The sequence below is a fragment of the Phasianus colchicus genome, chromosome 17 (assembly GCF_987193195.1).
Source record: "Phasianus colchicus chromosome 17, bPhaCol1.hap1.1, whole genome shotgun sequence".
In the NCBI taxonomy this organism is placed as follows: domain Eukaryota; kingdom Metazoa; phylum Chordata; class Aves; order Galliformes; family Phasianidae; genus Phasianus; species Phasianus colchicus.
This window is the reverse complement of record NC_143452.1, coordinates 4,601,284-4,673,372: the sequence shown is the minus strand read 5'-3', so window position 1 is coordinate 4,673,372 and position 72,089 is coordinate 4,601,284. Positions and strand designations below refer to the sequence as shown.

At 42.6% G+C, this 72,089-nt stretch overlaps 2 long non-coding RNA genes across 4 annotated transcripts; both read right to left on the bottom strand.

Annotated features, from left to right (window-relative positions):
* Positions 1-4,754: 4,754 nt before the first annotated feature.
* LOC149915598 (uncharacterized) lies at positions 4,755-16,536 on the bottom strand. The gene is made up of 3 exons (XR_016471875.1): positions 16,451-16,536; positions 8,286-8,386; positions 4,755-4,861 (listed from the first exon to the last, which is right to left on the bottom strand). It is a non-coding gene; the product is annotated as an uncharacterized LOC149915598 (long non-coding RNA).
* A 16,526-nt stretch (positions 16,537-33,062) lies between these two features.
* Positions 33,063-49,441, bottom strand: LOC116235177 (uncharacterized). 3 transcript variants are annotated; one of them, XR_016471988.1, is made up of 5 exons: positions 49,227-49,441; positions 48,806-48,923; positions 39,257-39,443; positions 38,251-38,355; positions 33,063-33,557 (listed from the first exon to the last, which is right to left on the bottom strand). It is a non-coding gene; the product is annotated as an uncharacterized LOC116235177 (long non-coding RNA). The 3 variants fall into 3 exon arrangements; XR_016471987.1 differs by having other exon boundaries at positions 48,806-48,928; positions 49,227-49,440; XR_016471989.1 differs by lacking the exon at positions 48,806-48,923 and having other exon boundaries at positions 49,227-49,437.
* Positions 49,442-72,089: the final 22,648 nt, after the last annotated feature.

Sequence of the window (72,089 nt, the reverse complement as noted above, 5' to 3'; positions counted from 1 at the left end):
TGTTGGCTCTGAGATGATTAGGCACTGCTTTTAAATCACATTGAGATCCTTAGGTGGGAAGTAATAGGCATGATTAAACTTCAGGTGGTGACTGTGTGTGCATGCCAGGGCCAAAGGTAAGAGCTACTGGTCTGGCATCTTCACACTGTCACCTCGGGGAATGGCACAGATGTTCCAGTGACAAGCTGAGCACATCACAGGCTACAGGAGTAGAAAGAGCTTGACTGTGACCAGTGAAGTTACACTGCATTTGTAGTGAGGGAACTGCCACCAGGGACTGATTTTTGTCATTCTTCACTGCAAATGAAAAAGAGACCTCAGACCTTTCATTTTCCTTGCAAAAAGGATAGCTGCGTTCAGGTTGTTCTAGTCTTACAGCAAAACAAAGAAAAGTCCTTGTGCTCATCAAACCTCTGAGATAATTAAAGCACACAAACAACTCTCCAAGGCAGAGGCAGGTAGAAATATGTACATATTTCTATTGTTATGCTTCCTTCACTCCTGCTCCTGCACAGAATATACACTTCTACCTGGAGAAGAGGCTAAAAGACCACCTGTGATCTGACCTGGACTGAGGTGCTCTGAATGCAGCAGGGATGTGGGCCATGATGTGGAGCTGGATGTGCCAGCATGCACCCGTGTCAGGCTGCACAGAAGCAGTGGGAGTGTGAACTCCACTGTTAAAGGTATTTTCAATTGCAGCTCCAAATGGAAACACTTTTAACTTGGAAAACATATATACATATATATTTCTACACTCACACAAAATTGCAAACTTCTGACATATTTTAACTTTGAATTGCCTTTTTTTAAATTCAGCTGTATTTACTGGGCTGGCTTGCCTGCCAAGCACATTAAGTATAAATCATTTGTTGTTTCATTAGTGCTGAAATGACTTTCTAATTGACTTTCTAATTGTAGTTAAAAGCAACTTTAGCACAGGCTCAAAGAATCTTTCCTAGAGGCCTCTCTGTGTCCCACCTCCCATCTGTTGTCACTGGAGCTTAATGGAGATGCCTCCAGCAGAAGACTGGTATCAGATAGATCACTTGTTTGTAGGATATTGCTTTATTTTGTATTTAGTTTGGTTTTACTTTTTTCTTCCAAGTTCTGTTAATGACTTGCTGTTTCTGCATTATGGGATATTTGTCTGATAATTATCTAGCCAGGAGCTAAAACATCACCACTGTGACTCAAGAAATACAGCAGGGCAGCATACTATGGACAGCAGAAGTGCCAAAACATTCCTGATGCCTTCAAAATCCTGGAAACCATGTTTAAAATGGCTTTTCCTTTTTAGTAGTTGTTCAAAGGCAGTTTTTTGTTGTTTTTTTTTAATGAAGTTTTAAGTGTCTGTGCATTTCTCCTGGCCTGATTCTTATTGCATGCACTGCAGTGCAAGCCTCCTGAGACTTCAGCAAGGGCAGGCATACAGAAGGAGAAGTTGAGAATGCCCTTGAGCTGCCCAAGGGCCACCTGCTCCCTGTCCTCCAGCTGGAACTGGGCAGAGCTGGAGGCTCCCTTCTCTGAGCACACAGGAAAAGGAAGCAGGAGGGAATGCTGTTCCCCTCATGCTAAAGATAGAAGGCGGAATTCATCTCTGCTTTTGGCAGAGGAACGGGAGTGGCATTTCCCCACCTACTTCCCCTTATGTTGGCCCTACCAGCACGGAAGGCAACATTCTACAAAACCACAGCGGAAGAAAGCTTTCAGTGAGAACAAAGATGATAAAAATGCCAGAAGAAGCGATGCATGGGGTGATTGAGGCCATGCTTGTGTCTTCTGGGACTGTTTCATCCGAGCTTCAGCAGGCAGCAATGGATCCCTTGAAAAACTCCATGGGTTCATGACTCAGAACAATCAGCATCCTGAGGATCTTTAATGCTCAGAAGAGACCCTGCTCTCAGGTCACTGTTACTATCATGAGATTGCAACTACAACAACAAAAACATGTGGTTGATTTGGTTTGATTACAATGTGCTTTCAGCTAGTACCAGCAAGGATTTCCTAAATGTCCAGTCCAGTTACAAATCCTAATTCAGACATCCAAAATTGTCAGTTCAATATTGGAGTAGAAATGCACTTCAGTAGCATCAGATGTTTGACTTCATGAGCTGTCTCCTCCTTACAGTTCCATTGCTTATTGCTGTCCTGTCAGTGGCAGATGTGGTAGCTCTCAACACTACTTTGTGCAGTTGCAGAACTGTCAGCAGCTCACTCCCATTGGAGCAGTGCTTCTAGAAACAGGAAGCCAAATTCTGTGTGGCTCTGCTAGGACTTCTCCTGATATGCTCTAGTCTGATCAGAGGGTCCAAACCTGGCACAAAGCGTTTGCTCCTCTCCTCAACTCAGCGACCTGCACAGCTAGCCACCAAGCAGTGTCCCCTGAAGCCTGCCACAGCTGCAAGTAATGAACAGCTTTGTGCCTAAGACAGTAGATGCTTAGCTTTCATTTGTCATGCCAGCACCATCACAGCCCTGTACTTCTGCAAAACCTTCCACTGAGCTGTGCCAAGCGAAGCTGACCACACAGACAGCCTCTGAGGCAGCATGCGGCCAGGCAGAGGAGAAAGCAGTAGCAGAGGGGATGCCCAGCCTGTCACATAGCATGTCACAGCCAGGCACAAGGGAGAGCTACAGCCTGGCCACCTCCATGAAGTCACCCAGCTGCTGAATCCAAAAACAGCACTAGCTGTTTTTGACCTTGTGGTGACCGCTTGTCTTTGCCCTGGTAATTCCCATGCTTTGGAATGCATGTGCCATAATAGCAAATAGCTAGTTTTTAGCCTATGCATCAGTCTAAACAAAATAAAAATAATAAAATATCAAGGGGCACAAGTAACATTAGAGAGAGAGAGAGAGAAAAAATAAAAAAATCTAAATCTTCCCCCCACACACACACCGCAGAAAAGCTTTGCCAGCTTCCCATGATTCCTCTTGCATTTTTCTTGTGTCTCCTGATGATTATTATCTGCCTTATGAGCCCACCTTGCACAGATTAAGTAGGTGTAATCAGAATATTAACTCCTTATGTGCTGATAATTAGCACGAGGTTCTGCTAGCCTGTTCTTGTTTTAGTGCTCTGAGTTGTCTGGTGACCTGTGTCACTGGTGTGGTTTGATGCTATGGGCACTGTTGTGCATCACTCTTGTGAGAGTGAACATCAGCTATACCCAAGAAGCAAGAGGGCTGGGTGAGAAATTCACTTTCTACTCTGACAAGCAGAGCTGACAAGTTATTTCTGAGAGCTAACAGATAGATATTCAAATGAATGAAAAGGTTATATACACTAGCCATGCCCTCTGCTGCTTATCATGGTGACATATACAGAAAACCAATGCAAAACAGTCTTTGACTGTGATAACAAATAAAATGATTCCTCCTTGTGACAATCTGAAAGATCAGTGCAGCAGAATGGCAATACAGGAGGTGTAATGACAAAGGGACTTGCACAAAGAGAAAGTACTCACCTGTCTCTGAAGATCTAGGCTAGGAGGGGAAAAACTCCATGAGGGAGGGATCTCATACCAGAGATCTAAGGTGGCAGTCAGCCCTTAAATGAGGTCTAAGAGAGGTCAAGCCTGGCTCCACCTCTTTCAGTCGTACAGGTGAACTGCCTTCACATGTGTTTCCAAGGCAGGCTGGGTCCTTTCCCAGGTGCTGTCAGTGGTCCAGGCAGTGACTCAATAGTTACCATACACTCTTCAAAAAGAAAAAATAAAAATAAAGTGCCTTTAAGATCCATCTTTTGTAAATCTCACGTGTAAGCGGATTAGGGGGTGAAAGTAATCGTGCAGCTTATGTAAAGAGACAGACTAGACCTGCTTAGAGGGCTTCTTAAGAAGCTTTGGCAAAGGTCAGCCCAGAGAGCATGACCTGCCCCTTGGCTTCCTAGTGCAGGACTTGGTGCTATCGTTGCTTTGGAGCAGTAGCAGAGGCTGGCCTGGCACGTCTTCGCTTTGCACCTATGCAATGCTTTTGAATATATTGGCAATTCATACCATGCCTGCTGGAGTGATTTTATTAGATATTTCTTGGAAGATGAAATTCATATGAAAGCTCAAGTCCCAAGAGTCAGGAGAGTCTCAATTTTCTCTGCCATCCTCATCAAGTTGGAGTATTGTAAGAAAATTTCAGGTGCATTCATTTACTGATGGTTTTGGCAGATCTTAATTTTGACTACTTTAATCTGGATTCTCATTCTCTGTGGATCTCTGCACACCTACAGGTTTGCTTCCATGACTTCAACAAAGTACATAACACGGCAAAATCAGGAAAAAAGGGAAAAAAAATTCTCTCTCGTGTGATAGTGAGGAGAGCAGAAGCAGAACTGTCCTCTGGGATCTCACTGACATCTGTGGGCATTCAGATAATCTCAGGGAATGATCTATGTTCACTTCATTGTGGGACTGTGCTTAAACCAGGCACTGTTGCAAGTGGTTCTTGACACCTCTTATTCCATGTTACCATGAAAAACAGAATATGCACTCAAGATCAATGTAATATAGGAAGTCACAGCTTGATTTATGCAAATATATTTTATATTATGCAAACACACAAGTGACCTTTCTTTGGTTAAAGTGAGTTGGCTTTTGAGCTCAACTGCAGAAAAATTGAAGGTGTCTGCATTATGCAATGGAGATTTCTTCAGAGAACAAATATGTCTGGTTAACTACAGGAGCAAAGTGACAAGACATTTTACTAATATTTCTTGAAGAGATCTGAATTGTCACAGAGAAAGCTGGTTGGACTTTTTGAATAGAAATGTATTCCCGCAGAAGTAAGATGTTGCAGTCAAAGTAAAAAATGACCGAAGACAGTGAGTTTTAAAACAAGAAAAGGCAGTGATGGAAAGGCAAATCTGAAAAAAAAAAAAAGAAAAAAAGAAAAAAAAAGTTTAGTGATTTTTTGGTTTGAATGTCAGGGAAAAATAATTCTCAATAAATTGGAAATGTTTGTTGAAAGTGGTCTTCAGAAATACATTCACTTCCAGTGTTATTTGTAGTTTTTTTCTTTGATACTTTTGCAATCACTTCTGCTTACAAATTTACTATGAAAAAAAAAATCAGTTTATTCTTTTTTTTTTATTAGAAGTAAACACAGTTGAACTTATCAGCTGCTGGAAGTTCACGTGAATGTTCTGAAACCTTATTTTCGGAGAATCTGATGAATTCTGCTTTCTCAGCAACAAAGAGATTTTCTGAGCAAATTCACCCCTCTCCTATGCTGATATTAATAGATCCTGAATTTTACTACACATTTTCAAAGTATTGCTTATGTGTTAGCTTTACAGCTTCTGTTTTCTCTGTTAGCTACATTCAGGCAGTTAAACATTTGAAAATGAACCCTTACTAAGCACACTGTCAGGAAACAAAAGCAAATAGCACACAGACACACACACAAAAACAAAAAAAAAAAAAAAAGAGGAAGGGGAGAGTGTTGTCATAAGCTACTGAGGCTATTGAGTACATTCAAAGCAGGGACAATGAATCCTAAGAAGGACAAATATACAACACAGATCAGAAGAAAAGTAGTGTGAAAAGGGGAGGCAAAACAGCATTTCCCTTGTCACTGTGGAAATAAAGGGGTGACAGCATTCAAATCAAGGTGGAGTTAATCAGGGATTTTTTATTTATTTTTTTATTTATTTTTAAATAATAATTGATCAATGCTTATTTCTAAATTAGAACTGGTTCAGCAGTGCTGAATATTAACTCAGAGCTTGCTAGGATGAGATCAGTCTTCCTTTCAACCCGATGCAATGGGGCAGCGTAAGTCTGTCTACTGTCCAGGGCTGGTTACTCCAGTACTCGCCAAGACTTGTCAATGATGACAAGATGTCCAGTGGATGGTTTTGCATTTAAGGCACAATTTGGCTATCACCAGTATGAAGGACTGTAGCAACTTAAGCGACAGTCCAAATACAGAAGCAATCCTGGTGCTAAGAATCAGAGGCAACCAAATTTGGGTGCAGTGAGCTGGATGTGCAGAGAGGAGCTGGACTCACCTGGGGACCAATCTGAACATCTAGCATAATAAATTTAGCAACTATGTGACACCAGCTGGAAACTGGACCCACTGAAATATTTAGGCATTTAGTCTTGACTTGGGTGCCTAATGGGTTGTTTTGGAGCCTGAACACTTTCAGAATCTTGGTAAGAAGTGACAAAGTACCCCTGTTAGACTCAGATCACTTGGCTCTCAGGGCACTTCTCTAGACTGGGGCCTCTTAATCTGCTAAAGCACTTCGGAGCATCCCAGGGGTGCTCTGGGCCTGCAGCCCCGCGGAGCCCTGGGCAGGCTTGGCCTTCCCGCTCTTTGTTCAAACTCCACGCAGCATGTTTTGCAAAGCTTCAAAGTGCCACTTAACGGAGCTTTCATTTTCCTTCCAGCTGAAGGGAAAGTGTTGTTAAACTCCCAGGCTGGCAAGTCGAAGTTTACACAGATGGAACAGTTAGCACAGACCGCAGAGCAAATACCAGCAACCAACCCGTTTCACACTTCTAAAGAAAGAGAGAAAGGAATGGCAGAGGAAGGCCAAAGCAAACAGGCCTTGGAAAACTCGAAGTCGCTGGCTGGAATTTTCAGCTGTTACTTCTCTTTTCACATTCAGGCTTTTCTGGAGGTCTCTCGATTCAGCAAAGCAGAGAGGGCTTTTGCATTCATACAAAATGATTTAAAGCTCTGCGAGGAGTGCTGTGCTGGGTCCCACCAACCACAAAACATACATCGCTTGAAATTTAAAAAACTTGGTTTTCACTGAGAGCCACATTTAAAAAATATATATTTCATTTCCAGCAAATAATAAGTTGTTGTATTTCCTGCATTTTACCCAGCGGGGTGTGTCATTTCAGATGCCTTTTGCTTGTTAAACCTGAGGACCACTCGGCTGCCCCCAAAAGAACCCAGGATTTCTTCCTCCCTCTGCGTTTGTCCACCCAGCGTTCTGCCCCACAGTCGTTGAGGATGGATATCACCACCTCAATGGCTGCAACACCTTCTCCCGCTGCTGCTGGCCCTCCCAGCAAAGCACTGGGTCAGGAATTAATCAGGGGCTCTTGCACAGCGATGGAATCATAACCACAAGGCCAAACCCAGAAAAAATTGTTTTATTAAGACACCGGGGGCATGCCCCTCCCTTTGCTAAGCCAGCTTTTTTCTCATCCTCTAGTAACAAAGAAATTCCTAAGGCAAATGTGCAGGCAGAGCCACTAAAAAAGTCTCCACTTGGCATCTGAGACCTACTGGGTTAATAGCTAGGGACAGGTAAATCGGTTTAGATAAAATTATCCCCTTCTTTTGCAAACCTTATTACAAAACTGAAACGCTTTGTGTTGTGTGAACTGCAACTTGTGCTAAAAACAGTGAGACAAGTTCTGTGCACACCAAAACAGATGCTAGTTGGAGTAATTCAGATTTCTCCATCAGAGCTTCTCTCTCTTTGGACTTTCATGTTTCTACCAGAGGCATGTGTCTTCCTCCTTGCAGTATTCGCAGCACTGTCCTGCCCTGCCATACAATTAGATTATCCAGTACCTCCTATGTTGCTGATAGCAAATTTTACTAAACAGTGTAGCAAAGCTGCAAAAACCCAGCCTAATTCAGCAGAGGGCTTTAAAGTTTTCTTTCAGTTGAGAGTTAAAATGATGTTATTCAGATGTAAAACTGAATGAACTTATGTTCAGTGTTGGAGGAGGCAACTTGACAGAGGGAGTCAAATAATAAAGCAGTTATTTTAAACACAACAGTCAAATCTTAATCTATCTCATGTGACCTAGCAGATCCTCCTGAGATCCTTTTTCACTGAATTGTCCTGCCATCCTGAGGTGGGGACCTCTGCTGTAAAACTGGAGCATCCGTATTCTGTCTGCCTCTACCCCAGTAAAATGTTACTATTAGCTGGTTGCAAGGCACTGGTACATCATCATAGACTTAGATGTAGCTCAATGTGCTTGTTTACACTTCCTTATGATGCTCATTCATTTAATATTGCTGTTTATACAATTACTAAACTGCTTACAGTGATACCTGTGTTCGGAATATTTTTCACTTATTCCAGTGCCAAGCCTGTGAAAAAAGATAATGTCTATGAAAGGGGGGCAGAAAAAAAAGAGGAAGAAAAGATTACCATCTTCCCCTTTGCTCTGCAGTTCCTGCTTATGGAGCCAAGTCCCTCCCTTTCAAACAACCTTTGCTGACAGAAACCTGCAATGATATATTGCAGGATGCACTAGAGTGCCATGGAAGCCAGTGCAACGTGACGCATTTACTGTACTACAACGTACTGTATCTCAGTGCTAATGACGTCTGGGTATTGAAATAGCCTCCATGGGGAGCAACGTTGCAACACCTGCTTCTTCTGGATAACCCAGTCTTCATCTCCTTGCTGCAATGGAGAAAAAAAGACCTTCTCAGAGAGAATGCTGAAATGGGATGTCACATTAGGGCAGGCTTGTTAATGACAAGCAATTACAAGGTTGCCAAGTGTTCAAAAAGATGCTCCCAGGATCGCTAGTATTAAAATATTTTACGTGGCATTTAATTATCCATGGTTCAACTTCTATGCAGTAATACAAAATAGAAAAGGCAAGAAAACCTTTCATTAAATGATGCTTAGTAATCATTAATCACATATTTATTACATGATAACATAACGTAATGGGGCTTGGAGCATAGGCCAAGTGGTCAAGGCATCTCTCACAATGTGTGCAGCTGAAGAGACTCGAGGGTCAAATTCTGTCCTCTGTTAAATCAGCAATGTGTGTAATCATGTTGATGAAAATAAAAACCAGTACTGAAAGCCATTTGTCAGGGATGCACCAGTTCCAAAAGTGCACAGCATACCTTGGCTTGAGTAGGATTGTCTTCTTTCTGCAAAGTATGAGTCCGAGATGGGATTACCATGTCCAGCGAGGCACATCATCATGCTAATAATATGTAGGATGGAGATTCAGATAATCTTTTCCATGGTTGTTACTTTCCACTGGGCTTTTTGCTGTTGTTACCCCTCCAGGAGGCTAAATGCATCCAGACAAGCTTCTGGGAACTTTAAAGCATGATCCCTAGGGATAATTTTCCTTCTGAATGTTTCTGAAGGAAATTTCTGAGTAACAAGTCAGCACAGCACTTTAGGGGATCACACTCAGCTTTCTTACACATACTGCTGTGAAGCAACGTGAGTTAATACCTGACTGAGCACGGAGTTTAAATGTTTATACCTCTCTTCAGGCTCCTTTCAAACTCAAGGAGGAATAGATCAGGTGGATGATTATTTTTTATTTTTAATGAGGATTTAGAATCTGGAGGAAGAAAATTATATACAAATTTACCACAGTCTCTCCTAATTCACATCTTGTTTATAATTGATATGAGTCACTGTCTGATGGATATGCTGCTGCAGAAATGTCAATATACGCAGCAATATTAATGCAGTGATTCTCACCCTGTAGCTCAGTAGCTAAGCAAGAAGGCTGCAACTTGAGTTGAAATGGAGCCCAAGACCCAATCAGTACCACAGTTAGCTGTAAAACCAAGTAGGAGATGGCTGGGCTTGGATTAGACATAAATATTCCATAAATATCTGCTGCACAGTGAAGATATGCTCCAAGCAAATACTATCAGCATTAAATTGGGACCGGTGTTGTAGACAGAGGCCATCTTTTCATGTCAAGGTTTTCAAGTGAGAAACAAAGCTGGTCAGTCTTGTTCTCCTTGACATGCATTCTTGTCTCCACAAAGGCTCTGAACTTTTAGACTAACTACAGGCTGCTTCTTCACGAGAAACTCATTCAATGGCACAATACAGCACTGTGCAAAGGTACACCAAACTAAACCCAAATGAGCCAGATGTGATATGGGATGCCATGTACAGTAGGGCTATCCACAGTGTAAGAGCTTCATTCTTGAAATGGCTCAGGTGTCTCTTGACTCTTCCCAGTGCTGCGCAGGGACATGCCAGAGCATCCAAGCCCTCCCTGCTGTGGTCTGGGGACTGTGGTGTGATTGCCTGCTGTCACACAGCTGCCACGTCTCATCCACTGCATCCCAGTGGTGCCTGAAGTGCTTTCCCTGTCTGCACTGGAAAGTGCTTTGGGATAATTTTTGGATGACAGATATTATTACTATATTTAATTTTTGAAACTCCACTGGAAAAGTTAAGCACTCAAAGAAATCCCTGCACTGACAACTTCCAGCTTTTTCCCTCGTAAGAGATGACTGGAGAGTTTGTGCTTTTAATTATTATCATCCTCCCTTGAAATTATAGGCAAAGCACTCAGTGATATTCGAAACATAAATTACTGGCCTGCAGCCTTGTGCTACTGTTTCTCTATCTCTCTGCCAGGACTGCAAATCAATTTTCTGCATTTCTTTCAGATTTCTGAAGAAAATTGTGGAAAATAGCTGTTGGCACATGGCACTTTTCCACAATGGTTAGAACTACTGAATGGGGATGTAATAGGCTGCCTTGAAGAAGCCAGCCCCATTAAAATGCCAAACTCAGACAGATCAGAACACACTCTCAATCTGAATTTCATAATTTTTCCACAGAAAAAGCAACATAATTTGCATTGGTTTCGGCTGCAGTCAAGTAGCCTTGTAGAAAGAAATAAATACATAAATAAATTTGAAAATCATTTTATCACTACTTCTTTTTCTTTTTTCTTTCCTTTTCTTTCCTTTTCCCTTCTTTCCTTTCCCTTTCCCTTTCCCTTTCCCTTTCCCTTTCCCTTTCCCTTTCCCTTTCCCTTTCCCTTTCCCTTTCCCTTTCCCTTTCCCTTTCCCTTTCCCTTTCCCTTTCCCTTTCCCTTTCCCTTTCCCTTTCCCTTTCCCTTTCCCTTTCCCTTTCCTTTCCTTTCCTTTCCTTTCCTTTCCTTTCCTTTCCTTTCCTTTCCTTTCCTTTCCTTTCCTTTCCTTTCCTTTCCTTTCCTTCCATTCTTCTGTTTCTCTGTTTTTCTTTGTTCTTCCACTTCCAACTTCTCTAACTCTGAATGACTTCCAGAGTTCCCATTGCTTTACTTTTGTGTTGGACCTGGAAATTCACCTGTTTAGATCAGTGATTATTCAGCCAGTAAAATGCTTTTTCCTCAAAACTATCTCTAGCATGACTTTCTCTCTGGAAACTTCTTTAAAGCTATCCTAGTTACTCTAGGATTTTAACCCACAGGGCTCTGGCCAGCTCTGAGGAATTTCATACTGTCAGATCCAGCTGAATTCTTTGCATTTGGAATCAAAGTCCATTAAGACCAGTAAGAAAAAAAGAAGGTAAAAAATTAGAGGAGTTTTCCAGTCTATACAGCAGGCTTTCAGCACTTCCACTTGTGCAGGAAGGTCTGCTGGGAGGGAAAAGAGCATTGGCCTAGGCAAGGCAGCAGGTTGCACAAGAGCTGAGAGTCAGAACCAGAGCAGCCAATTCCTGGATTTCCAAGGAAGGAGTCTTTCAGAACTTTTACTAGTCGAACTGTCTTTAAAGAAGAAAAGGTTGATAGTGTGAACATACTTACGGATGCATTGTTTCAATTCAATCTAAATCTTAAAGAAACCAAGTCACATCTAAGTTTCTTATTCCTAAAAACTGGTTCTTCCAAAACCCCTAGAGAGAGTCAGCTTCTGGGTTTTTGATTATATGTTTCATTGTAAGGTGGTGATGTAATGTCGTACGTGATAAAGCCAGGGAACCAAGCTTGCACTGAGAGCGGTGGAAGTGTGCTGGTTTAACCCAGGTCTGGATTCTTTGGATACATATAACCATAATTTCAGGAGCAAGCGTTTGAGGTTGGAATATCTGGTTGTTGGCTGGCCTGGCACCTATTTTGCCAGCACAGAGCAAGCTGCTGCAATGCCATTGTAAAGCAATTGTTTCTGAAGGGAAAACTGCATTAACCTATGGGTGTTTCAGCTAGTGGAGAGTAATGAACTGCTATCTTCATTAACAGAAAGAATGACAAAGAGGCTAAATGAGTCAGAACAGGCAGAGACACAATCCTTTAATGAGTTGAACAGAAGCTGGTTTGTAATGTGAGGTTATTGATAATCCCAGGCTTTATATAACAGCATGATTCTGGGTCAGGGAGCAAAACCCTCACGTTCCTATATGCACACTCTGAGCTCACATGATGTAGGGCAACTTCAGAGCAGATGTCTTCAGCACAGCTTAAGCATCTGCTCTCAGGAAGTCTGATGTTTTTCAGAGGGGCAAGTCTTCCTGTCTGCCTTCGCAGCTCAACACGAACGGCAGATGTTGGGTTTTATTCAGTTAACAGTTTTGCTAAGGATGACTTGGACTACTGTGGCATTCCATCAGTTTAATTCATCCCAAGAAATTCCACATTTAAAGATTTTTATTATTATTGTTATTATTTTTTAAGAGAGAGTGCTAACATCCTTTTTGCATCGTTAGCAACATTCTCTTATTTTGCTGCTTTCACAGGGTGAAAGAACCACAGTCTCTCAGCTCTTATTTTTGCCCTGTCTTGATATTGGTGGGCTTGTATTGTTAAGGAAGGTGTTTTACTTTCTCAGGAAGGTAATACTAATACACAAAGTGCTTCTATCATTACAAAGAAGACTTAATAATAACTCTTTTAATAATAACTTTTAAATAATACACCTAATTTCCCTTTTTACTTAATAACTTATTTAGTACATTATAACTCTATTGAAAGGCAATTACATTCCCTTAGCTGTGCCAGGCTACCAGAACTAAGCCTAGAGAACCTCACCTGGTTTCACTCTCCTAATTTCAGTCCTTTTGCAAGAAGTTTCCATAGGCCCTTATGGATTCTCACAGACTGCCCACAGTGCCCATGACACACTTGCCAGTATTGTCTGAGTACTGGCTTCTCATTATGCTTCTGTAGAATTCAATTTGTGATACTAAACAAAACTTAAGAGAGTCAAATTCTGAATTCAGTAGTCAATTGTGGCTTCAGCAGCCTGCCTTAACTTCCCTCCCACAGTATTCCCTGAGAATCCTTCAATTCCCAGGCTTAATTTTCCTGTGAGTTTATATGGACAATCTTATAATTGAATGAAATAGAGAAAATCCCAAAGAACATCAAGAGTGACAACTCCTGAGTCTGCAAGTGACACTTTTAACAGTAGTTGTACGAAGTTGAAGGTATTTTCATTCTCTGAACTATCAGGAGTTTCCCTTCCCTTCCCTTCCCTTCCCTTCCCTTCCCTTCCCTTCCCTTCCCTTCCCTTCCCTTCCCTTCCCTTCCCTTCCCTTCCCTTCCCTTCCCTTCCCTTCCCTTCCCTTTTTTTCTTCTCTCTTTCTGTGACTTTCCCACTACAAGCACTATTTTGTATCTGCCTTTAAAACAAAATGGTTGGTAAAAATATCCCACGTTATAACAGAGTTCCTGCTCATGAAGTCCAGTAGTAGGTTTTCAGAAATTGATGTTTTGCTTACTGTTGTTCACATCTAAGAACACCACAGCTAAAAAGCACACACAAGGAATATCAGAGGTTAGAAGTGTGTTCTGGCTTTTGTCACCATCACACACTGGGGACACAAAATGGAACAGAGGAAGAAAAACGTTTAACAACTGCAGATGACCCCTGGGGGGGGGGGGTTTGAAAGGGCAAGCCACGATGTCAGAGCATGCTGCAGGTGTTGAACTACTTACAGAGAAAGCACAAGTGTTAGCATGCACAGGTGTCAGCAGCTGGAGAGCCAAAGTGCCAGCTTCAACATGCATCAACATGTTGCCAGGGAGCTGAGGGGCAGGGAGCACAAGCAGGATTTCTGCAACCACCCCAGTATGAAGGAAGTGTGCAGCAATGCACTCCCTGAATTATTACTATTTATTTATTTATTTATTTATTTTGTGCTGTTCCATTGCTTTTCAAAAGTCTGCTTCAGTGCAGCTGTAAGAAAGGGACAGGGTGATGGCACAGGAGGATCCTGCCCCAATAGTCGTGCTCCTAATCAGTGATGGTGGTGTTGTGCTTCCTAGAAAGCACGGGGCTGAGCCAAAAATGCAGCTGAGCTGGTGTCCTGTTGCATTGGCAAGAACAGCAATTGCATGTCGTTGAACTCCCAGAGTTCACAGCATTGAGAATAGCAAGAATTTTCCCTTCTTGAACAAAATGATATATTCCTCCCTCAGCTACAGAAAAGAAACAATGGGGAAAGAAGACGAGGTTTGCCAAGAGCAATGCATCCCTTTCATTTCAGTGTTCTCCCTGACACGTTAAAAATGCATAATAATTACAGAAAGGAGCGAGTAAGTGCTTTACAATTTGGAAATATAGTCAAAATATTTCTGACAAAACATTTTTCCACCAGAAAGAACCAAAACACTGTTGCACTGAAAACAGGAATGAATCAATGGCAGTTATTTTGGACAGATTACTCAGGTTAAAGGAGCAAGAAAAATGCCAAGAGATGCCTGTATCAGGCTCAAGAGGTTGGCAGTTCCTCTGAGCTTCTCCTTGTGTTTTGAAAGGAGTATCTGTGCTCATTTCTAAATGTCATGAACTGTTCTGGCATGATGCAGGTTGGAAACACAGGTTTTTGAATAATGGAAAAATAAATTAGAGTTGGAGAAGAAATTCTGTAGGGCCCAAAAGGCACTTTCCGTGGAGTTCTTTAAACCTGGAGACAGCCTTGCTGCCCCAGTCTGGGTTTTCCTATTCCCTCTGCAGCATGAATGCACTGCTCACTTGTTTGCTGTGTCTCATTTGGTTGCACAAAAATGAGTGGGTGAAATAGTTTAGATGAAAGAGAGTGTGTGGCAAGAGATCAAGAAAATAATTATTGGAGCTAAAATCTCAATTAAGGGAAAGGATGAGCAGGAAAAGCTGTTAGAAGGAATGGAAAGAGATGTATATGTCTGTGTACAAGCAGTCATACACTCCTGCTCCTTGTGTTTTCAAGAAATACTACTGAAATCAGTCCAAATAGTCCTCTAGCTACAATCGTCTCCCTATCCTGAAGTTAGCTGGATTTCCCAGAAATATAAAAGATTGTTTCAGATCTTGCTTTGCACAAAGATTGTGCAGTACCTTGCAGGATGATCCTTTACATTTCAGGAAGGAGTAGGATGAGTCCGCTTCATGCAGACCTATGGAGACTTCAGCACAGAAAGTATTTAAGCAGTGTCATCTAAACTCTGAGCAACCCTTTTGCTTGAAGATGCTACAAACAGCTGACACAGCATAGGAGGGATTCCCCCACCTATTAGAAATGGTTTCCTGTCCCTTTCATGGGGGCTGGTGACTGTCAGCCTTGGACAAAACAGGCTGCTGGTGCCATTTCTGATGATAGCCATCATCAGCTTGTAAGCATTAATGCTCCCAGATCTGGAGGGAGATGGGGGTGGGGACATGCCCAGGGCCCTTCTGTCAACTGGAGGGCTGGGTGGGGATGTAAAACTGAAGGTTGGAAAAGTGCTTCACAGCCCATCCTGGTAGAACTGTGGGGCTGAGGCTGGAGATGAGGCTGTGAACCCATGCAGTGCAGACATTTCCTTTACTGTGTTGGTTAACCCTGCATGGATGGGTGTGAACCGGGCTGTAGAAATGCTTCATGCAAAGTACGTAAGCTGTATTTAAATTATTGGTTTATCCATTAATGCAATGGCATATAAATCTGTCACTCGTGCAGTTTGCTTATCCTCCTTGGCTGAGAACAGCCATTCATTTTGCAGTGGAGATCACATTTACCCTTAAACTGTGCTTTTGAAACACTGACACACTTCAGATGTGTGTGGGTACATCCGGGAATTATGTTTCTTCCCCTCTGCTTCTGCTTGCCAACCAAACACCCATTTGCATGGTGACTCCTCCTGTGTGCTCAGCCCAGGGAGCTGTGGGAGCTGGAGGAGCTCAGGAGGAACACAGCCTCTGCCAGACCTGAGCAATAGCCCCTGCTGCTCTAGGACTTGAGTGATGGAATTGGAAGGAAATCTGAACCAAGTTCTGAAGGCTTGGTTTGGTTTGCCCTTCCACCCCCCCAACAAATAGCACAGAGTGGATTTTGCATGCAAATTAGTGCCTGCATATTTCTCCCCCATACAGAAGCAACCCAGGCTTGCTAGCTATCAAAAGTGGGCTTTGATGGTACTAAGCAATGTGGTTACTGCCACTTGCTGAAGTATGCAAGCTCTGACCCCCAGCCTTGCTGCTAAAGAGCCTCCAAGAAGTGTACTCATTACAAATAGATAAGTGAGCAAAAACCCAAGCTGTAATTAAATACGTAATGTGTCTTCCATTTTTGTGCACAGAAAGCTCTCTGATCTTGAAACTCTAGAAAACACAGGCTTACTCCAAATTCTTAGAAGGTAGAGTGTTAGTATACTCCAGTGCTGGTATCAGCACAAAAACTGCAGCTGCACTATGAAGTCCTGAATGTATATAGGTAAAAATACAGGTTTAGGACAATTGTGAGGAATTTGTACCTGGATGAACAGAACATTAGAAAAACTGTCACTCATGACATTCCTACCTGCTACTATTGCAGCTCTGTTGCAAAGCTTGCCCAAGCTCCTACGTGCCTACTATTCATTGCTCCTGTGCCATTAAAGGCCTCCATTTAGGGTCACAGCAGTAATGGCAAAAGATGTCAAAGACACAATAGAAAACTTTGTGTTGCAAGCTCCTTAAGTAGGCTCAATCATTTTTTTTTTTTTCTCCTGGGAAATTCTTGCCTGTGCAAGGCTATTGCATCTGGTGAGGCTGTGGGGATATACATGTGGGTGGTTCAAGGTGTGGAACGATGTCACCATTCTAGTTAGAACACGCTGATTGTGATGTCGTATCAAAGGAAACCGCTTGCAAAATGACTGTCAGATGAACCCTGGACAAAGGAACATAATGGTTTGTATGTATTTGCAGCATTTGAATAACCAGGCAGCATCCTGCAGTCCCATACCTGTCTGCAAAAAGGGAGGGGACCCTCACGTTATGAGGCAGTCACATTCCAAGACAAGCCACGTGGATGAAGAAGAGTGTATTTCAACCTCTAATCCAACTTACATCCAACTTACATCTTACTGGGACTGCCAGGGAAGGTCTCCAATGCTAAATGTGTTTTTGCTGAAGGATGCAAGATGACCACATTCAATATGATACAGCTGGCTTTAGGAGTGCAGCCAGATGGGAACAATTCCTCCAAGGCTAGCTCCAGTTCTGAAGGAAAATGTATGTAAAGAGAAGGACTGTGTCACCTCATGAACCCACAGCCCATCACCCCCACATCACAGCAGCTAGCACATGTGTTAGCACAGCCCCAGGACAGCTCCTTTTGGTGCTCCCCTTTGAGCAGTGGGTATCATTTTTGGTAGTCTGTGAATTCTCCCAGGTATCTTCCAGAGGAGGTCCAGAAGCACAAAAGTTCTTGGTTATTTTGAGCAGATATTTTAGGAACAGGCCAAAGATCTTCAGAGGTTTACAAATCCCACGTGACCTTGGAGACATGGGATGAAGTCTCAGCCCCAGTTTCCCATGGATCTTGTCTGACAGACTCTAGCTGAGGATGTGACTCTTCTATTCAAAACATAACCAAGCAGTATTATATGGAGAAAAGCAATAATTGGTACAACCATCACCTTATTAAGACTGTTGTAATAAGTAAATAACCTGCGAGATGCCAAATTTATGTCCTGTTCACATCCATGGGAATCAGAACTTCCTTCAAGCTGTCGGCACTTTCCAGTATCAGAACTTTCTAACACAAGGTCAACAGGCTACAGTTTTCTCTCATTAGGCTCTCCAAAATCAGAATGTTCCCTCAGTTATCTCCAGTGACTAAAGAGAATGAAATACCTGGACCTAGGATGTGAGTTGAGGAGTTCGATGTAAGACCAGGACTGAAATTACTCTAACAATCCAGAGCATTTTGGCTTGATCTCATCAGGCCTGAAATTCCATTACTTTACCTTCATGTGCAAATAAGCATTGTAATAGTTTCAGTTCCTGCTAACACAGCCATTCCTTGAATGAAATGGTTTATTTTATTTTAAAGACCTAAACCAACACTCAATCCATATATTTTAAAAACACAACGACTACCATGGCATGAAACCTGGTTTGGGGTCTCTGCTCTGATGGTTTCTGATGCCACCAGAACCCTTTGGCTGAATTACACCTGTATAAAGCACCCAGGCTCTGTTCACAGTCCCCAGACACCAACGGCATGGCTGGAAGGGGACTCCCACTGGGCTGAGCTGATCGCAGAAATAGGAGTGACATTTTAAATCTCTAAATCATACATTTCCACTGTGGTATGGATAATGACCATCTTTAAGGTGTGGAAGGAGGGCAGTGTGAAATCAGCAGGCTGAGAGCAGTGTTAATGGAGGTTCATTCGAGGTAAGGCAGTAAGCTAAAGGCCACATGTTGCTTTTATGGCAGTTTTCCCCCTTGCTTGCCATTGTGAGCCAACAGCTCTCTCAGAGCCCTTCATGCCTGCACACACACTTGCTGCACAGACACAAAACAAGCAGGAGAGGCTTCCCTGCTGAACGCGTTTAATATTCTGTCTGTGCTGGCATGCTCTTGTCTTGCTTCATAAAACCTGTTGAAAGCCAGTCAATTCATTAATCTTTTGCCAAGAGACGTTAAATGCCAAACAGGGAAAGACGATAATGACTTGTCAGTTCATAAGAAAGGGCCTGATCCTGCAAGGTGCTGAGAATGGCAGCCACAGAGAGCAGGAAGGTGGTTGGCAGGCTGCAGGATGGATCCTTGTATATTCTCTGCTCTCCTGCTCTGGTTTGATGTACAGCTTCCAAAACGTAGGCAGGAAGGCGTGAGCGTACAATGAAGCCATGAGCAAGATGCTGTCCTCAGGGAGGTCTCTGCAAGTGGTCCAACACGTCAGGGGGGTCAGCAGGACTGTTGGGTTCCACAGGACAGAAGTTTCAAAGCTCACAGAGGAGAAGCAGGGACAGCTTGGTCCATTGCCAGCACTTCAGTCCCACAGCAGATAAAGCCCTGGCAGAGTCAAAGCTTTTGCAATGAGGGATCCCCTGATCCAGCTTTAAACTTCTCCATTCCCATCCTAGGCTGCAGGCAGTGCTTGGGGCTGGCAACCTGCAGCAGCTACAGTCCTTCTCCTCTGCCCAGCACCACAGCAGCAGAAGGCAGGAGGAAGCAGCACTGCTGGCCTCAGGCGATCGTGGCACATGAATCAGGCTGCAAAAAGGCAATGAGTTTCACTGAAAGCTTGTAGGTTTACAGATAAATAATTGTCAAAGCCTTTTTCTTTTTTTTTTTTTTTTTTGCATTTTCATTGGATGTCTCAAGATTCTGAAGCTCAGGATTTTGAGCTTTTTTCCCCTGCTGTGCTGGAGGTTATATATGTTAAAAGAAAGAAGAAAAAGAGTTCTTCATAGGGTTGCATGACTCAAGAAGCTGGAGCCTTACTAATAATAAAACCGTCATTATCACAGGGCTTTCATTAGGCTAATCAGAGTGGGTATCACTGAGGTCAACCACAGTTTCCAAACCGTGCCGTGGTTCCAGGGCAGTTAACGATGCTGAAGCGATGCACTAAAATCAAGTACACTCAGCCTCCTTGTTACACGGGAGAAGTGGATCAATACTGAATTAGAGGCGGATAAACTGCATTTAACTATATTTAACAATACCACTGATAGCACTTAAACTTATTAGGTATCAATTATCCCCCAGTTTCACAGCAGCTCACCTCTGCCTCATATCTGCAGCATTTGATTGCTCCAGCCAGAGTCTGCAGCAGGGCTGCTGGTGTTCTGTCCCACAGCTGATGAAATTGGAGTCTCATTTCATGGAAAGTTTTTTCTTGAGTCGCTCATCAGCCCTAAATCCCCCTAAATGAAGCCAAGCTGGTGTGTACCATGCTTTCTGATTTAAAGCGCCCTTCTAAGTTTAATACTTAGGCATCCTTCCCAGTTGGAAAGCCTAAGAAAAAGGTTGGTAGAAAAACCAGCTTGGTGGTTTCTAGTCACTGCATATCACTGGTAGGATTCATAATGAATTGGAGTTTTCTGCAGTGGGGCAAATAACCTGCACCCTTATACAAAATTATTCCCTTTAGCATAGGCAGTGTCAAAGCACCCCATGACCCCTACCTTGGGGATGTGTTGAGATGGCCTGAACACCTCGGTGAAGGGTGAGGATAAGTTGGGGGCTGCCTTCTTTTGCTGCCCATGGGTAGAAGCAGAAAAAGGGTTGGCACTCAGATGTCTGATCATCATGATCCTCCTTCAAACCAATTTGTTTTGTGCAGATAAATCAAGATGGGTGAGTGCCCATGTTACCTCCGAACCAGCTTCTACTTGGCATGCACAGGAAAAGCCTAAAAGGAGAAGGAGGATGCTCCACAGCTGTGCCTTTTCCTCTGGCTCCTCCATGAAGAGCTGTCCGTGGCTTTGCAGCAAAAGCACTCTCAGGATGCAGAAGAGCAAAGAGACTTTTTATTCTTCTAAGCAGGATTCCCTGTCCAGTCTCCATGAGAGACTGCTGGAGCCTTTCCTCTGCATCATTTGGGATCACCTCTCCATCTGGCAGCTGGGACACGGGAGGCAGCCACAGGGTGCCATGGAGAGCTGCCAGGTGGGATGCAGCCCCCTGTACTCCCCAGCAGTTGCCTTTCCCAGACCCACCCCGGCTCACAGCTATCTGCGGTGTTGGTATCAGCCTCTCCCTGAGTGCTGTGGGCCCAGTGCCTCAACCCGGCTTCTTTCTGGCAGACTTGTTTATCTGGGTGTTACATTGCTCCAGGCCAAGGCTTAGTTTCTGTTGTACTTGAGCCAGTGTACACAGCTCTGGCAGCTTTCAGCACATGGGAGGAGCGTTGTTTTATCCCAAAGTCTCCTTTGGGAATTGATAACTATTCAGCAGGACGGCAGAGGGGGAGGATGGAGCAATGAGAGGGGTCCCTCGGTGGAGGGGATGCAGCGGGCAGTGGGACAAACACTATATGAATAATAAATTGAGGTGCTTTAAATTTTTATTTTTATGATTTGGTGGTGGTGGTGAGCTCCAGACTAGGATTAATGAATCCCCTGCAGCTATTCTGCTTTGACTAGATCTGGCGGAGATTACATTAAAGAGAAAGGGAGTGGGGGGATGGAGGAAGAAAAGCACCACTTATCAGAATGGTTATACAGATAGGAGCTAAAAGGTGAAACCTGATGAGACATCTTTCATTTCAGACAATGCAAGCCCTGCATGGTCCCTCTGGGTCTCTTAAACAGAGATATAATAAGCTCTTTGGAGCCTCCCAAAAGCACATTGCGCTATGGAAAGTGTTAGGAGCTCATTATGCAGCAGGCTGCAGGAGCCAAGCATGGGGCAGAAACCAAGAGTAAGTTCTGTACCCACAGCAGCTCTGGAAAGCAGAGCTTTGCACAGTGAGATGTAAAGACACAGATGTCCCTTCTTGCCCTGCAGTGTGCGTGCACATCCACAGTGCAGTGTGGATGCTTTCTACCCTGGGCATTTTGAAGAGCCTTACAGTCACATGGTTTTCAAACATGAGCAAAGCAGCAAGGCACAGGGTGCAGGGGACTAGTATTGTTCACATTTGGTATTAGTGGTGACAGCAAAGCATGGAAGAAATCCAGGGAAACCTGCCGCTTCCTCTGCCCCTGGTTCACATCTGTTCACAATTCCCTGCTACTTGCCAAACAATTAAAAACAACAACCTGTTTTATTAGCTGTCACATCCCATAAAATATTTCAGAGCCCTTCATCAGCAGCTGACATCCTGTCAATAATAGTTCTCTGTGTTAAAAAAAAAAACCCAAACCAACACATTCACGATGTTATTCCAATGTCTGGTTCTCAGGTTTATCTCCAATGGCCATCACAGTAGCATTCAAGCACTGAATGCAAAGTTAACAACTTTACAATTACGGATGTGAAAGATATATAGATGTTGACTTTTCTCCCATCTGGAGTTTGAGAAATACAGGTCTTACAGGCTGCTTGTCCCATGCCTGAGCCTCTGAGTACAGTGCATGGGCTGAGCTTTGGGTGGCATGTGGCTTGCAGGGACTTCAGGAGAGATCACCAGACCAAAACTCACTGCTGGGAACTGGGACAACTGGGGGATGGTGGAGTAATGCTTCCTCTTTTTGTGGGCCAGGAGAAGAGGAGATGCATACAGGCAAGCAGTCATAAACCCAGATCTATAGATGTATTTAAGTGTGTAACACTAACCAAAATAGGTGGACACAGCCATCAGTGTTTCACTGTGGATCTCCATGACAAGGTACAACTAAATGACAACCTTTGCATGATAAATACTAGAGCCAGCTCTGCTTTGTCCCATCACTATTTGTGGATCTAACCACTCATTTAAGGCAGGCTCCATGGGAAACACATACCAGGTGCTGCCCTATTCTTGCTGGCACCATGCTCATGAGCTCATCGGATGTTCATGTAGCTATTGCTAAGTGCAGGCAGTCCCTGTCCTGCCACCATGGTCCTTCTCCAGCTGCTGCCAAGCACTTAAGGCATCCAATCTGAAACACACTGACCCCTGCAGCACAACCTTAACTCTGCTAAGACTGCCAAATGCTGCCTATTTCTACCCCACAAAAATAGTCAGACTTCCAACAAACTTTTCTTTCTAAAATGTGTCTGCAGAGTTTTAGAAAGTTGCATTCATCTATCCTTGAGAATACACTGCCCAGTGCTGAAGTAAAAGTGGTCAAGACTGAAATCAGACTTACAAACTTCACGTTTTAGAACTCAGACTGTGACAAAGTACTGAAAACCTGGGGGAGATATTGTCTACTTTTTATATAAATGAAAGAGGTTGAATTCATTTTTTAAATGCAAATCCATATGCAGTTTAAAACATAACTGTTTTTCACATTCTGCATATTGCACAGCTGCAGAGTGGAGCCTGCCTGCCTGATGGAGCTCACAGCTCGGATGCACCAAAGAGAGTCTCAGATCAAACACGGACATAGTGGGCAAAGCAGTGAATGGAGCCCAAGCCCCTCGTTCAGAACAGCTGCCAGCTCATTCAGACCATCTATGCTGACCCCTCCTTTAATTTTCTCCCCAGGCCTTATTTTTGAAAGAGTAACCTGACCATTTTTGTGGAGTAGAAATCGCTGTTTTCTCACATTTTACCTGGTAATAGACAGTCTCCAATTAAATCACCTGGGAACCAGCAAAGCAAAATAAGGAGGAATAAGATGTCAAAATGCTGTTACACACCTCTCGAGCACCAGGAGCTAGCAATCTGTTCCCCTCATCTCACAGGGCTTGCCATCACTTCCAGCTGCCATGAATGGGGCCCGTGGCATCATGAAGCACAGGAAGTTCCGCACAAATGTGCGCAAGAACTTCTTTACAGTGGGGGTGACGGAGCACTGGAACAGGTTGCCCAAGGAGGTTGTGGAGTCTCCTCTGGAGATGTTCAAGACTTGTGCGACCTGGTGTAGGGAACCTGCTTTGGCAGGGGGGTTGGACTCGATGATCTCTGGAGGTCCCTTCCAACCCCTACGATTCTGTGATTCTGTATGTTTCAGGATGAAAACTGGCTGATTTGCTTGAAATGATCTCAGTTTCACATCTCTGTTTTCAGATATATTTTGAGTATAAGGTATATAAAATACAGTGTGATTGTCTGGTATGGAAGAAATCAGTCAGATTCTGCCCATTGCTGCTAGCACACAGCATGCATAGGCATCAGATGCAGCAGCATGAGCATAACCAAAAGCAGATTTTAGATCCGCATGGGTCCAGCGAACGGCAGCTGCTTGGTCACTTCTCATCACAGCTCTGTGTCCTTCTACAGGAGCTATTGGGCTACAGAAACTGACGGCAAGCCCAGAAATGCCAGGGTCTGTGTGGCACAGCAAGGAGCAGGCTCATGCTCAGACTGCTCCGGCTTCAGCATGTTCCAAACTCCCCTATATAACAGCAAGTACAGCCTGGTCAAGACATGGCACACACCATTTAACAACAGGACGGAGAGGGAATTTTCCACTCTGGAGGAGCAGGACCATGCTTAATAGGAGCATAATTTTCTGCTATTGTACATTCACATGCTTGCTATTGCATGCAATTATTTGCAGGTCTGAAAAATGCCCTGCTAACTGGCTGCACTGAGAAGAATATGGAGACAAAAGAAACTCCTGGTACAGATTTGGTTCATCAGAAAAAAATAATTATAATAATAGAAAGGAAAATAAAGGCAAAATCTGATGTCAGACTACCACAAAAGAAGATTATTTGGTGTAATTTGAGTGGTACGAGAGGAGCACATGTGGGATCAGTCCTCTAGTCCTGCAGGCAGTTTCAATAGGATGTGATTTTTTTTCCTATGGAAATCCCAGCTTGCACGGTATATTTTCTGTTGAATGATGCTCTGCCTCAGCATTTCTAACAACAACAACAACAAAAAAAAAGCAGCACGGGTAAACCTCGGACAACGCTTTGAACCTCCAGGCCCTCGGTGCTCTTAGCAGGTGAGCTGAGATAAATCGAGCGGCTCCAACAGGCGTGGGGCACTCGTGCCTTTAGCAGCACACCGGACTGCTGGAGGAAAAGAGGCGGGTGGCAGAAAGCGCTCTTTGATATATTGATATAACATCCACTCTCAAACCTCAGGGAGCCCCGTCTCCTAATATTATTCTTTCTTCATTTTCAATTCAAACCAAAAGTGAAAACAGAAAGAAAATAACCCTCTTTTCTCTCCTTGCTTGCTTTTCTACCCCCCCCCTCCTCCCCTCCTGCTCCTGAAATGGGAGGGGAAGAGAAAAGGGGCTAGAGCCACTTAGATCAGTTTCATGCACAGGAGAAATAAGACAGGAATTATTTTTCTTGTTAGCCTTTTTGTAAGAAGACAGACAACCCTTTCAGCCCAAATACAATATTGTAATTGCTCATATTCAACTGACAGAGGTTCCCAGATGAGCTCCACTGAGGCGTCATTTACTAATCTGTCATGTTCTATAGCACCCGGCACAGAGCGCTGTAAAAGTGTCTTCTTCTCTCTAAGTTATTTATATAGTTGGCTGAAAGCGCTTTGCTTGTACAAACTAGAAACTATTAGATTAGACCAGCAGAGACAGCCAGAGGCAATCTTTTTAACAAAGTGAGTGGGATTCAAAGTAGGGTTGGAAAGCAAATATTATTTCACTGGAAGTCTATTAGAGGTAGTTCCCTGGATAACAAATAAGTGCTTTGTTAGCTTAGCTTGAAGAAATGCACTGGTCAGGTTGGCAGCAGCTGGGTCTAATGGCAAACTGTGTGATAGCAGATGATAATTCTGTGATCAGTGCATTGCTTAAGCCAGTTTAGCTCTCCCCTCCTTCATAGCGCACCATATCTCTGGGGTTACCTATTTAAAGTGCATGTCAGAACTTAGCAGCTGAGGATAACTCTGTTTGTTTTAAAACTTCTCATCCTAACACACGTGCACTCACATAAAAAGGAGACGTATGTAAATTCAGCCTATCAGAAAGCAAATATTCTCGCTGGTGAAGGTTGAGAGGTTGTTCGTGCTGGAGTGCTTCAGCAAAAGTGGGCTCTGGGCTCAAAGCAAGGTGATGGCACAGATCTCATCATGACAAACAGAAAGTCAGAGTTTCTAAGTATCAGATGAGATTAAAGGATATTCATAAAAATATGCAAAACAAGTCATAGTCACTACTGGCTGCTAATTCCAGCAAATATAGCTTTCATTCAACCCCTGGGATTGCTGCTGTTAGCACTGGATAAAGTGATTTTGCTTTGGTACAAGATAAAATGTCTCTGTGCTGTAAATCCATATGAGGATGATTCCTAAAAGTAGAAACATGTCAGTATAACACCTTGGGATCTATTTCTTTCAATGAGAGGTGCTCCATCCATGTAAGAGGTTGCTTTTATTTATTATTAATAACTACTTGCCTGCTAGATGGAAATTCCCTGTTTGGAGCTTCTAGCCTGAGATTAAAAATAAAAAAAAAAAAATTAGTTTTCTGTGCAGCAAGTTGGATAAAAGTCAGTCAAACCATGGGATGCACAAAATGCTAATAGGCAGATGATGAAGTTTTGTAAAACAAGAGCATGGATAACTCTAGCTGTGGTCTGGAGGGCCAGACACAGCAAAAACTTCCCAAAAGGCCATAACACCTTGTATCCACTGCAAGGTTGGCTCCAGGCTGGATGCAACAGTAATGCTAGGCAAAGGAGTCAGAGAAACCATGGCCCATGTCCTGCTCCATTGCCCCAAGAAGAACTGGTTTCATGCTGGGAAATGCATACCCCAGCATCTTCTCGAGGTGGTAGGGGCCTGCCTGATACATTCAGCTGCTCCAGCAGTTTGACCTGTTGTTGGGCACTGTGCTTTGCTCCTTTTCTAAAGGCAGCAGTGGTGCCACCCAGGGTTATGCGCTGTCTTTATCCAACAACTGCATTTTCAATTTCAGGCCAGCCTAGATACAAACATCCCAGGGACAGGTCCATCCACAGGGTGAAAGTGACCCTCACTCCCTACACATCTATACAGCCTTTTCCACCCAAACAATCTGCAGGATCACTAATTAATTAAGCCTTGATTACTCCACAGCTCATCTCTGACACCCTATGCCTGATCTTTGTGTCTAAGAATACAAATCTATTCTGAAAAGATGTAAGCTGTGAGAGAACAGGTAAAGTGGATAGCATGAAGCTAATGCTGCAAGTTCATGCGGGTGAGCTGTTGAGCAGATAATCTCCATTTAGCTTATCTCAAACAGCCTGCTGAAAAATATGCTTTTACCAACACCCTTCAGTGTCTCACTAAGACTATTTACCCAACCTCCACGACTCATGCAAGCGGATAATTAGCTGGACCCCATCCCACGGCAGCCAGCTCTTAGTCAGAGGAGAAAGTGCAGAACTTGCCTGGCCTGCTCCCACTCCAGCACTGCTGCACTCACTTTCTGCAGAATCATTTCACTTTCCTAGCCCTGCTTTACACCTTCGAGGAAGTTTGCCCTTTTACCCTCCTCCCTCCCCATTGCCCAAAGCCAGAGGGTGAAAGGCAAGAAAGTCACTTTCAAAGAGGACATTTACTTCTTATTCTCTGGGACAGGGACAAAATTGAGAGTGAGAGGTTTTGTAGAGGCATGGTGCGGTGCAGAATCCAGCCCAGAATTACCTACAAGTTGTGCAGGTGAAAACCACCATCCACTCATTAATACTCCTAAATGAGTTAAAATGCTAGGGATTCCCAGGGACACACCTGGGCTTTACCTTGCCAAAGGAGTGGGAAGCAACAAGGTCCCCTCCCAAGCCCAAATCTCTCCTACGCAGTGGCATTGCCCCAATTCCTCTGTCTGCCAGTGATCCCGAGCGTGCATCCCTTCCACTTGCAGTTCACCTCTAATGGGCTGCTCGCCGTAATGACGGGCTAGCCTTTCTGTTGCTGGAAGCAGGCAGCTAGACTGCAACTCCCTTTGATCTTCCTTCTCCACTCTTCCCGCAGGGCCATATTTTCCTAAGGGAGAAGGAGGTGAGGGCGCAGCCATGTCACCAACTCCCTCTGGAACGAGCCAGACAAGTCTTTTATCTGCAGGGAGGTTTCGCTCATTTGGGAGGATTAAGGTTTCTCCAATTTGACTAGAAGCCCTTGCCTGCTGATAAAAATGTGTTTTAATAGCTTAGCACACCTGGCTCAATGCACTGCAAGTATCTACTTAAGTGGGCAGTTTGTTGGAGGCATCACAGTCCTACGGGAGCAGGCAAACCCACAAGAAATTGAACATTCTGGGGGAGCATCGGGGCAAAGGAATAGAAGTCCGACGTTCCTCCTCTGAATAGAAGATTTTCCATTCTTCACAAAGTGTGAAATCACTCTTATCTCTTCTGTACAAAGGTGGCAAATAAAGCACATTTCCTTCCAGGCAATGAACGAATTGGGGCCAGAAGAAAGAATTTGTTCTTATCTTTATCTGCAGTGACAAAGAGTCCCAAGTGTGACTGGGATTTTGCAATCACTCTTTTCTCCAAGTTCGGCTCCTTTACAGCCTCAGAGAGTTCAGGTGACCTGCAGGGACACAGAAAGAAGAAAATGCCCAGGGGACAAACATGCTCACTGAAAGCTGAATACCTGCAGGGCCAATCATCAGCTGGTAGAAATGGTTCCATTTCCACTGCAGTAAGCATAGGCAGATGTAGCCTGGTGGGATTTACTCCTGCACTTGCATTTTTCAGCTCGGAGCACAGCTTTCTCTGGCAGAGCATCTGGGAGATTGCCAGATCCAGCTGTGTGCTCCAGGTGCAGCTGGGCAGGCTCCTGGCAAAGCCCATGTGGCAAGGCAGAGCTGTGGGGTTAGGCCAGCATGGGACACTTGTGCAGAGCAAATGGGACTGGAAAGCACAACCCCAGCTCCCAGCCTGGTGAGGACAGCAGCACTGCCCCTAAGCTTCAAGCGAGAGGCCAGCTGAAGCATCTTGCTGATGTGTGGACTCACAGAGGAAGTAGATTCCTCATTTTTGTTTCTTCCCTATTTTCTGGCTGTTTCCTCCTTTCTTTTTGTGTAATTCATTCATTTGAGGAAATGGATGTTTCTTAGGGGAGTGGGGCCCTAACGATTTGCTTTAACTAGTGCATGTGTTTCACCAACAGCAGCTTCCAGCAGAGTGGAAATTCAAGGCACTTGTCTGGGCTGGCAAAAAAAAAAAAAAAAAAAAAAAAAAAAAAAAAAAAAAAAAGTGTGGTTGATTTTTCTCTTTCCTCTTTAGTTTGGTTTTGTTTCTTTATCAGCAGCTCTTCCCCTTTCCCTCCATAGAGCTGGCTTACTCTTTATATCACTTCAGGCAGGCTGTAATGATCTTAATGCAGCTCTGATCTATACGGGCCAGCAGCTGAGTCTGATGATATATTGCAATCTTTATTGCCCTGTTACTCCCATTCTCTCAAGTGCTTCTCCAGATCGATGGTGAAATTCCTCTGCTTTAGTGGCTGTAAGGCGGGAGGTCGCTCATTCACCAGATGCACAATGAGCCAAACTGTCACAGGTTGGGTTTACAGATGCTCAGCCTGCAAAAGACGTCACACAGGTCCATGCTGAGAAACTATTGGCAAGGGAAGACTGGAATGAATTCCTGCTAATATCATCCACACACACACTAACTAATTCTGATTGGAATTAGTTCTTTCGGGTGGATCTGGATCATCTTCTTACTATCACACTGATGCAACTATAATTTGATGGAAATTGTGGGATGGGAGTAATTCAGACATAGAGCTGGAGTTAGCTCTGTTCAAGAGAGTGAAGACTTCAGTGAAAAGCTGCAAGGAAACTCACCAAAAAAAAAAAAAAAAAAAAAAAAGGAGTGTGGATGTCAGGCCTCCAAATTTTCTTAAGGACCTGAGATTAAGGAGTCTGAAAAATTCTGCTGTTCCATTGGGTGTGAGATTTTAAGCCTGGGAGACTGTTTAGGGCTTCTGCAGTTCTTCAGTATAAATAAAACTCTTAGTAGCTATTTCTTTTCAAAGCTCAAATTTCAGTTCATTCCTTTTATTTCCTTTTCTTGCACCTGTGCAATTACCTCTAATTCTGCATGTGGCCAAAGCCCAAACTCAGCAGTAGCCATTGCTTAGCTCCACTGTTGTCATATCTACAGTATGGTCCCATTCACTGCCCACTCCCGGGCTTCTTTACACCTCTGGCCAAACCTGAAACACAGTTGCAATAGGATCTCCTCTTTTTAATCTTTCTAAATTCACAGGGAAAATGTCTGTTGCTGAAATTAACTCCTTCATCCCTCACCAGATTTAGCATCACAAGGATATGAGTGGAAGGAGAGGGGGAATTGTTTTCCTGTCCCCAAAGGAGGAGAAGGAGCGTAGAGCATCACCTGCTCTTCAATCCTCTCTGGCCCCAGTCTAGAATGAAAGAACACTTTTCATAAAACATATAGTGAAACAATCTTCCATTGAGAAACTTTCAACAGAAGAAATGTTCTGAACCTCCAGACAGCTACAGCCACTGCTACATCATATTGGATGTGTTGAGGACCTATCTAATGTGATGGGGCCTATGATTAGATTTTGTTGTGAGGAGTTCAATTTGCCAAATTTTTGCATTGGCTACATGTTGGTTACCCTCTGAAAATGTATTTCTGCTCTGGAAAATCTTCTGGCCAGGATTCTTAGCACAGAAATACGCCATTCCAGAATCCAGTGAGGACAGTGAGTACTCAGCAAGGAGGTGACAGGAGAGGTTTGAACAGTCTCAGATGTCAGGGCAGGAAACTGGTGATTAATAATGTAAAATCCCTCACTTCAAAGAAACAAACTGAGGGCACAAACATGAAAATAAGGCAAGCAATATGACTTCTCAGCCAGAAATGCAAGGAAGGAAGTCAGATCTATCAAGTTTGGTCCCACGTGAGTCTCAGGGCAGACAGCCTCATGAAAAATACTGAAGTATTTCTTGTATTTATGTTGTTTCCTTGTTTTAAAGCTGTGTTGCATGTATGCCACAGGGTTCCAGGAGGACCAGGCCTTAGAGGTTATTAGAAGAAAGATGTAGAAGAGACTGATGGACTAGAAAAATAGTCCCCTATAGGAACAAATCTTAAGTGCCAGCAAATACAAGAGACCGCAGTAGATTGAATGACGTTGTGTGCGTTGGGAGAGCTTCAATTACTTAATTAAGGAAACGATGATACTGAGAGCGGTTTGAAGAGAAAAGCTCTCTCATTTGGATTCATTTCACTTTATATCTTTTTGGTGAAAGATGGAAATAAAAACGGAAGCAGACATGAAATTTAATAATGTTATTGCTAGAAACTAAAATGGAAAAAAAATACTGAGAATGAATTAAAGCCGAGGCATAAGATGCTAAAAAGGAGAGAGAAAAATGGTCAGGCAGTACCTAAATAATTCATTTATTTCCAGCAGTGGAAGAGGATTAAAAAACAAGACACAGTGATTACAGCAGGCAACTGGGAGTTGGGACTCTTGAATTTTATTTCTTTTCCTTAACATATGTCATTCTGTAAGCCAGTCTTTCCATGCTTCAGTGTACTCAATACTTTGCTGCATGACAGTGATGTAGTTGGACTTAATTTGCCGATGCCCTGTAGGTGTAAATTGTTATGAATTGGCAGAAATCACTTGAGATTTAAGGATGAAGTTATCTTTCCATTAGGAGCTTGGCTACTAAAACAAACTCTCCATTGAGCATCCCCAAAGAAAATTCAGCTCCCACTGAATTTTCACATTTCATTTCTCACTCCAGGTAGAATTTTCCCTTGTGAAGTGATACTTCTAATTGAATATTTCCCTTCAAGTCCCCAGTGTGAACACTGCTTCTGGGTAAGCAACGTGAATTGCCTCTCTCCTGTTCATAAAGTTGAATCTAAGCTTCAGTTAAGTCTATTATTATTATACTTTCCCTGGCAGCCCTCGATATCCTGTCACACCCCAAGACTGTAAGCAGTCACTGATACATTGATGAGATTTGCCTTCTGCTCTTCCAAACAGCCCTGCTGCCAATTGCTGACCCTTGGACCACAGCAGGATGAGGCCTTTGGTGGGCAGTAGAAGCTAACGTTGGTCAGCACACAGTCCTTGCAGGTGCAGAGAGCACCTCACCTTGGAGTAGTCCAAGGCTCCCCAAGGTGAGCCTAGATACTTGCACTCCTCTAAAACATCACGTTTGCCATCATTCTATGAAATGTTTTCCTACATACAGTTTTGGAAGATGATCCTTTTCCCTGCTGCACTTTCCATTTTCAAGTGAGACGTTCCTTCCTTGTAGAAAATGAATGCCATAAAACCTGCAAAAGCTCACTCAGCTGCATGTTGCAATCGTTCATATCAGCCAGATATGCAAGTAACGTACTTGAAAGAAAAGCTTCCAGCTTGTTTATATCCACACAGATATTCATGGTACTGACTGTGCTCCAGCAAACCAGGGAAGCTGTATGAGAATTTGGTTGTGTGTGCTGGCAGAAAACTGGTTACCAAAAGAGATTCCGCATTCAGATAGATAGAAGCGGTCTGCGGCTCATCTGTCTTGCCAGGCACAGTTGCTGCATCTGGATTTGAATTGCTAAAATCAGCACAAACATTATTGCTGAAAGCCACAGACCGTGGTTATGTCAATGGTAGAGAAACCTCAGACAGTTTGGAGGTCTCCAGTCAGCACCCAAAAGTTTTGATATTCCTCCAGCTTTATCCAAACAATTGAAATAGGACTGGTCCAAAAACTTCAAGTAGTAAGCTCTGGAGAACAAGTGGTTTCACAAGATTTTTGAAGTTTCTGGTTTCATTCTAGGGACAGAAGTGTTGCAAGAGCACCCTTTTGTTTGATCTCTCTCTGTCACATCCATTACCTGCCTTTCTGAATATTATCATGCCAACCTAAACTTTCTTGATGCTATTAGGTTCTATCCAATCCTACAGAAGCAATCTTCCTCACAAAGACCTTCCAATCTAAATGAATGCATCTTAAAAATCAAGAAGTGAAGTACCATCTCTCCATTCTCATGGGGAGATGACAGACTTTGCCTTGTTCCACAGCTGGGATTTCTGACAGAGCCAGGGGCTGAAGCACATCTGCTCTGCCTGCCAGTACCTTACCAATACAACTCTCCTTTTCCTCCTCCTGCCAGCAGAAAGCAGCAGTACAAATGCTGAGAGTCAGTTACCAGAAAAAAAAAATAATTGCCTGAGAAATTCGTAAACTTCAGAACAAATCCCATTTTAATTCTGAACAAGGGTTTAAGGTCATTTCCATATCAGTAGGAATGGAGTTGACTAGCCCTGGCTCAGAATAGCAAACATCAGCAAAGTGCTGGCAATTAACCAATTTGCTAACAACTGCTCTGCTGTGAGGCTGGGGCAACTGTGTGGGTAGAGAAAGAGGGTGGTTTGCTGTAAATTTTACCAAACATTTCAGCGTTCAGTCAGATAAATGGTTTCTGAAGGATTATTCTGAAGTGCCTGAGACTCCAAGGAGAGAAAACATTTCTCAGCCCAGATGCTGTGAGCCAAAGAATCCTACCTGCAACACCAGCTGTCAAAGTAGAAAGAGAAAGGTTCTAATAGAGAAGTACAAAATCCTGCCTCACTGGGGTGGTCTTTGCAAGCATTATATTTCAAATATTAAGACAGAACAGGAATACTACAATTTCTGGTTGGGGGAAAGAGGGAGATGAGTTTCAGACACTCATTTTTAAACACTGAAAATGAGAATTACAAGGTCAGCATCTGCAGATCATTATCAGAACTAGTATTTAGGTCTTTAGCTCCTATATACAGAATGTGGGAACTGCTGTGAGCCCAGCTGAGCAACCCTCCTGAGCAACCCAACTGAAAAGCATCCAAAATGTCTGCATAAAAAATTAAGTGAGTTTTGGTGAATTTGGATCACAAAGAAATGAACTTTCTTATTTCAATTCTAAATTATCTATCTTGTCAGTCCTCACAGACACAGGCTCCAGTATTGGCACATAACATTTATTTGTATATCCTCCTCTCAGCACCGTCCTTTCAAAAGAGAAGCCTCTCAGTAGCAGAAATTGAAATCTGTGGCCTTAAACCACAATTGTTTCTTATCTTTCCATGTGGAATCCTTACTCTGGCATAAATGCTCTTATTTCCAGCTTAAATCAGCCTACTGAAAAAAAAAAAAAAAAAAAAAAGAGGTTTCATTAATATAAAACACAGAATTAGAATATCAATATGGGTAACTCTATAGCTACAGGAGCAGAAGTTTAATTCTACAATTACAGATTAAAACAGAAATTTTACTCAGTAAGAACATAAACCACACACCTACATCTCTCTGGAAGAATCACTAGACAGACAAAACTGCAGGCTCTCCATCCAATAAAAGAGGAGAAAAAGGAAAAAAAAGGACTTTTTAAATTCTTTATAGAAAAATGGCTATAAAAAGCTGTCCCTCCTCCCTCCCCGAGCTGGTTCTTTTTGTGCAGTCCCAGCTTAAATTCAAATGTTTGAATCAAGCTTAGCAGCTGATTGGGAATACTCTGGTTCATCATATTTCTTTCCAGTTCACATACAGCCAAGAATACCCAGGAAAAGTCTCAGGACCATACGTACGATTTTTCCCTTGACAGTTAAAAATCACAATTATTAATTTGGACTTAGCACAACGTAGATGCAGTTTGCTCTTTAGTTCAGTAATAGCTACGAAAAAAATGTCTCCTTGCCTGATGGCTGTGTGTGCATACATAAATATCGGGGTATAATTATAAGGACTTATTCATGCTTCTTTGTATTCGCTATATACTTTAACTTTGCTTTTATGGCCCATAAAAATGGAGCAATTCCAAAATTTTCCAAGCATGATGAGCGCTACCATAAATACGTGTAGGCCGCTGCCAATTACTACATGAATAACAATATCCTGAATGCCATATGCCTTCATTAAAAGGTGAGCTTGGGAATATTCTCAGTTTCTGCTTTCTCTGCATTTCTTGAGCAGACTCCAACCTCACGGTAGTCAGCAGCAGCAAGCAGTGGGGAGCTGCAGTTTTAATAACAAATTGCGACTAGTTGCTACTGGCTGCAAAGCAGCTCCCACTGAAGCTCACAGCCCTCGAGGTTGCAGGAGAGTACACAAGTATTCAATTTATTAGATGGTCTTTCGAGTGAAATGCATCAAAGTCTACACAGACCCTTTGCTGTGAGAGATATTACTCTCAGCTGAAAATAGGGATAGGATTCTCTAATTTGCACAAACCTATCCATTTACAGCAGACAATATCGTCATTAAGGGCTGAGAGAAGGAGGAGGGGGGAAGGAGGCAAAAAAAATCACCGCTGCACTTGAAAGAGAACATTACAGCCAGCTGTTTGCAGGGGGTGAACTTGCTGTGAACATGCAGCCCTGAATTCAATGACAGCAATGCTCTCAAAGGCTTGAAAAGCAGTTTTATGGCCTTAATCGCTAATCACATAGACTTAGTAATTTTGTCAATGCAAATGATTGTCATTTCTTATTTATGCAAAAAGAGATTATCCAAAGTGCCAAGGACAGGTGAGCACCCAATTCCCTTCGGAAGTCAGCATGGGAATTCCATCCCTGGGCCTGTCTGTACCTGTGGTGCCCACACATTCCTTGGTGCATCTGATGGACTCAAGCTGAATTTACTGAATTATCCTTATTTCTGGGGGTTTATTTTGATTTTCAGAATCTGGGTTCGAGACAAACAAATTCTCCATTCAGTCCAACTAGGCATTCCAATGTATTTTGTTTGCATTAGCTACACTCTGCTGCATTAGTAATGTGCCATCATCTCATATTAGTAGTCTGCTTTGCTAATATAAGAAAAGTCTTTCACGCAGTACAAAGTCTTCTCGTGTTGGCTGCTGCTTGCCTTTGCCTCTCCATTATATGCAGAGGCACTGAGCTCTGTGGAGGAATTTCTTCAATGCTTCATGTTAAATTTATCCAATGAAATAATCAGAAGACATTGTTCTCACTTAAATTTAAATACGGAAAATATAAACACTTCCTTTTCTTCCTCATATCTTTGCAAATGCAAAGAGATTGTTACAGTGATTTTGTTTAAGTGGGAGGACTTCACCTGACTGAAATTTGGAAATGTAGGTATTTCAACTGCTTTATCTTTTAAAAAATAAAATAAAATAAAATAAAAAATGAAGGAATATTTACAAGACACCAAGAGGCTTTATACTCCTCTGTCTCCCAATGCCATTCCCAGTCCTGTTCATTACCAAGCTATGGCAATGAGAGGAAGATCTCCACAACCTTAGAAAGAGTACCACTGCTTTTGAGTATGTTTACAGAAAATCAAACCCAGCTTAAATCAACATGGAGACAGCTTCAAAAGGTTTCTTTGCACTACTGCTAGTACAGGGTCTAAAGATGTTTTTTTTTCATGTATACATGTCAGGTTTTTCAATAAGGACTACAACATAACCAAGCTTATTTTGTTCTTTACTCTCAGATCTCAGTACCAGTAGGACAACTCTGAGACCCAAAAGGAAAAGCATCACGGGAAGCTCCAACATTGACCATCTGAGGACAGTTTGCAGGGAAGCAGAAGAGACCAAGACAACTCACTGAAATGCCACTGAGGTACTTTGCTAGAGGAGCCAAGCAAGAAAACAGCTATCCACCTAAGCATTATGCAGCTATATTAATGTCCATCCATATCTACATTAAGGTCTTAGGTACACTTACATTAAACTATACAAGAGCATGAAGGGAAAACATATTTTTATCAGCTACAGGACACTTCTTTTCATCCATGACACGTCTATACCATACACTCCCTCTGGCCCATGCTGACATCACCAAGCATGTACAAGATCAAGGTTAGTATCTTTTGGCTTAGACATTTGACACGTCTTCCAGAGCCAAGCTTAATTCTAGACAATGAGTTCCTGTCACTGAATGTCATTTTTTAAAATGATTCTAATTTTGATGCTTTAATAAACTAACAAGAGAGAGAGGAAGACTGGGCATATTTCTGGGTCAGATGCAGCACATGCTCTGTGAGAGCACATACAGAAAGACTTCTCCCTAACTGGAGTGCAAACCCATCCCAAATGGGTGCTGATTTCATCATCACAAGCTATTGTAGTCATGCAGCATTCAAAAAAGTAGCTGAGAGATGTCTCAGAATTTATTTGAACTAACTTTTGTATCTCTCCTGACTAGTTTCAGTGCCTCGGGTGATATGTACGTTTGCTAATGATCATTACTATTTACTGCATGATAGTGCCTGAAATACAGTTGTGAATCAGTGCTCAACAGGATAACACAGGACAGACAGATGGCTCCTGTCCAAGGGGTGTCCAAAGCCATGAGGAACGTGAGAGTTCGACACTTTACACTGAGCTCTCTCCAAAATTTGGCCTTCAGAAAAAGGAAAACTATTCTAAATCTGGCCCTGTGACCAGGTATGCAATAATAGCAGGAAGAAATAGATTTTATTAACTACTATGTATTTTCTGAAAAGATTCTTAGGATATTCTGCCAGGGGATGTCTTGCCCAGACAAGAATTATATTAAGATATTTAGAAGTGATCTATCATCTCTCTAATGGAGCAGAGCATTTAGGACATGAGTCTCTTCATATCAAGTTCTGATCTGGCACAGAAGTTAGTGCTGGCCACCTCACACCAAGACCAAGAAAATTCTATTGGCATCAATTTTAGCAGAAAAAAGTTCAGTTTTAGTCTATTGATTTTAAAGGAGGTATTATAATATGCTGCTTGTCTTAATGCCAGACTGGACAAGCTTATATGAAAATAAATCTTTTCTGAAAAGTACAGTTTTATTCCTAAGATAGCTACTTGGAAATTAAATCCTAAACTGTTAGCTCTTTATTTATTTATTTTTTTACCAATTTCACTACCTATTCTATAGAAGAATTTGAGAAAATTATATATCAGAGAAGAGAATTCATTTTCTATAAATTATCCCTCAAATGTTTGGCTTTCCATTACCATACATGGCTTTGATTCTTCAATATTGACAACTACTGCAGTCTCCTTTCTTGTGTTCCCCCACTGGGAAACTCAATGATCATGGACTCCTATATGGATCTCAGCGTTCAGGTGAACATATTACAGAGAAGGGTTGGAGAGAAAGGATGCAATCTGCCCCTCACTGTTTTGTTTCTGCATCTTGCTCTTCACCTAGAAAATGCTGCCTGCTGAGCATATGTCATTTACTAGGAACCCAGAATTAATTCTATCGTTCATTTTCATTCACTGCCTAATAGGAAAGAATGAACTTTCTGAAGCATTTTAACAAGTCAGAGTAAAATTCATCAAAAATGAGTGCCTATCTCAAAACGTAGTTAGAGGACTAGATAGCTCTCTCACTCCCAAGTTAATGAGAAGGAAAATAATAGGATTATTAATATTGAAAATGACAGCATTGAAACCAAAATCTCCATTCACTTCCAGGGAGTCAGATTTTACTCCCCAAAATATTGTGTTTGGACCTAACCAAGCTACGCAGTGCCAGCTGTGCAACAGCTCCTCAGATACGGATGTATGATGGACACTAAGACATGAAGAATTCTGACAAAGTGATACTGAAATGGTTTAAGATGTCAGCTTAATATCACTGACCTTGTGAAGGAGACAGGAAGGCAAAAATGGGGCTATGCATGGTGCATGCATACTAGAAAGCCTCTGGTTTGCATGGTGGTTCTGTTTGCTGATGTCAAAGAGACTTCAGTGTGATATAGCATTAATATTGTCTCACATGTCAGGTAATGCAAATACAGAAAATTACGAGTTGTGTGAGCATGTACTGAAGATGAGCTCTGTGACATCCATTATGTAGAAGCAAAATCATCTTACCTCATGAAAGACGGCAGCTTGAAGGCTAAATTTAATGAGTCTGATTCTGATCTTGTACCAGGCTAAACCAAAAGTGACTCCATTTCAGGTAATGGAAATGCACTGCTGTTAAGCAAAAAGGGAGCGAGTTTATTAATGCACACAGCTACGCTTCTGTACAACCTGACAGCCTACTAAGGGCTGCTATTCATTACTGTCTGATTTCTGACAGTCATCATAATTGTTATTAGAAAACCTCCAGCAACACAAAGTTGAGATACAAATTAAAAATAAGCCGCTGGTACCTTTAAGTGTGCCACGAGCTCTGTTTTTGGCACTGGTATCTGTGAGCAGAAGCTTACAGTTCAGTGCAGACAGTTAGCAGGGTGCTGACAGCAACATGTTGGTACAAGACCGTACTTCTCTCCTTGGTTTTGTTTTAATTAAAGCCGCATTTATTCTTTAAAGCAGGTCATAAAGCTAACCTACTCTGACAACACAGAATTACATTATAAAATTGTTCCTTATAATAATTATAAATCTCTGCTAAAGCAAATTGAAATGAAATTAAAGCACCGGCATACGTTGCCTTTCTTCCTGATAGGAGAGGAAGGATTCATCTGATCAGAATTACCACTGATTGCTCAGAGCTTGCAGCAAGAACATACCCAGAAGTGAAGCCTCCAGCTTCCTGCTCCTCTGCATCAGTTACTGTGTCAGAGCTTTGGCTTCACAGGGTGCCCCATCAGCCCCTGATATCTCACTTGGCCCTACCTACCCCCCATGGCACAACTACAGCAGGGCTCAGCAGCACTTTTTCACCAGCTTAGGACAGCACCCCCAAAGTAAATGCTGTCCTTCTACACTTTCAGAGGGAATGAGAAATCAAATGATGGTGTCACAGCTTCATTTTAAGCGAGGCACTTTAAAAAAAAATAAACGATTATATACACACATGCATTTCCAAAATGGCTGAGGGAAGCAGGAGGACTTCAGAAGGTTGGCTATCCGGGGTGACATTACTTACATGCTATGTATGGAAAATGTGGGGTGGAATTTCCCTGAAAACAGTCCTTCCCACAGCATTTCTGGCTCTTTGGACTCTACTCAGCTGGAAATCCTGAGAGGACAATCTCTCTCATTGTGCTTGAGTCCTCCTTGGCTGGACTGGAAACCGGGGACCTGATCCTTAATTTATGTAAACAGGAGGAAATCTGTTGAAACAAATAGAGAGGAATTAAGAGAAATTTTCAGTCCAAAATGATAATAATAAAAAAATATTTCTAACTCCTTCAGGACATTAAAAAAAAAAAAAAAAAAAAAAGCACACACCACAGAGCAAATCCCTTCATAGGAGTGAGTGGGATGAGAAGAGGAGGAGGAGGGATTTTTTCCTTTCCTGATGTCCTGCCCAGCACAACAGACATTTTTTGTTAGGAAGTTTGCAGTCAGAGGAACCTCCATAGTCAGCTGCAGGGAGGTACTTGCTATTTTAGCTCTGTGTGTTTCTGATATGGGAACCAGAATCAGCTTCTGACTTCAGAATGAAGCGAGTCAAGAACTGCAGGATGAGAGAACACAGAGGGCTATGGTCTGTTAGGTACATAGATGAGAATCACATGTTATATGGAATGTCAAGGGATGTCAGTGCTTGAAAAGTGTAGAGATGTATTTCAGTACGGTCATTCAAACAGGGCACTGAGCAGTGAAAGGACAGAAAACATGTTAAACGTGGAGGTTAACTTCAGTGTACTTCAAGTGAAATGATTCTGTAGGTTATTTGGGAAGGTAATCAATGCGAAACTGAGCATCCCAGCTGCTCCAAACAAATGAGCTGCAGAAGCCTGGTGGCGGGGATGGCAGAGAAGAGTGACCTCCAGTCGAGCTGGGGAGCTTTAGGCAGAGGAGAGCTCTCAGATCACAGAGAAGGATCTCTGCCAGGATCTGGTGGGATCATGCAGAGATACCCCCTCTTATCCACTGTGAGACACCCAGTCAGAGCTTCCATTTCTTGCCAAGGTAAAGAGAAAGGGAATGTCCCACATAACAGAGCATAGCGATGCATTAAAGGATGGCTTTCCAGGGTTGCTTGCGTCTCCCTCCGCTCTCTGACACCTAAAGTTTTTTCTAGTTGAAACACCCAGAGCTGGTGCTCGCAATTCAGAAAGTATTACCTGTTAGAGGGATGTAATTTACTTTCACTGAATCTCTGGAGGGAAACTGCATCAAGCTGGTGTTATTTTAGTTTCCAGAAGGAAACCCCAGCAAACTAAACACAGAGCAAACTCTGCTGCTGGCAGAACCTAGCAGAGAGGTTATGGGAACTTTCACTAATTGCTGCATTGCTTGGCAGGCTGAACCAGTTACCAGTTTGTTTCTAGTTGCAATGGAATCCAAATTCCCAGTTTGGATCTCTCTGAATAAAGCCTAGCATGGTTTGGATGCTGCAGCTCCTTTCATCTCTGCAGATGTTGAGATCAGCTGCAATCTTGCATCTAACTGCTCTGAACTCTTTGTGTGTGCAGGTGGGATCAACATATATCTTTGTGGATGAAGGCATCTCCTAATCAGGACTTTCAGCTTAAGTAACTACTTGCTTTCCCTAATGCTTTGGCACAATTAAACTATATCGCCCTTCAAAGCATCCAGCAAGGCTGGCTATTCACCCAGGTTCCTCCTGAGAAATCTGCCTGAGGAAGTGGAAGCATGGATGGGGATGGGTGAGAAGGAAAACTGTTGTTCATATCTGATATGGGATAATGCTTTCAACTGATTTGCAAACGCTCCCAGATATCACGATTGAGACAGAGAGGGAAACTGAAAAAATATGCAGATACATCAAAAATCACTTCCAGGATATGGAGCAACTGTTGCTACTTAGATTACACTTTTCCAAATGTCTGATTTCTCCACAAGTGGCATGGTGGGAAACAGGGAGATGGTAAGTAAAACTCAGCCCTAAAGAGCTGTAGGTGTTTGAACGGTGAGGAGCTGTGGCTGATCTCTAGGAGCTCTATCAGCTGTGAGGGAACACAGCAGCTTCTGCTTCTCATTCTAGAGCGATTCCACTCTGTGGCAGTGTTTCTGTGGCATAGCCCACAAGTATCTGAACTGCCAGAACAGGAAGCAGAAGTTTTTCAAACTTCTCCTGACACTGAATAAGTCCTTTCCATCCCCTATTCTGCTGCTCTTTGCCTGTCATACCATCCTTACAGCCAAAATCATCTTCCTTTCAAGATCCCTAAACTTTTGGGGCAACAACAGTGCCTATGTGCCTATGTGCTTGTCCATACAAGTGCTAGCACAGCAGGTCCCAGTCTTGATTACAGCCTGCCAGTGCTATTACAGAATACCTGGTAACAATGGGAAAAAAGGATGAAGTCATTCTGAGTTCTCATCCCATTTACTTACCACCCATGAAAGTTTCTATATTAAATGCCCTCACATCCCTGACAGGAGAACAGGTGTGCCAGATCCCTCTGGACCCAAATTTGGACAGTGCTATCTTCTCCCCCACCTCTCTTTGCCTTGATAAAGCAGGTTCTGGCTAAGTCTACAACAGTGTCTTTTCAGTGCCCAGCAAGTGGACAGGGCATCTGAAACAGTTTGGCAGAGCACATCTCTGTAGCCTAAGGTGCTCTCCAATCCAAAACCTGCCAATATAACCCTAAAAACAAGTATAATTTAGCCCACATTTCTGTGTGCAGAGTATCTGTGTTTAATTTGGCTACTTAGTGATTCTGTAGCATTCAAGAATACACAAAAATAGTGTTTGTCCCAAAACTTGAACTAAAGTTTGTTTCCTATGCAGTGATTATATATGTCTGCTGCTGTAGCAGCTGCAATAACATCTGTAAGTCACAGCAAAGAGTGGCCATGCACCAGCACAGAAGGAAACAACTCCAGCCACCAGCTCCACTTTCTAGATACTTCCTACAATTATTTTATTTAGGAAGCTCTGATGAAATGCTTCTTTTGAAAATCTAGCTCCATCACTTTTAGCATTTTAACTGCAAAGCGATTACTTAGCTTGTCAGGCTAATCACTGTAAATATTGTCCACAGTGTTCCTACAAGCCAATAGTAACTGGTCTGGTCACTTCAAATTAATTGAAAGACTTTTCAAGAAAGCATTGTGTTTGTACTCCAGTTCTAAACTACAGACCAAGGCAAGGGTTAAAATGGGCCATTGCTAAGGGATTAACCTCTTTCCAAGTCCTTATCACTGACAGTAGCTAATCTGGGCTCTGTGTCCCCCGTAACTGCTGGTGATCTAGATATGTTCTCTCATTTTCCTTGCAGAAGCTCAAAACACTGGTGATAACTAATGATTTTATGAATCTGCCTGGATACAGAAGCACAGGTTCCATTCAACACTCCTATACTAAACTGGGGGAGCTGTAAGCTTAGGAAGTTGAGAAGCCACCAGCTGAGAATGGATGCCAAGATGAAGTCCTCAAGGAGTACCTTGAAGGGCAGCTCCCATGTGATCCAGGGACTGGGTGTAAACTGCTCTGTTTCCCAGTGTCTTACAGATGTAGAGTCTGGCCAGAAAATGTAAAGATGTTACACTGGTAGCTTAAGAATTAATTTTTGGCAGGAGTGCAAGTTCAAGCAGCCTTCAACCCAGGCCTACATGGTTCCTTGACCTGTGCTGGTATGATCCTTTGCATTGCTGAAAGCCATTCTCCAGGAGCTGCTGCCAGCACAGACCAGCCAGCTTGTGGTCCCAATACCTCACATTATCTAGAATATGAAAAGCAGCACCAATCACTTTTCTTTCTCTCCTTTCCACCCAGACAAGACGAGCATACATTGGACTTCTCCCTCTCTAACTCTCTGCTAAATATCAGGCAAAAAAAAAACAACAACCCTGAAAGGACACGCCTGCCTCAACATTAAGCTCCATCCATATTCATTCAGAATATTTTGCACATATCAATTAAAGATTCTGCAATCAAGCTATATCCACATCACACCAATAAATAAACTGAGGGCCTGAGCAGCGATGCTGCAAGATCATACAGTGAGCTAGCAGTGGAAACGAGAACACGACTCAGGAGTCAGCTGCTAACCACATAAGCTATCCCTGCTGCTGGCCTGGAAAGTAGAAATAATGGTTTGGAGTCCTTCAGTTTTCATTATTAGCTTTTTGGATGAGTTTCGCCTAAGGGGAATGAGTTATTCTCCGCTGTTGCATCAGTATGTTTCACTTCAGCTGAATTATGTGTCACTTTATGGTAGGGCTGTCTTCGTTTTTTTCTCAGCTGCACTTAGGGAGATCTTTGTGAACATCATGTTTGACAAATTCTGCACCACCCACATAACCACTTTCAGGCAAACTTAGCAGAGTCAGAGGCTGAGCTGGGCCCACTTATCTCTGGTGGATCTTGTTGCTAATTGCAAACTCCAAGGCCCAGTGGCCGGAGCAGAGTGTGGTGCTCAGATTTAAGTACATGGTGCTGTTCTTTGTTGTTTTGTCCTTGTGGCTTTGGGCAAGTCACAGAATTTGATTGATAGTGTGTTCATTTATGGGCTTGTTTGTTTCGAATGAAAATTTCAGCCAATGCAAAAACTATTTGGAGCCATGTTGCCATACTTTTATGCTTTTTTTTTTTTTTTTTTTTTTTTTGTAGGGAGATTACATGAAAAAAATGGTGCCTTCTCCCACATGGAAGCATGTTTTTTTCTTCTTCTGTTTTAGTTTCCTGAAATCAAACATGGAAAATAAATCATCCTTAAATTAAACCTCAGAGTTTCTCAAAGAAAATCCAGAAAACAGATTTCTGCTTCAGCAATTTTTTTTTTTTTCCTCTTTTAGATAAATCTTTGATGGAAGTTTTCAAGCAACAGCAAAGGGGCAGAGAAATGCCTAGTTTATAGCCTGCCTTGTCTTGATCCAGCTGCTTCGGTCTTGAATGCCAACAAATACTGGTGACTTTCAAAAATCCGTAGGTTGTTTTGGATGATATTTAGTTAAGCAATACATCTCGTGTACAGAATAGTCTTGATTACATTATCTAGCAGAATAAAAACAGATGGCAATGAAGTAAGTATTTATCTTCCTGGTGAATTTTAATACACATGGAAGCGAGGGCACAAAAAGACTGTTTTAAACTTGGCATAATACGGTCACTGGGGGCTATGAAAGCTTCTTCCAACCAACTCTAGTCGTGCACCTAATCTTGACCTGAAGGCAATGTTAATGCTATAACCTTTTTCTGCTTGAGCTGAAACATCTTATTTCCACTTCCTCTTCCCAGCCTTCTCCTTGGTTGGAATTCCTGTGCATCAGCACAGCTGTACACCATCTAGTGACCCAGCACAGCAGCACAGCTCAGTACACATCTGTGTCAGCGTAACAAGACCAGGCAGATGAGAGCAATCCAGGGCAGAACAGAAAATTAGAGAACAGCTCACTGGAGTCAATAATCTAAGCACTGCCAAATGCTGAGAAGTTCACTGGTGCTTACAGCAGTTGGGAGAATATTAACGTACTTCTGATGAAAAGCTTGCCCATCCCCATGCTGGGTGTTCAGTGTTTTCTGTGGTTATGGCACAGCAGCTTCTGAGCTGGTAGCAGGCTCCTGTCATACCCCTTCACCTCATGTCCAAAGATCAATGCTTGCTGCCCACCTTTGTGCCCCTTGTGGTTATACAGAACAACAGATCACTCCCCAGAGCAATTGCCTGCAGTGCAGGATAAGTGCAGTCAGTGCAAAGAAGCTGCTCTCGGGGGCAAAAAGGACGATCCGGCAGGACAAAACTGAGCTCCGAACCTTTTGTAACTTGGTGCATTTAGCAGCCTGGGTGGATGCTGAATTTCATTATCCCTTCAAATTGCTGTACATTTGTTCAAAGGAGTTTTCTCTTGTCGGTAGGGCCACCCGACAAGAACCAGCACGTTCCTGTCTGACAATGACGTTAACTGCCTTTGGAACAGCAGAAACAGCCGCTCCAGCCAAGCGGTGCAGTCTGCCAGCCTCCGAGATATATGCACTGGAGTATTCCTTCAGACACCTGCCAACCATGATCCATCCCCTCCTGCCTTCCCTCCAGGTGAAACTCTGATTCAGCATCTTAAACAAAACCGCAAAAACCTGCTTGGCGGTCTGGGAGCTCTGCCGTCTCCCTCTTCCCTCTACCACAAGACTCTACATGCAGCCATGCTGCTGCCCAGGGGCAGGAGCATAGGAGCAGGGTGCATTTGCTAACAGCTTGACACTGAGAAATTGCTGGGGAGAGCAGTGCAGCTGATGCTCCCCCAGCCTGGCAAAGCTGTTCAGACTTGCACTCACAAGGAACAGTGCATCATGGGCTTTGTCACCTAGACAGACCTGTACTGGGGGAGTTTACTGTTTTTCAGAAGCAGAAGCCTGGAGGTTTGCTCCCAACCTACCCTTCCCCCCCTCCATATAATGTAGTTTTGCTTTCCTCTTGCTAAGTGGCTTATAAGTGACACTGCAGTAGCAATGCAGTAGAAGGATAATCCTGAGAGCAGCTATTGCTCCAAGCAGAAACACTGGAGCTTCCCAGCCCTATACCTGCCCTGGCCCCCAGAACAGGATCTCATCAGGTGGGAGGAGGGCTGAGAGACAGCTATCTGCCCAAGTGGAGTTGGCTGGGGTTCCTCCTTAATCTGATACCACCTTTGCTGACATTCCTGTACACGCCTGACTCATCCCAGTCATCACTGCAACCCCTTCTTTTCTGAGGCTTTTTTTTTTTTTTTTAAAAAAAAAAAAAGATGTTTGATGAGTTTCTCATAGTTCTGTCAGGTTTATCTGCTCTCTGGAGCCTGCTAGAATTCTTTGTGTGTTTTCACCAATCTCCTGCAGCACAGAACCCAAGCTGAGAACTGGCATAACCTCTGCCCATGTAATTCAGCAAGCCTCTTTCTCCTCTTCTTCCCTGATAAGTTCTTTTATTTCCTATTGTAACTCAATTTTTTTGTCATGTTCTCTGTAGTTACAATCAAATAGATCCATAGGAGCCATTAAAAGCAGCCTTTTCAGTGTAAAGCGTTTAACGTTTTTCTGTTCTCTTAACAAAAGGCAGGCATATGAACTTCTGACTAAGTGAGAAGGGCAAACATATTAGCTCTGAATATAAAAAGAAAGGCAGAAAGTATTGCCATCCTACCTAATAAATTGAAAAATTCTGGGAAACGTTGTACAGAAAATGGACAAGATGAATATGTCTTTCCTCTCTGCTATCTATCTGAAAGAGCCCAAACACCCCAGAAAAAGCATTAGCCCACAGAACTGTTTAGGCTGGTTTAGGTTAATTTCTTTCCCAACCTGAGTGGCTGCAGTGGTTGAAAACCAACAGCTCAACTTCCCTGAATTTGAACTTGGATCTGAACTTAGCCATTGCAGCTTCTCCCCCTCAACATCTGTCACATGTAAAGATATCAATTTTGCATTTGATGAATCATAAAATAAATGCATTCCTGTTAACATACAGCCTTCCCAGAATGGTAACCCTGGATATGGCCTATAGTGCTTCTGCTTTATTCTCTCCTTGTAAATAGTCTCCAACTCCACAAGAAATTTCTCCTGTACTGTTTTTGTCTAGGATCATCTAGAAGTCTTCTCATTCAGGTTCTGTGTCCTTTTTGTGATAATGGACACCTAAAATTTTCCTTATAAACAAAATGCAAAACAACTTCAGGAACTTCTGGTGCTCTAGAACCTAAAGCTGAACGCAGAACCCTTGGTTTAGGCAAGGACATAGGTGTTAAAAAACAAACAGACGTAACGCACTCCAGAGCTCAGCTGGATTATCCCCAAGCAGTTTGGTGCATTGCTGAGCTCTCTCTCTCTTGAGTTGTTTTCATCTACCAAATGGTGAGGCATGTTCTTCTCATTCACTGAATTTATTTATATTTAGCAGTAGTCAACAAGTCAATCTGACACGAAGGAGGAGAGAACCATATTCTGCCTGACTTGTCTGTCCATTGCTGCGGCTACAGTGGATAACTACCACTAACAGCCCATTTTTCTGCCCATCCTGCTGCTACTTCTCTGATCTGCACTGCTTAGCCTGGCATCTGCCTACTTGACAACAAATAAAATCTTGACAAGGAAGTATTTCTTGTGTGGAGTGGCTTAGGACGGGTTATATAAGAACACATTTCGGTGCCTTTGGATTCACCACTTTTTCACATCTGCCCTCCCTTCTCTCCTCTCATTTTACCTTGTTTCTACATGCCTAAGCCTTGCTTTAAATAACAGTTGTCTGATTCTTTGCCTCTTCTCACATCCAGCTAATTATTTTCAATCTATTGATTTTCCACGTGGAGATAAATGGGTTATTCAGCTCACAAAGCCTGTACCCACACAGTTGTGAGCTAACCCATAGGTATGGGAAGGGGAGGGGGTGTGTATGTGCTTATGTGGTTGATCACCTTTCTGATGATCTTGTGTAACACAACAAAAGAGACTTTTTTCTTCTTACTCCAGAAATCCATCCAGCTTCAGACTTATGCCAATGAGTAATTGCATTTCACAGGGAGTAAGAAGTAACAAATAAAAACCTGATAAGTTTGCAATAAGAAAATTGCTAACATGTGTTTTTCTTATGTCTTTAATTACAGCAACTAGTGGGGTTTGGATGCAAAAGAGCCAAGCACAATGGCAAAGCACCATCACTCAGCTGTGGGTGATGTGGGGTCAGCTCCTGTCCTTGGGTCCCACCCCTCTACCACAGCCTGCATTAACACATGAGGTGGATGAAAACAAACCACCTTTCCCTTGGTGTTTTCCAGCCAAAATCACTTCAGAAGCCCAGCGCACAACATAGCAGCAATGTCTCAGCCAGGACAGGAATGAAAAGTGTTGGATTCACTACTAATGGAAAGTTGTCACATAAACATAACCTCTGGGTAGGAAATATTAACTCTGATCTCACTAGCTTATCTGACAACTGAGTTTCCATGGAACTATGATAACACAAGGCTATAGATTTTAGGCTCACATACATATAATAGGTGATCTGGGAAGGGAGAGGGTCATGTTAAAATTTTTTCATGGTTTGCAGCCTCCTCTATTAGTAGTTCTCACACCCCTGTTTTATCAAATACAGTGTGAGTACGACCAGGCTCAAACAGTAATACAGATATTGCCAAGGGACTTGGAGAGAATAAGGAAGAAATGAGAATAAATGGCTAAGACATGAAATTAGAAGTCAAAGAAAAAATAAACAGAAACTTTGGCAAAGTGGTTACTGTTTAGCAAGCCTGCACTGAATAATTCTTGCCTTTCTTCAGAATGGTAGCCTGAATTCTCTGCCTCATTGGAATCCATTGGCATGCTTGACTTGCTGCACTGTGAACTGCAGATTTATAGTTTATAGCAGGTTTCACTAATTTCAAGTTATGTTCAGAACACCAAAAGTCAACCCACTTGCTGATATATAGATTAATACATCCAGCTTCAGTAGAAATCTGGACTCCGCAGGGAAGCTCTTTAAAGTTTTGACATCGACTCTTGTCTTTACCATAACCACACTGAAGTAAAACAAACAAACAAACAAAAAAAAACCAAAAAAAAAAAAAAAAACCAAAAAAACCCCACCTTTTTCTGGATCTTGCCTCCTTGTTAAGGTTAGATGGATTCAGTTGATTCAGTTGGGTTCAGGGCATGAAGCTCTCCCAAAGTGATAGCTTTGTCAGTGGCCACTGCTTGAAGAAGCCTATGCTGTCACAAGTAGAGCAAGTTGAAATAACTGCACCTCACTTAGAATCACTGGTAAGATTTGACTTGGAAGGAGTTAGAAATAACATTGAAGATGCAGCTTTACAAACAACATTTAGGAATGAGGACATCAGACACAGGGAAATTGGGACAGAACATGGAATTGGGTTGTGTAACACTATAATGTGATGGAAAGTACAGCAATAATAGAAGAGTAGCACTATCCTAGGCTATAGCAAAGGAGAACAAGCCTAAATGTAGCAGTTACAGACGCAGAAACAAAGGAAGAAAAACTGCTTACCTTTGGAAGGCCTCAATAAGGTAGGGATCTCCAGCAAAATAACCTTATCTCCACCTCCAACTCTTAAGTGAGGTCTGGGATGGGATGGATCCTGGCTCCAGCCCTTTCCAGTCACTCAGGTGTATTGCATGCAGCTGAACTCCCCTGGGTTGGCCCTGCCTTCCCACCAGGTGCTCAATCACTGGTTCAGGTCGTGACTCAGCATTTCCACTACAGGTTGATGTGGGGAGACATCACTGAAGAGCAAAACAGAATTAGACATAGGCAAGAGAAATTTTTTAAAACCAGTTCGAGAAGGAGGTGGTTGGAAGACTAAAATTTGTCCCGATATTACTCATTTCCCCCCGGTGTTTATTCCCAACATAAATTAACGTCTGTCATTTTCCTCTTCCCTCTCTCAGACACACGCTATGCGTCAAACCATGTTTCCTTAACACTTCCTAACCGCCTGGAATAAATTGAGCCTGACCAAGGAAAAAGAGAGCAACATGGCAACTTCTGGAAGAAGGGGCAAGCTTGTGCTTTGGTGACCGCAGCCTCTTGTAGGTCATCGCAACACATGTGCGTCCTTCTCCTGTTCTGGCTTTTGTTGAAAATGGCTCAAGGTACAAAAAACTGAAACTTCCTGTTGGGCGAGGAGCGGATCAGTGTGGGTAAGGTAGCGTGGGCAGGAAGGCATGCAAGCATCTGGTTTGAATAGCTGCGTGCATGCAATATCAGCCAACTTTCTGTAGGTTTCACAGTTGTTGGCTTTTTTTATCCCGGAGCTCTGGAGGACCCACCCTCCTTCTGCCTCCCAGGAAGGCCACAGGAAAGCTCGCTGGAAGGGGGTCTACCTCTTCCCCCAGAGGAGCTGCAAAGGTTTGAAATGGCTCTGCAAGGCCACGGTGTGCCCCAAAAGGTCGACTGTGTCCTGTGAGATTTGGGAGAGAGCAGGGCATGGTGCCCTGATGTGCTTCTGTTGGGAAAGCAATGTGTGAGGAGCCAGGCGACCGCGCGGCCTGCAGGATACACATTCCTAAATGTCACTTAGCCATACAACCTGCGAGGGCGGAAAAGTGGGCAGATGGAGAAATAATATTTTCATTGAAAATTCCCTACCTCTAAGATATTTCCTGTCAGGTTCCTTCCAAGGAGGGCCAAAGAGAGGGAGGAGGGGGCTGAGGTAGGATGTGTGGCAGTGGGTACGAGTTTGTGATTCCTCAGATCTCTCCATTTTGAGAGCATTTAACTCAATCCCCTTTCCCTTTTCCCCTCCTTAGAAAAGGATCATGCTAAGCATTATTGGAGCCGGAGGCAGTTTGGGAAGTGAAATAAACACCTGACTGTTAAATGCTAAAGGTTTACTCAACCAAAAATAAAAATAGTTCTGGTTTCCTCCACGAAGCTCTAGAATTACATTCATCAGTGCACATGAGCTGGAGGTTTGCGCAGGGGGAGCCTTGAAAGGTTGAAACTCCTCAGAGGGAAAGTTTGGAGGCAATGAGACAGGCCTCCCTGTGTCTTGTGAGACATCTTCTACACCGAGAAAATGCTGCAGCTGTTTTCCTGGTGCAAGCTAAAAATAAACTCCCTCCTCCTTTCCTAGCTGCTCGTATCAGTTTCATGGGTGCCATCACAAAAGCAAGACGTACAGAGCCATGTACCAGACTCTCAAGGTTCCCTTTGTGCTGTCTAAGGGGCGTAAGAGAGCTGTGCCAGCAGGAAACGTCAAAGAGTTTTATGCCAAAGTCATGGCAGCCTTGGGGATTCAAGATTTTCAAGCAGTAAACGATAATTGAGTCCCAGGGCTGGGCAGTGTTAAGGAGTGGCCCCAGTATGATCAGAAATCATGATGCGAACACAGTGGTACTAGGAATCCCTGCTGGAACCCTTCTTTTTCTGCAGCTCTGCTATCAGGCTGAAGACATCACATTGCTAGACATGATTTGCAAAACTATCCTGCTTACCTCCAAAATGCAATGTGGAAAACTGTATTGAGAAAGATGTTTGACACATTTGCAATACGTTTCCTTTTGTCAGATCATCCATAGTTGGACTAGGAAATATCATTTAACACATGTGAGAAAGAGCAGATTCCTTCTCTGTATGATTCCCAAAGCACGCTGACTTGTAAAGTAACCCAGAAGGGCTATATGTGAAAAAAACCAGACTTCAATAGCAATCGCAGCATCCTATGTAGATATTTTTCTTCAGGTAACAAAACAGATTAACCAAACTGGAGGAAAGAACTCATATTTTGCACATTTTCAGGTCAGGGAGGGAAATAAGGTGACTAATGGGATTTCAAACTTGCATCTCTATTCAAGACAACTAACACTAATGGCTTCGTAAAAATGTTCACACCATTCCCTTTCTCAACTGAGATGAAGCAAACCCATGGGATCCAAAATTACTCAGGACTCCCAGATGGATAAGCTGGAATCTGTATGGGAAGGACAAAACTCCCCACCTTGTGTTTGCTCCCAGGAAATGCGAAGCCTGGAGGGAGAGAAACAGCCAGTCTGAGCCAAGGTAACAGCAAAGCTGGATTAGCATGGAGCCGCTCTTGCTGAAAAGAAATTTGCTGTAGTTAACCAGAAAGTTTTAGGGCAAGAAATTATAGAACAATTTGGGCAAAGAGAAATAAAAGCCACCTGTTTAAAGTTACCCTTTAACCTATTCACTCTGCCTTCCCTCTTGCTTTCTCTCTCTTTCAAATTCTCCCAGTATCTCTGTTTTCCATAGAAGCAAATCTTCCCCAGGGAAAGTCAATTCTGAAGGCAATTTTCCAAAAACCATTTGGCAGAATTGGCCAGTACTTCAACTGCAAACATGAAAAGGCATTTATTCCACTAACTCAAATGTAGTTTGGAAGAGACATTACTGAACTTGTTTTAGGAATATACTTTGACTGCATCAGTTTTATTGCTTCTTGTATAAATGTCAAACTCAATTTGCCTCAAAGCAGAAAAAAACCTCAAAGTACACGGTAATGTATATATTACATACAAAAACTGGGGGAAAAAAAAAAGTGTTATCTCCATAGTAAAGTCAAGCCCATTGCATGTTAATTGTGCTCATCGTACACACTGAATATTTCAGTAGTGGTAAGAAAAAGGAGGGTATGTGAGCCTGCTATTGTAGACTGTATTGTTAAGGTGGCCAGAGGATACAAAATCCTGAAGCTCTAATATTTCTTAAACTGTGATTGCCTAATTTCATCATCTTTTTTTGTTTTTCTTTCATTCCTTAGAAGAGTTGTTTCTCTGTTGTGTAAAGAAGACGGTAACCCCATCCTGCTTGTTTCTCTGTTATGTAAGGAACTTGGTAACCCCATCCTTTGTGCACCATCAGCAGGCTTTAAGCTCACACTGTTAGCACATCAGCCTACCATTTGAGACCCAGGGCACTAGCAGCAAAGCACTTTTTTTTCTTTTCTTGGAAAGAGGAGGGGTAGAGAAAATCAAGACTTATAAATTCCTGTTTCAATCAGTAGTTATTGCCAAATTTTCTAGCAAGAAGCGAATTGGCTGTTTCAAAACACTGTACCTCAGCAAGACGAGAGTTGGAATTTCTTGGGGGCTAAGGAAGAAAGCACATCTTTAATCCAAAGGTTATCTCCCTGCTGAATTTCAGATTTGCTGCAGATGATGCAGGAGACAGAGCTTCCAGGGCAAAAAAAAAAAAAAAAAAGAAAAAGAAAAAAGAACAGTTTCTAATAATAAATAAAAAGTGTTAATCAACCTAAATAATCTAATTTCTGCTATTTTACTGCACAATATAATTTGCAGAAATTTTAAGTATTCGGACAGCCTACATATTAAGTACTGCCATTTCTAAGTTATTACTGTGAACACATTAGATTTTACCATGATTTCATTTGCATTTTAAGGTCTGATCCTGCAAAACCTTAACTTCCCTCATGTGAGCAACTGCAGTGGCATCAGCAGTGCTTCTTATCTACATAAAGTTAATGTCTTGCACAATTATTTGCAGGATCAGGACATAAGACTGAAAATGCAATTACTTTGTGAGTTAAAAGAAGAAAATGCTCTTTGGAATAGTAGGTGAGATTCTCCACTGGAGTAAATGATATAGGACCCATTGAATTCAATGGAGCTATCCTGATTCACGCCCGCTGATATGGCCCATTAATTTTAGTGTATGAAAATGAATCTCTGCTCTAAAAATACCAATTAGTAATAAGCTTCGAGAAAGAGGAAAAAATCAATTTAAATTCATTTGGTGTAATGCACATTTTCTGTTGCTATTTTAGTTAAATTATTATTATGCATAATAATGTTAGGCCAATAGGTGCTGTCACTTTAGGGATGTGCAGCTGTGATGGGTAGCATAAAAGTTAGTGATAGGGAAATTTCAGAGAAGTCCATCCATATCATCCAATTGTCATTATGATTTGGATTAGGGCAACGTATCCATTTTTCTCTTTCCCAAGATCTCATCACCACAGTGCTGAGCACATAAAGAGGGATTGCGCCAGCTCAGAACAATTTACAATCTAAGTAGGAAAAAAAGAGGCAAAGAGGAAGAGGGGAAACTGAGGCGAAGATTGCTACCAGAAAAAAGTGAGCTGCAGCCAGTCTCACGTCTCTTGACTCACAGCCGTGTGCGTTGTCCAGCACATCAGGTGGATCCTCAGGAGGTGTACGTGCAAAAGTGAGTATGTACTCAGGCACTGAGCCACTTTTGGCATTGTAACTGCCCAGAAAGGCACCCAGAAAAGATTCAAAGCTGGTTTCCTCGTATTCCAAGCAATCCTGAGATAGCAATGATTTGTAGTCATAGATTACTCAATCTTACTCATAATGCAAGAGAAAAAAAAATGGGAAAAAAAGTAATTTGGGTTCAGTCTACAATCAAAGGGTGGAACTCATGTCCACAGGACGTTGCAGGGGCCACAAGTACAAGCTGGTTCAGAAAGCAGCTTCAATTCCAGAAGAAGGTGGCAGCAAGGACTGTTAAATCCTGTTGCTAGCTGCAGACGCCTGGAAGCAGGGAGGGCATGCTGAGGAGAGCAGCACCCACAGACTGCCTTGTCCTTACCATCCCACCTCAGCTGTGTGGGTGAACCCTGGGCACGTCACACCTTTGGTTCACTGAAGTATGGCTGAGCTAAAGCATGCAGCCTGGAGTGCACTGCAATCCCTGTGGGTGAGGCAATCAAGCCCCACCACAGCCATTTAAGAGATTTAGATGCTGTATTAGTGAGGTGGGCTGCTTGTTGTTATTGTTTATAATATTATTTTGTTTTGTTTTGTTTAAGAAATAAGAAAATAGAAACCGGTCATACGGGTATACCAGCTCAGATGGCTTATGGAGCTTTTTCATGGACTGCATTGGAAACCCACTGCTCACTGCCTCTGAGTGCTTTAACTTCGAAGAGTTACATGCATTTAACACCTCTCGGGATAATGCTAAAGCTGTCTTACACCAACCAAGAGTTCAGGGTCCAGAACACAGCAAGCTGCATGGTGTGACCTGGGGCTGCTCAGACCAGCAATACGGAAGGTTGCTATTTCCATCTCACCTTCAAAAGCAGTGTACAGAGGGAAGCCATCCTCGGGACATGAACTCCTTTCCTCCCCAGTGCCCCTCTGTTAGCAGTTTCACCTTGCTCTGCAGTTATAAAGCAGTTTCTCAATGGCAGAGAAAGAAAAAAAAAAAAACAAAACCAACACTACCCAGTGTTTCTTCCTCTGAGAAACCTATTGACAGGCAGATCCTGTGGATTCCTCCCAGTACAGCTATCTTTGAACTGAGGACTTCTTAGTGAAGTTGGGGAGTTTCCTGGGGTTTTACTGTTTTTTTCCTAAATTGATTGCGGAATTTTTAAACAAGGTTGGTGCCTCTGATCTTTTTCACAGTAGCTGCAAAATCTGTTTCTTCCCCCACAACTTGTTCTACAGAAACCAGGTATTGGAAAAATTAAAGGGGAAAGGACAGCAGCACCATTTGCAGAGCCAACCTCGGCTGAAAGAAGGGCCATTGCTAATGCTTTGTGAGCAATCAGGTATCCCAAACAGCTTTCATCCGATTTCGGGCTTGTAAAATATTTCTGGATTAAGCACAACTGTGAAAGCTTCCTCTATATTTTGACTTGAATATTGGACGCTCCTAAAGCTCATTAATCCCCGCTGTTTGCTTCAGGTCCCTACAGTGAAATTCAGATTAATTATTTCTTGTGTGCAGACTTTATCTAAGCTCTGAACAACGAAGGGTTGTTTGTAGCTTTCCGCTTTTCTTCAGTAGTTTTCCCGTGCGTTGTTCTGCATCTGTTACAAGGATGCTACCCTCACCTGTAAGAAGACATTTTGATTTCAGTGAACACTATGACTTCATCCCATGCCTGGACCTGCATTTCTAATGTCTGCCTGTACCCACAGCTGCATGTGGAGATGTTACATTGCTGTGAACTCTTTCCTGGGCAAGGCATCGCAGATGAGCGTGGCCTTAAGAATGAGAGGAGCCTGTATGGATAGAACAACACTGGGATGAATCCTCAACCAAAGGCACAATGGGACATTTGTGGAGTGATAAAAGGTGGTAAAGACATCCATGCAAGAACGTGTTTTAATCTGGGGGTATTCTCTACTTTGTGTTCAGTTGGAACAAACCCAAAAATGCGAGTACAGTGTGAAATGTGAGCACAATATGTGGTTGATGCCCCATCCCTGGAGACTTTCAAGGTGAGGCTGGAACAGGCCGTGAGCAACCTGATCTAGCTGTGGATGTCCCCGTTCAGTGCAGGGGAACTGGACTACGTGCCCTTCAGAGGTCCCTTCCAACTCTAAGGATTCTATGATTCTATGTAAAGTTTGGAAACCTCCAACCTCCTTATTAACTGCAAAGTGCTGAAAATCTCTATGAAAATGTACTCTACTGAGTGCAGTTCGGTTGTCTTAGGTCATCCTGATAAAACAAGGATTACCACCCAAGTAAGTAAGTAGCTTTTTACTCCAATCCTTTTGAGGAACTTCTACTGCCAACCCAATCACATTTATTTCACACTCAACCTTTCCAAATAACGTTGGAACTAGAAAGTTATTTATGTGACCTGCTTAATTGAAAGAGCATTTGCTGTCAGTGATCAAATAAACTGTTATTGATCTTCAGCATTGGAGGCTACTCACATGGAGCATTCTGGTACATATTTTTCATTAAGACACTTTTCAGAAAAAAAAAAAATCAGAATGCAAATACAGCAAAAAAAAAAAAAAAAAAAAAAATCCTATAGGTACTGAGATAAAAAAAAAAATCGAGGAGTTTTGAGAGTGACTCCAGAGAAAAGAAACCATGCAAAGCACAAAACAACAACACAGACTGCAGAAAAATGTGGGGCTTCAATAGACTTCTATGAACTCCCAGTATGTAGTGAGAGAAAACTTAGAGGAGTGGCTTGGCCATCAGAAACCTACTGATGCAAAAGCATCTCATAGCAGAAGAAAGCCCTAAACTGTTGACTACCAGAGTCTGAGAAGGTGTGATTCCCATGTGCCCATGTCAGTTATCTCACAATCCAAATATCAGCTCATTTACAACCTATAGCAGTTTCTTCACTTTTTTAACTTGAGAAAATTTTATCTTAAGTTTACATACCCTGAACTGCAGACAAATCAAGGGCAACCGTCTCCTTGCTGTCAAGCTATGAAAGCGTTCACAGCACAGGAGAGATGATACACCCTTCTCAGGCTGCAAATTCACCAGGCTTTTGTTAAGATGCAATCTTGTCATTCTGTGCTTTTTTCCCTCTGTTTTAAAGTAAAACCTTACTAGAACTTCATTTTCAGGAGGAATTTTTCATTCTTTTCGACAAAAATACTTCGTGTTTTCCTTAGTCTGTTACAAAAAAATTGGAGGTCACATTAAGAGTAAGCTCTGAGTTAAATGCCTCTAAAATATAAGGCTTACAATGGAAACGCTAACACAGCCTTGACTACCGCAGCCCTGCTCTAATATCAGTGAACTTCCTTTGGGGGTGAAGCTTTGCCTCAGGAACCTTAATTATCTGATGTGGTCAATTACTCCAAGATAATGATGATTTTATCAGGTATTACTGCTCAAATATTTTACGATAGACAGGCTATTTAATTGCATTCCTGACCTACCAAAATGCTTACAGATGACTCAATTAAACACTAAGAGGATACAGGGGGAAGGGAGGGAGGGAGGGACTGCACTTAAATCCTTGCCTATAGTTCATTTTGCGATTTTTTTTTTGTTCCTCCTGAAAATCCTGCTCTCCATCCCTCCATTCTTTCATCCATCCATCCATCCATCCATCCATCCATCCATTCAAGCAAGCAAGTTGCATGAGTAGCATTGCAGGAAGTTTGGATAAACAAGCCCAGTACTAAGTACAAATGGGAAAGCATGTCCAGCCTCTCTCCTGCTGAGGGATTAATGGTGGATCCTGCAAAATCCCTGTAGTGGATTAGCAAAAACATTTTGACATCCCAGTGTAGATGAGCGTGGTGAAATGAATTTTCTCCCACATTCAGATAGAATAGATTTTATGACAATGGGGAAATGTCTTTATTACAGCAGCCTACAGGGACAGTCTCAGCTTCTGCAGGTCCTTTAAGCATCCCAAGGGCTGGTCCATCCCTGGCCAGCAGGGGGGTGCTGGGCTGCTGTTTGCCAGTGGGGCTGAGGTTGCCCCAAGGACTGCTTTAATTGGCATCTCTGCTTCAGTGGTCATAATGGGCTGTTTCCCAGGCACAAAGCTGCCATGTCTTAAGAATGTCTGGCTGCAAAGCAAGCATGCCTCTGCCTTGGCTCAGCCCCTGCCCTGGGTGCTGTCAGTAAGGACCTGATGCAGCCTCCTGTGCTGGCGGTGCAGAGAACTCTTTGCAGTATTCCCAGCCAGGAAAGAGGGGGCTTTCCCCTGCCAAGCAGTCAATTTGCTTCTGGTTAAATAGGAACTGCGTGCAAGATTTTGAGGGTAGATTATTTTCCTGCTGCGTACAATAATGTTACTGCAACACTTTCAGCAACTTTGTCAGGAACTCAACCAAAAGCACTGAAAACAATGGCAAGCCTGCCCTTCCTTTCAATGGTTGCTGGAATTCTGCTGCATTTCTCCACAAAGGTCCATTTGTCTTTCCACTCTGGAAACAAAATGTATTGTTGCAGTACTGTTGCTAAAACTAGCAGCAAATCCTCCAGGGTAAGAATGTGGTTACCCACTATTGCATCAGGCTAACAGAAAGAAGAGATGATATTTTATGGGGGTTTGCTCAGGAAAAAAAAAAAAAAAAAAAGCAACACTTTCTGTAACGCTATGATTTCCATTTTATGGGGTTTCACAACAGCTCATGGGCAGCTTTTTCATCATTCTCTGTTATGTTTTCAGCATTGCTAAAGCTCTTTTCAGTCACATTCCATAGCACAGCATCCACAAATATTCCCAAATATATCCTAAATTGCCTAGGAAGGAAACAATTTTCCCTATCTGAAATTAGAACAAAAAATGATTCTGAAATGTCAAATTTTAGCAAACTAAAACGCTGCAGCAACTGGTTTGGATAAGTCAAAACAGTTCAATTTGACTGTTAAAAATATTACTATCATTAGTCTTCACATCAAGATAAAAAGTCATATTGAAACTACTGTAATTCTCTCGTTATTAAGAAGAGTGACAACTAACAGTCGAAGGAAACAGAAAAAGGCAGCGAAGTCCTAAGCACCGTGTAAAGCATCGCCATTTTATTCCATATTACATAAGGAAGGAACCATTTTGGGTGAGTGAAATGGTGAACTGGGGCAGAGAGCATGGGCTCTTTGTAAATCATACGTGACAACAGCACTGACCCAAAGAATTTCTTATTGTAAACCCCGTGCTTGTGGGCCACACTGAGCTGCGATGCTTTTCTGCACAAGTACCCATAGAGCCAAACCTCACCTCTTCCAAATATTCCAATCAAATTGTTATGCCTGCAATGCTTCAGCTCCTTCCTACAGTACATACATATTTCAGAGTTACCACTTAATACAATTATAGTTCATTTAGCCAGCAATTACAGTAATAGGAAGACTGGCAACCACTGTCACTCAGACTGGAAAATCAATCTTGCACAGTGGTACTTTTATTCATCCTATGGAGTGCCTTTTTAGTTAGATGCACGCGCTCTGGAATCACAGGGAAGAATTAACATCACTCTGATTTTTACTATTTGTCTTTTATATTTATCCATATGCTATTTGGTTTCTGGCTAGAAGAATAGTGAACAACATCCTGAGGCCCCTTCCAACCTGATATATTCTATGAGTCCATGGATTATTGGACCTGTTGTTTCAGCAGATCCATTTTCTATTGTATTTCACCTAAGAGAGGACTTTGACAACTCATTTCCTAGAGGCAACTCAAAATATAGCTGTCCATGGACACTGAAATAGAAACTCCTGAGCTTTTCTTAAATCTTTTGTACAATATTTGCTTTTATTCCAAATTTATAAATCCATGTCCAGGAAGGCACTTAAATAGGTGTTTCAGTTAATCCTTATTTTAACAGAGTTCTGAAGAATCTACATAAACATATGGCCACAGTTAAGCAAATGTGCACTAGACAGGAATGAAGTGCTGAATTACAGATGTAGTGCTTCCAAAAGAAAGCTAAGACTATAACCACGTCTCCTGAGCTTTAAATCCTCTTTCTCAGTCACTTAACCACGCTGCAACAAACCCACTTTGGACGGATGGTTTAAATAGGTGTTATATTTGCATTTCATTATGTGAATGGCCCTAAAAATTAAGACTTGCATAAGGCAAAAAAGATCTGTGATTGTACCTGGAATATTTATTCTCAAGAAGGAGACTAGCAATAGGAGGTTCCCTTTGTTGTTCAAGAAAAGAAAACCTTTAAATCATTGCCATTACTGCAAAGAGTTGTTTCAGCAAGGAGAATAATGATATTTTTGTAGGTTGCCAAACTTTTGCAGCAGAGGAGCCTCTTGGCAGCAGAACCGCTTGATTCAATGAGCATTACTGAATTTCCTCGTTGATCAGTTCATCTCCTCATGGTGCCATCTTTTGACAGTGTTACATTATAGCCCCTTGTTCTTATGATAAATTATTTTCATCCATCATCAGAGCACGCTCTTGCTCTAATGATGGATTAGTGTTATGCATCATCAGGACGAGGCGCATTGATAACATACCAGAGGAGCCCCACTGACAGGAGAAAAATCTGCCAAATAAATTCATTTGCTGTGCACCAAGTCGGAATCAGATATATAGGGCTGACTGCATCCCACAACAAAAATTCCAATTAGAAGAGGCAAGTACATCTCCAGAGGCAATTTGTGCAAGGAAGAAGGATAGAGACATGGCCACCTATCCAAATGGCAGGGTAGGGACTGGATGCCTTTGCACCAGAGTTGTGCAGAGGTGCAGGTGTGTTGTGTGGGGCTAGTACTGTGGCAGTGTTCCTTCATGGTATCAGAGAAATTTATTTTGGGGTGCAGAGTATCAAGAGACCTAAATTCATTGGGGATGGCATAGAGAGCTTGAAATGATGCTGTCTATCTCCCAGGGATAGGGGCCAAATAGCAGCTGCTTCTTCATCCCCCAGTACCAGTGCCAGGTGCATGGGAAGCTAAACCTTAGAGATACTGTGATAGAGCCCTGCTTCTCAGACCTTGCACCACATCTGCCAGGAGGTAACTCCCATATCTTTGAGAGATGCTCCTGCAGAACTATGAACGCATCCAAAAAACAGAGTGCAACACACAGGTTCAGAGATAATAACAGCCTATAAAGGTACAAATATACCTATTAACGTCTGGATCTTAAGAGCTTCGTTTGGGCTCAATCATTAATTCACTTTAACTGTGGATATATATATATTAAAAAAAAAAAAAAAAAAAAAGGAAAGGATTTCTTGTTTATACTTTTGCAAAGAAATGTAGCCATTGATATATTTTACCTTCAAGTTTATAGTTACACCTATTTCTCTATCATACTTTGTGTTACAACTGTGATGATACCCATCAAGAAAATACTGAGCACCAAATAAAACACACAAAAGATTGTAAAGACTACCATGCACTTCCAGGTAAATCCAAAATGCAGAACATTAATCAATACTGGCATCATTAGAGGCTAGGTTGAACTCATCCCGTAATTCCAGCAATAAAAGTGAACCAAGGAATTGGCACCTGGGATCTCCAGGGTCTGCTCTGAGCTTTCTAATGTGTCTGTAAGCAGGGACAGGCACAAGACTGTGTGACACTCACCTCTTTCTTCTGCACTGACAAAGTAGAGAGTATGTAGGAAGACTGTGACGGATTAAATCAATTCGTTCAATTGGGTGGCAGAACAGTGATAAAATTGTGGTTTGTGGAAGCTCTGGATAGCAGTGAAAAAGAGGACACGTCTGAGCCAGGAGATAAATGACTCAACAGATGGTTACGCTTTAAAGATTTACTGTAGTTTTGGTGGAAGAAAGGCTTTGTTTTTATTCCTTACCTTTAGCACATGGACCAGCCTGCCTATGGATATTGCTAAAGTAGGGAAGAGGTTTGTAGGGGTGAAAAAACAGCTGTTCTCCAATTGGTGCAAAGCACTGCTGTCCCCACGCTGCTGGTCCCAAGCAGATGCTGAAGGATTTGGAGCCATCAATGGCACTGAGACTTTTTTCACCAGTTTTTTTCTGATCTTTTTAGAAACATTCTGTATCAGTGGTGTTTCACTTTGGGGTGGTACAGATCCCAGGCAGATACCAGGACTTGCAATGAATTATTTGTGCAACACACTAGTGGGCAGTTGGTCTAGGAACTAAATCTCCTGAAGGGTATTCGAGTGTAGCCTTTGAAGAACAAGGCTGAGCACATCTCCTGCCTGGTATTTCAGCTGCACTTCCCTTCCCTTTAGAGTGGGCCTCTGCTGTGTCTGATCCAACACCTGGAGAGGATCCAGGGAGACATTTGACCATGCAGGGGAGTATGACATGGAGCTACAGGTTCTTCGTGACTTCTGATTGGAACCTCTCTGCCAGCCGTCTCAGGAATATACCCTAACGGCTGTGATTTATTGCTGTGTTATCGTGCCTGTCTGCCTCGCTACAGACTCTGAATTTTATCAGGCAGCTTGTCCTCTAATGTCGGGTAACCAATTACTGTGGTCTGCAAAGAAGCCTGAAGTACTTTGCCAAGCACTGCTAATAAAGTCAGAGAGAGCCTGAGCACAGCTTCAGGTTGCCTTAAGGAAATTCCAGTGAGCACTTTCCACTTTATTGTCTAGTTCATAGTATGAACTGGGAATTATCTTGAAGTGCCATTCTCTACACAGAGCTAAACTCCCTTTTAAAGAGTGTGCCTCGCTGGATTACTGCACATGGACTTGCCTCCATCCAAAGACTGCTGAACTCGGTAGGAGCCTTTCAAATGACAACAGTGAGAGCAAGATTCAGCCCACAGTCCTAAACCAAGTACTTCAGAATGAAACACATCAACGATGACAAAAAATCCTGTATTTCTCTTTCTTATACACAGCTACAGCAGGTAGAAAAAACGGGCAAGTGACAGCACTACAAGGGTAACAAGTATCTGCTGTTTTGTGCTTGTGAAAAAATAGTTATCTTAAAGGATAAATCATCAATAGCGCTTTGTGCAAGTCTTCTGAAGCAAAGTGAATCTGTGCTTCATTATAGACTGTTTTCTTTAAAGGCTGGCTTGCCCTTATGGTCCGAGGAGGAACGAGCAGGGGTCTGTACTGCTGAACTTAGCACCACCCCCCCCCCGGCAGCCAAAAGTTTTCTCTTAATCCTGTTCATTTCTCTTGCACCTTAACTGGCTTCACCCATGGACTCGCTGCTCCACGTGTGGTATGCTGGCTGGTGTCAGCATAAAACATGAGCAGACTGGGAGCCCTCCTGTCAAAGACAGCAGCCAGGAGACTACAGAGCCAACCCTGTTCACCACCCCACGCTACACCTGCACACAACACGCACGCACACACAGAGTCTCATTTCTCCCACAGGGAAGCCTTCTGAAAAGTTTTTTTCCAGGTTGTAAAAGACCAATTCCATAAAGGAATGGCTTAGTGCTGCAATGACATGATTTGTGGCTTTCAGGCTCCAAAGCTGTAATTTATTCAGACAATTAGCAGCAGCCCTGTATTCTTGACAAATTCTTCACTTGTGTGCAGCTACTACACAACAAGGTGCTTTTAAGAACTGTGCCTTATGGATTAAAAGACTCCCCCCCTCCTTCCCCCCTCCTCTTCCCTCCTTATTTGACAAGTTCTTTTCACAGTCAATGGAAATTAATACAGCAGGTTAGAGAGGTGATATACAATAATCCAACCAGCCAAGAAAGCATTGTCTGAAAAGAGCAAGTACAGAGCCTACAGGAATGTTCAATACACAAAAGGGAACACTTCAGTGTTTGCCTTTTGGTGAAGTTATTTCACTCTTCACTTCACATAATCCTCCAGAGTTACTGTACCGGATGTCACTGTGATGCCATTGAAGAGTGTAAATGGTATTTAAGTGTGTGATAGTTGTCCAGAAGTGCAGCTGTGAATGTGTGCTCTGGCAGTCCGGTGGCTTTCCTGGGCTGCAAACTGGCTGGAACGTCAGCTGGCTTTGCACAGTGCGTCTGTGCAGAGGTCTTGCAACACAGTGCTGAGGCTCAAGCCAAAGCAGCATAAATCAGCACAGACCCTTCTTCACATGCAAGCCTGAAGTTAAACCAGAGTGATAAAATGCAGCTCTAAATCCTGCCTCTCTTCCAGCACTGCTGAAGTTCAGCCCAGCTAGATTTAGGGGCTTGGTCAAGGTCCAAACCCGACTCAGACCCTGACCCACGTTGGGCCTTAAAGAAGCAACAACCTCTCTGAAACGAAGGCTCTGCTTCCTAGACCACTGCCTTTTTCTGGGGATCTGCTAAAGCTGCCACATAACTGGCATGATGTGCAGCCAGCATGTTCTTACACCTTCTGCTCTCGGCAAAATGAGGATAAAAGCAACCAGTTAGGCTCACTCCAAGGGCAAACCCTGAGTTAATGATCAGACCAGTTTTTGGACCAAGATAGCACGGCTCATTTTGCTCCAAAAAAACACAGACCTGCAGAGACCTGTGGTGGCCTGGGGGTCCCCTGCTGTGAGCACCCCTCCTGCTCTAAAGCATTCCCTGTGGCACTTTGGTGCTTCTGTGCAGTGCCACAGTCAGGCAGATACATTAATGATCTATCAACTTACCAACTTCATATTATACTTCACAAAGAATAACAACTCGGAGAGTGAAATTTGTTAGCACAAGATTTTTATTATTTTTTTTTTTTCTTCACTAACTCTAGGCAGAGAAAAGGAGATCTATCAGCCAATGTATTCATAATAAATGATTCATCTCAGATGCTGGTGTGAATGGGTGGCTTAGAAATACTTGGAGGCATACAGAGGTTTCCATAAAAACTGCAAGGCTTGGCCCACTGTTGCTTTTGCTCCGAGTCAGTTTTATAGCATTCAGTTCAGTAACAGCAGGGCTTCAACCCATAGAAAATTCAATTTCAAAGTATTTGTTCTCATGTGGCAAAACAAAGAGTTTCTTCAGTGGAACTAACCTAAGTTAATTTATAAACAGAAATATTTTGCTTCAACTAAATCGAGAATGATATTAAAATGTAATGAAGATCTTTTTAAAGCTCTTGTTTAGGATTTTTTTTTTTTTCTGCTACACTAAAAGGGAAAAAAAAATACAATCGCCACAGAGATGAATCACCACATCTGTTAATTGCAAATATTCTGTAACAGTGAATCAAAACACCTTTTATCAAATAACATCATTAAATTTAAAGAGAACCTCAGTTAAAAGAACATTAAGTTTAAATGAGAGACCTGTGAAAATAAAAGCACTTTGATGCAGTAAGGTCTGCTGCTTTCCTTGACTTTAATACATCACCCTGGGATGTTTCTGTTTTTCCTGGACATGGATCTTGTGTAAATTGATGTAGTTACACTGATTTCAGGGGAGTCGTGCTGATTGATATCCGCTGGTGATATGACACCTCAGTGTGTAACCTGCAGACGTTAATGAGACTCACAAAGGAAAAGCAAGCCATTTCCTTTGCACAGCTAATTCATAAAGCCATACCAGGTTATAGGATTTCCAAGTGTTTGCCATTTATCTGTGAGCCTACCTTAACAGGATTCGTGTTTTAAAAGAACCAGTTCTCACTCCCCTCTTTCACTGCCTTCTTTTCAGCTACCACTTTCTTTTGGGTTAATTTCCCTAAATAGATCTATAAATACCCTATCAGATTTTCGCTCTTTTGGCTTCAAGTTAGGCTGGCTGTGCCATGAAAGCTTGCTGGAGCAGTACAACCTGTACCTGCAGCAGCAGCTGCATTTTACATTTGGAAAAGGAGTCAGGAAAGGACTACCTGCTTGGTTGTTTTGTTTTTTTGTTTTTTGTTTTTTTCCTAGCTTTCATCAATCATATAATCTAACCAGGAAAAAAATAATCTAACCAGGAAAAGAAAAAGGAAGGGGGGGGGGGCAGGGGGGGAAGGGAGGAGAAGGGGATGGAAGAGAAGAAAGGTAAGGTGAGCGTTACTCATTTCTTCAGGCTTTCAGCATGTCTTTATTCTTTCAGATGGGGATGCCACCGAAGAAGTCCAGGATTACGTGACACAAAAATCTTTAAAGAATGATGTGAAGGAAAAAAAGAGTCTAAAGAAGATACAGTCTTAAACAGACAAGACTTCTGGTCCAAGGACTGGGACTCTGCCACTACAAAACGGGTTCTGAGTTGCCAGTTTTTTTGTTTGTTTGGCTTTGTTGTCATCCCAAAGAAGCACCACCTCTTGGGCAGACAGCAGGACCCTCTGGGCAGCGTTGGTCAAGAAAGAGAGAAAGAGGATCTTATGCAGGAATATTTTAGGCGTGCTTTATTAAAGCAGAGGCCATTTTATCTGCCTCTGCTTAACCTTGCTCAGAGCCCCCCAAAAGGCAATAGAGCCCCTACAGTGAGGTCTGTTTATTTTCTGCTCAGTTGGAAAGCAAAGGTCCTATTACCATTAAGGGGAGTTACAAGTATTCATCAAAGAAAGAAATGACCCAGAAAGGCAGTTAAGTTAGTTTTATTCCCGCTGCATAAGTCAACCTCCTTTCTATATATAAAATGATGGGGTTAGGAAAGGATATTCATCAGGCAAGCTGCTGATTTGATTGGCTGCACTTCCCCACGTACTTTATAATTTGTAGTTATAAATAACTGTTTTTAATAATCAATTGGTATTTAAATAACATACAATAACTGTCTTATTAAATCCCACTTTTTAGAATGAATAAGCAGTTAGACATTAAAGACATGGGTACCAAACAGCCACAGGATTTCAGACCATTTTCTTTTTTATATACAGGCCATAAATATCACTATGGAATTACATGGTTAGCCAAGGCCCTGGATGAAGCCAGCAGAAGACCCTGCTCTCTGATGCTGCCTTTAAGCGATCATATACTTTTCTGGTACGATGACTTTTTGAACAATAACCACATGTTATTTTCTTTGGCCACCCCTCACAGTTCTAAAGGGGCGGCCTTGAACTGCAGAGCTGAAGAAAAGCAATGTGTCCTCAAACCAGAGCCCCAAAAGCAGGGAGCATCTAATAGCAGGTTTGAGATTATTGGTCTCAATCAGCTGGGCCCACAGCACTTCCAACAGTTAGGTTCATATACTGCATCAGGAAGGAAAAAAAAAATGTTAAAATCCCAAAGAATTAAAGACTGCACTCAATCAGACATATAGTAAAGCCATTGGCCTTGTCTTTTTCCAATGGACACACATATGAACAAGCATAGCCCTCTCCTTGATTTTGCCTTGGTCAAGGACAGAGGAAGCAAACTCACTTGGGGTGGGAGAGGATGGAGAAGAAGAGGACGGTTTGGTAGCACCTGGCCCTGGGTCGGCCATTGGTGAGGTTCACCCCACAGGAGGGAAATCATCTTCAGGGCAGACCAAAGCCAGCTTTGTTCTGTGATTTCCCCAAATCACTGTCATCCTATGCAGAACTGGACTACATGCGACCCTCATTCCTTGGGTGGCAGCTCCCAGCATCAGGCTGGTGAAGTAATTTCTGGAATTCAGGCTGTGTCTCAGACCATCCCAGGCACCAAACACAGACCTCCTGCAGCCCTCCAAACCCCTTTGCATGCCATGGGGCTACTGAGGAGGGAGTAGTGCCATGGGCCCAGATGGGGTCTGGACTGGGGCAAAAATCCAGTGTATCTGCAAGGAACCCAGCCAGCCAGAGATTCTAACAACTCCCAGTTAGAATCCTTCTATCCTACTCCTGTTCCCAAAAGTCACTCTCTCTCTGTGATTCACTCGGGGCGCTGACGATGTTGCTGGTCCCTCAGGACACTCTTTTCTCACACAGCAGCCTGCAGGGCTCAGCATCTGCTGTTGCAGCAAGCACCCAAACATCAGTTTCAAGGTGCAGCTGGTTCTGACTGGGAAATGAGGCAATTTTTGGTGGCTCCTGGGGGCAGGTGTGGACATGGCGGCAGATGCCCACACAGTGCATCATATGCATGCTGGATTTGTTCCTGCCTCAGATCTTTACCTCCTGCCACCAGCAGCCTTGTCCTCCGAACCTCTTTTATTCCCCTTCACTTTTCTTCCTCCCTCCGGAGGACAAGAGCAACTCGCAGGTAAAGTTTACTGGCATCCTCGCTCCAGCAACTTTTCCCACCACACTTTTTTCCCCAGTTATTATTTTTTTCGGCACCCCCTCACCCCCTCCTCCTTATTTTATTTTAGGCGCCTCTGAGAGTTCAACTGTCGCCCAAGGCTTCAAACTAATTTTCTCTTCAGAAATGATTGCAGAAAGCCGCATGCATAATAAATCCCGTTATTGCTCTTGTTATTAAAATAGGTTGTTAGGGATGTGGACTTGGAGGCCTTTTTGTCTGATGACAGCAGTTCTTCTTAGCTAGGCGCTTATGGCTTATTGACTGAGGCTGCCAGGTTCAAAAAAAATAATAAGAAGAAAAGAAAATCAAAAAGCGAAGGAGCTGTAGCTGATGGCTGATGTTTAATAGTGAGAAAGTTGGGATGATTTGAGGCGGTTCTTTTAATCATATCCATGGGCCGTGTTCGCAAAAAACAGTGCATCTCCAGCAGCTCCAAGGCTGCACTGAGGGCCCACAGAGAGCATCTGTGCAGAGCTCTGTTTGGGAGCAGTGATTAATTAATATTTCTCGTGACAGCTGGGTCTGTGCACCCTCATCGTGCTGGGCACCCTGCAAGCCCTGGTGAGAGACAGAGTTGTGACCGTGGGACTGCAGTCAGAAGAGATGAGAAGTTCCAGCCCACAAGGTGAAATGAGCAGAACGCATGTGGAGGTGAACTGACATGCTCAAGGGCATCCCAAAACCCAGAGTCAGGGTTGGTAAGTGAAGAAAATTCTCTAAAGTTCCTGTCTGGCATGCTGGCCATCAGCCCATGCTTCCTCACCTTATTCTAACAAACCACATTGCTTCATCTAGCAACCTGAAAGCTTTTGTGAACCAGAGCAGAGCCTCTTTAAAATGAAATGGAGTTAAGGCAACAAGTCTCCTGTGAGAATGCATTCTTAAAACAACAAACATTTTCAGAGCAGGTTTGATAAAGAAAAGTACACTGTCTAATCATTAAATGGAAACGTTTTCTGGTTACCACATGAAAATATGCTCCATAGAGTCACTGTTATCCTGTGAAACGAAAATCTAATCATCGACGAGGCTGTGCACTTACCAGTTTTGTATGCACAGAAACTATGACGTATATGAAAATATATATTCCTATCCACTGAAACCAAACATGTCACATTCATAAAGGAACCAGGGCCAGAATCTCAAAGGGAAAGAGAGGACACTGCTTCACTGCCAATACAGGCTCTGAAAATCCCCGCTTTCATATATACAAGTATGAACATGTTTAAAGATGCTTTGCCCAGGTCCACAACAGCTTTTACACTGTAGCTCCCAAAGAGGAACCTCTGGAAGCTTTGCTGTCAAACTGTAAAATTATGGTACTCCAGTCCTCGATTTACCTTTCAAACATTGGGAGATATCCCAGTGACCACACAACAGTGAACTCCATGCATGCAGTGTGCCCTCTAGCTGGTTAGTTAGCACTGTAAGCAAAGGTGGGCATGCAGAAGGTGGTAACTCATATCAGACTTATCCCTCAGCACTAGACAGGGCATAGCTAGGTTGAATGATATTCCAATATCAAGGCACCAGGGAAATACCATCTCATTTCTGGTGCCATTGAGCTGAAGCTGTGCCTTGAATAGAGCTGGGACTCAACTTACTGTATTCAAGAACCATGTCATTGCCTAAATTAGCATAAAAACTCTGAATATAACACAGAAGAAGAGAAGAAAAGAGCTAAATATAGGAAGCAATATTACTCGAAGGAGAAATCTGGTAACTCAAAAGTTTTCAGACTAGTTAACAGCAAAGATTTCTGTAGAGAATAGAACAGTCCATCAGAGAAAACACAGGGCCAATTATGTATTTAACAGGTTGAAAGCCCCAATTTGTGATTCTTGATTAATTAATTTAAGGTATCTGTTTGAGTGTGGAAGCTGAGTGTGTGAATTTTGACATTAAGCAATACTGGAAGTGCCCAAATTGAAAAGAGCATACCTGGCCTCAGTAAGTAGACAGAAATTCAGTCTCATCTTCCTCGTTCATGTTCCTTTTCTAGGTTGATTTTAAAGAATGCAATTCACGCCCCAGCAATACAGAAGCAATTACAGAAATGGAAAATGACCAAGTCATTCTCAGGTATTCATAGAAAATTGGCATCTCCTGAATATTGAATTGTACTAGGTTCTAGCTTTCTATAAATACAGAAAATCAATAATTATCAGTGAAATGCTTTGCTAACGTCTGAATGCTGGCAAGACTGAAATAAGAAATGCCATTTATGCACTACTGCCTGAACAAGAGAAATAGTCTTTCCTGTCCTTATGGTGAAGATATCATGTAGCCTTAAGATTAGGACCAGTAGTAGGCTGCTCCATTTCATGTCCAGGGAAAGAGTATATGAACAAATGTTGGCTACAGCTGATCTGCTGTTCTCCATTCGATGACCTCTATGGTGTTCCCAACCTCTCTGATTTGAGGCCTGCAGAGTTCCTTCACTGTACATCTTCATGGGGCAATGGTATGTTAAAAACAGCTGCTCTTGGGAACCATCGAGAGATTCCGTGAATAGCAAAAATATTTATTTCTAGCCATCCAAAGAGCTTGGGGCACTCTCCACAGGAGAGAACATCATCGTCTTATTGTATAGGCAAGGACAAGTGAAGAAAATGGCTGAAGTTTTTAGGAGCAGAGTAGGATAAGAACTAGAGTTCTCCCTTCCCAAAATTCAGCATCTTAGGGTTTTCTTCACTGCAACAGACTTCAGAGTTCAGGAGAATAAAGGCAGAAGGGAATAAATAAGCTAGAAAACATATCATCATCATTACAAACATAAAAAGCTACAAATCTGTCACACTGCAGAAACTCTCACTTCATTGTTACTGTGATTTATTGGGGAGCTAATTTTAAACAAGTTTTCTTTTCCAAAACCACAACACAAAAACAAACTGAACAAGCAAGCCAGAGGACAGAAGCTAGTTGCTACCGGACAATTTAAGCAATAATCTCATTTGCTTTGTAGTATAAAAAGCAATAAAGGGCTGTTTACTGAGTGAATAAACACTGAATGAATCACAAAAAGCTCTTTATTGCGATTATACTCCAAGGCAGAGGAGATTATTGTTATTACACAAGAAGGCACAATGTGAAAATTTAACTCAATGCGCCAGATTTTCAGAGTGTTTCAGTCACACAATTGTGTTCAGAGAGTACATTGTGTCTAATCTTAGCACACTGTTTTGACAATTCCATATGCAAATCAGGTGGTGGGGTACAAATGCATTTAATTAACTATTTAGAGCCAATTTATGCAAGTCTGGTGGCTGGACACGTGTTTTGCACAAGCAATGGCATGCTGAACTGGTTCAAGAATCAGCTGCCCTGTGTGATGCATTGAGACCTCCAGGAGCCACACTTCTCTGTTCACAGGGATGGCTGTTAAGCTCTTGATGCATCCTCACATGTCCTTGTGGATTAATGCTTCAAGTGCTACTTGTCTCCTATCAGCTGACCCGTTGGACATCATTTCCTTCAAATAATTATCTACATTTGGCTGTTGAGAATAAGAAGTGCCCTTTCACCATTGCATTGTCTTCCAGCACAGCCTTCTGCCTCAGCAAAGGCAGCAGTGTCTGCACTGAAAAACAGCAGAAGATGCTCCCAGCTAGAGGAGCTTTCCCTGCTAGGACTGCTGCAGGTTGAAATCCTGTCTATCTTATGCTCAGAGCTAGATTATTAACACATGATCAACAGCCTGTCATTGTTGAATGAGAAAAGCAGGTTTGGCCCTGATGGCCAATGAACTTCATTCATCTTTTTCATGTAGTTGAGTTGCTGCTGAGAAACATCTCCAGTGCATCCTAACTGGCATTTGAACATGAAATCCAGCCAGATAATACAGGAATTGGTGGTATTTCTATCTTGGCTTCCACTTTTAAGGTACTTTGGTGCGATGTTTACAACTCACACAAGCATTCATGAGAATGGAAGAAAGTTTGGGTGAGGCAAGGGCCTTTCTATTATGTATTCACCATAGAACAAAACAAAACAAGAGAGAGGGAGAGAGAATACCTACAGCAGAACTAATATAATTTGTTAAGCACAGTTAGAAAGGAGGGTTTGAACTCTCTTTAAAAATATGAAAAAGAATTTCACTATGGATTTTTTGTTCACATTAAATTGCTTTTGGGTTTTCCATTTTTCCTCTCATTCAGCCACACAA